The 68,947-nt window shown below is 46.8% G+C and overlaps 14 protein-coding genes across 14 annotated transcripts in view; 1 reads left to right on the forward strand and 13 right to left on the reverse strand.

Annotated features, from left to right (window-relative positions):
* Positions 1-1,393: 1,393 nt before the first annotated feature.
* Positions 1,394-1,992, reverse strand: LOC124644181 (histone H3). The gene has a single exon (XM_047183430.1). The coding sequence runs from the start codon at positions 1,874-1,876 to the stop codon at positions 1,466-1,468; it is 411 nt and encodes a 136-aa protein (XP_047039386.1). The 5' UTR covers positions 1,877-1,992; the 3' UTR covers positions 1,394-1,465.
* Positions 1,993-2,721: 729 nt separating this feature from the next.
* On the reverse strand, positions 2,722-3,605 carry LOC124644186 (histone H2B). Its single transcript, XM_047183436.1, has one exon. It carries the CDS (start codon positions 3,503-3,505, stop codon positions 3,131-3,133), a length of 375 nt encoding a protein of 124 aa, XP_047039392.1. The 5' UTR covers positions 3,506-3,605; the 3' UTR covers positions 2,722-3,130.
* A 515-nt stretch (positions 3,606-4,120) lies between these two features.
* On the reverse strand, positions 4,121-6,128 carry LOC124644184 (histone H2A). The gene has a single exon (XM_047183433.1). It carries the CDS (start codon positions 5,240-5,242, stop codon positions 4,868-4,870), a length of 375 nt encoding a protein of 124 aa, XP_047039389.1. The 5' UTR covers positions 5,243-6,128; the 3' UTR covers positions 4,121-4,867.
* Positions 6,129-6,271: 143 nt separating this feature from the next.
* LOC124644179 (histone H1-like) lies at positions 6,272-7,986 on the reverse strand. Its single transcript, XM_047183428.1, has one exon. It carries the CDS (start codon positions 7,529-7,531, stop codon positions 6,806-6,808), a length of 726 nt encoding a protein of 241 aa, XP_047039384.1. The 5' UTR covers positions 7,532-7,986; the 3' UTR covers positions 6,272-6,805.
* Positions 7,987-9,173: 1,187 nt separating this feature from the next.
* On the reverse strand, positions 9,174-9,800 carry LOC124644189 (histone H4). The gene has a single exon (XM_047183439.1). It carries the CDS (start codon positions 9,685-9,687, stop codon positions 9,376-9,378), a length of 312 nt encoding a protein of 103 aa, XP_047039395.1. The 5' UTR covers positions 9,688-9,800; the 3' UTR covers positions 9,174-9,375.
* Positions 9,801-16,362: 6,562 nt separating this feature from the next.
* On the reverse strand, positions 16,363-16,961 carry LOC124644182 (histone H3). Its single transcript, XM_047183431.1, has one exon. It carries the CDS (start codon positions 16,843-16,845, stop codon positions 16,435-16,437), a length of 411 nt encoding a protein of 136 aa, XP_047039387.1. The 5' UTR covers positions 16,846-16,961; the 3' UTR covers positions 16,363-16,434.
* Positions 16,962-17,690: 729 nt separating this feature from the next.
* LOC124644187 (histone H2B) lies at positions 17,691-18,574 on the reverse strand. The gene has a single exon (XM_047183437.1). It carries the CDS (start codon positions 18,472-18,474, stop codon positions 18,100-18,102), a length of 375 nt encoding a protein of 124 aa, XP_047039393.1. The 5' UTR covers positions 18,475-18,574; the 3' UTR covers positions 17,691-18,099.
* A 515-nt stretch (positions 18,575-19,089) lies between these two features.
* LOC124644188 (histone H2A) lies at positions 19,090-20,336 on the reverse strand. Its single transcript, XM_047183438.1, has one exon. The coding sequence runs from the start codon at positions 20,209-20,211 to the stop codon at positions 19,837-19,839; it is 375 nt and encodes a 124-aa protein (XP_047039394.1). The 5' UTR covers positions 20,212-20,336; the 3' UTR covers positions 19,090-19,836.
* A 4,097-nt stretch (positions 20,337-24,433) lies between these two features.
* LOC124644180 (histone H1-like) lies at positions 24,434-26,148 on the reverse strand. The gene has a single exon (XM_047183429.1). The coding sequence runs from the start codon at positions 25,691-25,693 to the stop codon at positions 24,968-24,970; it is 726 nt and encodes a 241-aa protein (XP_047039385.1). The 5' UTR covers positions 25,694-26,148; the 3' UTR covers positions 24,434-24,967.
* A 1,191-nt stretch (positions 26,149-27,339) lies between these two features.
* On the reverse strand, positions 27,340-27,997 carry LOC124644190 (histone H4). Its single transcript, XM_047183440.1, has one exon. It carries the CDS (start codon positions 27,851-27,853, stop codon positions 27,542-27,544), a length of 312 nt encoding a protein of 103 aa, XP_047039396.1. The 5' UTR covers positions 27,854-27,997; the 3' UTR covers positions 27,340-27,541.
* Positions 27,998-32,074: 4,077 nt separating this feature from the next.
* Positions 32,075-32,727, reverse strand: LOC124643888 (flocculation protein FLO11-like). Its single transcript, XM_047183015.1, has 2 exons — positions 32,229-32,727; positions 32,075-32,130 (listed from the first exon to the last, which is right to left on the reverse strand). Exons 1-2 carry the CDS (start codon positions 32,725-32,727, stop codon positions 32,075-32,077), a joined length of 555 nt encoding a protein of 184 aa, XP_047038971.1.
* A 1,704-nt stretch (positions 32,728-34,431) lies between these two features.
* On the reverse strand, positions 34,432-35,029 carry LOC124644183 (histone H3). Its single transcript, XM_047183432.1, has one exon. The coding sequence runs from the start codon at positions 34,912-34,914 to the stop codon at positions 34,504-34,506; it is 411 nt and encodes a 136-aa protein (XP_047039388.1). The 5' UTR covers positions 34,915-35,029; the 3' UTR covers positions 34,432-34,503.
* Positions 35,030-41,424: 6,395 nt separating this feature from the next.
* LOC124644185 (histone H2B) lies at positions 41,425-42,308 on the reverse strand. Its single transcript, XM_047183435.1, has one exon. The coding sequence runs from the start codon at positions 42,206-42,208 to the stop codon at positions 41,834-41,836; it is 375 nt and encodes a 124-aa protein (XP_047039391.1). The 5' UTR covers positions 42,209-42,308; the 3' UTR covers positions 41,425-41,833.
* A 24,725-nt stretch (positions 42,309-67,033) lies between these two features.
* The window catches only part of LOC124644277, a 4,210-nt gene continuing 2,296 nt past the window's right edge, over positions 67,034-68,947 (forward strand). The window contains exon 1 of the mRNA XM_047183546.1: positions 67,034-68,947. This exon is cut by the window's right edge and continues 2,296 nt beyond it. Coding sequence (XP_047039502.1) covers positions 67,486-68,947 — 1,462 coding nt within the window. The 5' untranslated portion in view covers positions 67,034-67,485.

Raw genomic sequence — 68,947 nt, forward strand, 5'->3', positions numbered from 1 at the left:
GATAGATCGCGGAAATCGGTAGTGGATGGGACCTGTACTCGGATCCCTTGGGCCGTGGATCTGGCCGATGTGTAATTGATTCTGCGCTCCGCGCAGAATTTGGACACTTCGGTCCATTTCGATTTGTCCTGTATGTACAGGGGGGGGGGGGCTTTCAGCTTCCTAGCTGATGACGTAGGCGTGGCCGGTGAGAGGGCCATGGGGCTGTCCGGTCGGCTGCTCGGACCAGCTATAGCCGACGGTTGGATTGGGCGGGCCGCACGAGGGGCCATCGGTGACGAGGGGGGAGAGGGGGAGGCCGGAGAGTCAGCCATTGGACTGGCCGGAGAGTCAGCCATAGGGCTGACCGGCCTAGATGGACGGGGGGAAGGCGGTCTGTAAACCGCTTGAAGTGGCTGAGGGGGGGGGAGGGGGAGAGGGGGGAGAGGCCTTAGGGGCTTTCGACCCCTTCGATCTCTTCCCCTTCCTCCTCTTGCCCCTCTCTACTAATTGAAACTCGTCCTCGGATGACGAGTTTCCACTCGTGGTGAGTGGGGATCGGGAGCGTGAGCCGGAGCGGGAGCGGGCGCCCGCGTCGGATAGAGCGTTGAGCGGCTTCGCGTGTTCCGGGCCTTTATTTATACACGACGCGACGGAGAGCTCGGCGGGCGGCGGCGGGGAATTCTATCCGGAGTGAGCGGGGAGAGGTGAAGCGTTCGTTATGGGTTGATTTTAGGCATTTAATCTATGATTTTTATGATTGACATAGTACACGGTGTACATGGTGTTATACACCCTGTATGTTTTTTTTTTTTTTTTCTGTATTAATTCATTAATCCATTAAGGGGGTATCATAACTTTGATAATAGTAACCTAATAAATGAATGAAAATATATCTTAAGAATAAAAATAAAAAGTATATATACATATATATTACATGCTTTTTATCCATCTATCTATCTATCTATCTATTTATATATATATATATATAGGACTGTGATATATATAATAATGTAAGCAGCTTAAATTTTGACAAAATAAATTCATACAGAGTGTTTTCCAAAACCTTATCCCGGGGGCATCGTCATGACGCTACTATAGTAGGTATTAAATTAAATTACATGAAAGGTAGGTAGGTAGGTAGGTAGGTAGGTAGGTAGGTAGGTATGTATGTATGTATTTATTTATTTATTTATTTTTGGATGTATATGTATGTATGTATGTATGTATGTATGTATGTATGTATGTATGTACTTACGTACGTACGTACGTAAGTAAGTACGTAGATAGATAGATAGTTAGTTAGTTAGTTAGTTAGTTAGTTAGTTAGTTAGTACAAAGATGAATGTGTGTTGTTGCTACGTTTTTAAGACACGTCCGATGTAAAGAAACATTTTCAACTGTCAGAATCATATGTGGCCCTGAAAAGGGCCTTTTTAGTGTGAGCGCGCACCGCCGGTCAACCGTTGATCAAGCGCGGGACACCTTAAGCACGTTCGCCTCTGATCCTGCGAGCGAGCTGAATGTCCTTTGGCATGATGGTGACACGCTTGGCGTGGATAGCGCACAAGTTGGTGTCCTCGAAGAGACCGACGAGGTAAGCCTCGCTGGCCTCCTGAAGTGCCATAACAGCGGAGCTCTGGAAGCGGAGATCGGTCTTGAAGTCCTGGGCGATTTCACGCACGAGACGCTGGAAAGGCAGCTTGCGGATCAACAGCTCTGTACTCTTCTGGTAACGACGGATCTCACGGAGAGCCACAGTGCCGGGCCTGTAGCGATGGGGCTTCTTCACTCCGCCGGTGGCCGGTGCGCTCTTGCGCGCCGCCTTGGTGGCGAGCTGCTTCCTCGGCGCCTTACCGCCGGTGGATTTGCGAGCGGTCTGCTTAGTACGTGCCATTATTAGACAATACAACAGCGAACTGACTGTACAAACACAACAATAATGACGAGAAAACTGATCGTGAACGAGCGGACCTCTACGGTTCGAACGTGCGTGAGAGAATAAAAATCCAGAAGCGATCGTCGCCTCTATTTATACTGTACGTACTGTACTGGGTGACTGAGCGAGCGACTAGCGCCCTCTGTCTCTGTCTGGCGCGAAAATTTCCGAAATCAACAAAACGTTAAAAAAGAAAAAGAAGTTGTATTTTATAATTTTTATCCTATTCGGATTTATTTATATACTTATTTATTGTATATATAATATATATACAGTATTATATTTTTTATATTATTCGTCTATGTTGTTGTTAGTATGTATTTTATGATAACTGTGTAACGTTAGGAAGAAAATAATGCTATAGGTGCAGATCTATACATAATATGTATCACACAGGCAGTATGGTTTTATAGGGAGGTAGGGTATATTATTTATGTATTTATATACGTTCGTTTGTTTAATATCGAATTTTGACTTTGTCCGTCCGTGTAAAAACTCTTCATTCATTTATTTATTTATTTGCAACATCATTTTTCAATGGAATACGTAAGTACTAGGTGTCTGTGTATCGCAATATTGATCATGTATCTATAATAATAGTATTATTCTGTACTCCTATCTGTTATATTGCCTATACTTTGTTGTATGTCTAGCTGCGAAAATTTGTTTGTGTGTATGCGATATACTCAATATACCTCTTATATATTTATTAGGCAGTAGTAATATACTGTGTGTAAATAAACTACGTTTTGACGAGCATCTGATTCAAGAAACGTGAAATTATCATCTTTCACATGATTACATTTGTGGCCCTGAAAAGGGCCTTTTGTTTTGTTATCCAGCCATCCCCTGTGGCGGTGCGGCGGTGCGGTGCAGTCGGTGCGTGCGTGCTCGTGGCCAGATTTTCGACGTGGCGGCGGTTCGTGGCGTCTGGTGGCGTGGTTATCGAAATGCATCTCGATAAGCGCCCGTGCGTGTGCGCGTACGTACATAATAAATAGGTAAGTAAGATACCTATGTGTATATATATACGTAAACCCACACGACGACGCAATCGATCAACACTCGCATAAAACACCATGGCGCACACACCCGGAACACACGCGAACAACAAACACTGGCTCGGCGACACGACACGACACGGCGACGTCGTCCACAAACGCGGCGGTCACGAGGAGGCGTCGGCGGCTGCTTTCGCTAGCTGCCGGCCGCTCATTTAGAGCTGGTGTACTTGGTGACGGCCTTGGTGCCTTCACTGACGGCGTGCTTGGCGAGCTCACCGGGCAGCAGGAGCCTGACGGAAGTTTGGACCTCCCTCGACGTGATGGTGGACCTCTTGTTGTAGTGGGCGAGACGGGAAGCTTCGGCGGCGATGCGCTCGAAAATGTCGTTCACGAACGAGTTCATGATCGACATGGCCTTGCTGGAGATACCGGTGTCGGGGTGCACCTGCTTCAACACCTTGTAGATGTAGATGGCGTAGCTCTCCTTCCTCTTGTGCTTCTTCTTCTTCTTGTCGGTTTTGGAGATGTTCTTCTGGGCTTTGCCAGATTTCTTGGCGGCTTTACCACTTGTCTTGGGCGGCATTGTTGTTGTTAAAACACAATACTAGACGAGAGCGAGAGCGGGTATAGTGCTGACGGAACGGAGTTCGACAGCAATATAAAACGACGTCGCGATATGAACACTTCTATATATGCGGCAGCCGGCGGCGCAAACACCAAGGCATCCGCTCCGTAATCGACGAACCGGCGGACCAATCGTAGCCCTTTCAACGTCGAAAAACTGGCGGTGGGGCAATGGGTCGGGGGGCGGGAGGGGAGGGAGAGTGGAGGAGTGGGGAGGACGCTTGCACGACGAGATGTAGAGAACATTCGCTTGTAGAAAATGAATACAGTAATTATGCATTAAACACATCATACATTTTCACAGATAAATGTACAATTGTGTAATGTACATACTTAAATACATACATACATACATACATTCATTAGATAATATATATCTATAATACAGGAAATATTACCTATATATAAATGATGAAAATTTGTTTGTAATAATATATAAACTCAAAAACAACTGGACCGATTATGAGTAACAAACACATATTATGTAGGCCTACGTTATTCAGCAAACAGTACCTAGGTTTTCCTTGCTATTAATAAAAATCAGTGTTATATGTGTAGGAATAATTGAAACATATTATCTTATGTTTTTATTATTATTTCAATGAATGTGTGTTTGTATATGTATTTAAGTAGTTAATGTTAGTGATTATTTATTGGTTATATCTTCTTTCTTTTTACACAGTCTATCTGTATCTCTTTTCAATTCTAACACTCCCATAACGGGCCTGCTGGAAGAAATTTCTTGTGAGATAAGCTGTGCCCTTGTACAATTCTCTCAAATCTATTATTTATTCTTGTCTGTATTTATGTGTACATAAACTGTTAAATAAATAAATAAATAAATGAATTTACATAATTTGTACAGGTAACGTGGAAAGGCAAAGCACGGCGCGCCTGCAGCGAGGTGGTGCGCCGCGCGGCGATAGCGCGCGCGGCTACGCAGCGGCGGCGGCGGCGGCGGCAGCAGCAGCAAATGAAGGTATGTAACATGTACCTAACCTAAGAATTATCACGGCGCAGCGCAGTGACGAGTAACATCCTAGCACACGTAATTAATATGCCTAGTCTACAGCGTTGTACTTGTACGTTTTGAGACGACACTGATAAAGAAACTGTCTTTTTTTAACATTGGATTATGTATCGACGAATCATATTGTGGCCCTGAAAAGGGCCTTTTGTTTGTATGTGTGTTGCATACGAGGGCGACGAGCTCAGCGCGTCCGACGCGATACAATATTGCAATAGGTATACGAGTGCATGGCGCGAATGAATGCGCGCATGCATGTATACACCACACAATATTATCCCATCGAAGCAACGCTTAAGCCTTCTTCTCGGTCTTCTTGGGCAGCAGCACGGCCTGGATGTTAGGCAGCACACCACCCTGAGCGATGGTCACGCCGGATAGGAGCTTGTTCAATTCCTCGTCGTTGCGGATGGCCAGTTGCAGATGACGCGGGATGATCCTGGTCTTCTTGTTGTCTCTGGCCGCGTTACCGGCCAACTCGAGAACCTCAGCGGCCAGGTACTCCATCACGGCGGCCAAGTAGACAGGCGCTCCGGCACCGACGCGCTCTGCATAGTTACCGTTACGCAGCAGCCTGTGGATACGTCCCACGGGGAACTGTAGACCGGCACGGTTGGACCGGGACTTTGCCTTCCCCTTAACCTTGCCACCTTTACCACGACCGGACATTGTCAAGATTGGTTAAGAATATCACGGAAAATCACCAAGTTACGCTCTGAGTGCGAGCGCGACGACAGTCGAGTGAACAACTAATTTTTAAATCCGGGCGTCCGCGGCATTTATATACTCGACCGGCGCGTCTCACTAAGTGGGAGGGGTATGTAGCGACGAACGGGCGAGTGTAACTCGCAAAACGCGCAAGCGCGATCACGTGGACAAAAAATAAAAAAATAATAATAAAACAAACGAAAATAATTCTATTCCTAGGCTGAGCTGCGAGATGCCACTATCAAACAGAAAAGAAAAAAAAAAAAAAAAAAAAAAAAAAAGGAGCCAAACACCACATACCTACACTACATACATGTATAACATAAAAAAAAAAATATATATATTTTTTCAAATTGTCTTTGTCCTTAGGCTTTCTTTTGCATTTCGCGCGGAAAACGGAGGCAGTACTGTCAGATTCGAATGAAGCGCGCGCTTTTTCACTTTGTTGTTCTCTGTTTTTGACGGGATTAGATTGATTTATATTGTTTTGATTAATTATTCGTACGCTTCGATCATTATTGTGTCGTGTATTTCACAGTGTTTATGTAAACAAGTGTTGTGAAAGTGTTTTTCTTTCCGATCAGGTATGCAAGTGTAACACACATAACAAACAACCTAGCCCTAGCGTAGTAAAATTATATATGTATATATAAGTAAATAATTATTTACTTATTACATTATGTATGTGTTTTTGTAGGTACGTAATTCTAGTGAGTTGTATTTAAGTTATGTATTGTTTTGTAAGTAGGTAACATAGGAACCTTATGTCAAACTATATGCTTAATACACATTTATATGTACTTGTCTTTTTCAATATATAAGATCTTTTGTACCTACATACTTAGTTCGCAATAAAGATTTTCTTGATAATTATATATCTAATGTGTGTGCGTCGTGCGTGTTTAATGGTTAGTTAGGTAGGCACCTAGTTATTTGATACGTTTTTGACTTGTCTGTTTATATGAGAAACGAATAATATTCATGATAGTATTGTTAGCCCTGAAAAGGGCTGTTTTTTTGAAGCGCTCTACGAGCGCCGCGTTTGAGAGCGCGTACACTCCCGCTGAGCATCTTGTTGCCGCCGTTTGATTTTCTTCATTTGTTGTTGTTGTTGTTGACAGAGACTCGAGACACTGTGAGCGAGCGCGCAGCGCCCTACTTCCCGAGGACGACGATGTACGCTTCGAACGTAAGCGATGCAGGCTAGCTTGGCTGTGAGGAGCGCGCACGGTTCACGGCGGGCGACGTCGACGTCGACCACGATCCGAGCGATGTGGTGTAGTAGGTACACAAGGTGGGTGGATGGTGTTTAGTTCCACTACACAAGCGCACACTTGCCACCGTCACACACACACACATCACATCACATTGACAGCGCGCTGCACGGATGTTGTGGATGGACGTGCTGAGCCGGGCCGAGCCGAGCCGAGCCCGAACCGAGCCGGCGCAACGTCCGCGCCGGCTGCCGCTTCCGTCGCCGCGTTTCGCGTCGCCGGTAAACCGGGAACGCCGCGCGTCAGATGTTTACTTCTTGGCTGCGGACGCTTTCTTGGCTGCCGGCTTCGATTTAGGGGTGGCGGCGGCCTTCTTCGGCTTGGGTGCCTTAGGTTTCTTTGTAGGCGGCTTCGCGGTCTTCTTAGCCTTAGGTGCGGCGCCTCCCTTGGCCTTGGCCGGAGCGGCGGCCTTCTTGGGCGCCGGTTTCTTCTTAGCGGCGGCGGCCTTCTTGTCCTTAGCGGCAGCGCCGGCGGACGACTTCGCCTTGGAGGGCGAAGCCGATGCGGCGGACGCAGATGCAGCAGCGGCCGCGGCCTTCTTGCTCTTGGCTCCGGCAGCTGAAGCGGTAGCCTTCTTGGTCTTCGTGGCTGCGGAGGCCGCGGCCTTCTTGGGCGCAGCGCCCGCTGGTTTCTTGGCGGCGGCAGATTTCGATTCGAGCTTGAAAGAACCGGACGCTCCCTTGCCCTTGGTCTGGATCAAAGCGCCAGACTCGACGGCGCTCTTCAGGTATTTCCTTATGAACGGAGCTAGTTTCTCAGCGTCTACCTTGTACTGAGCGGCGATGTACTTCTTGATCGCCTGCAGCGAAGATCCGCTGCGCTCCTTCATCTCCTTGATAGCGCTGTTTACCATCTCAGATGTTTTAGGATGGGTGGGCTTCGCCTTCGGCTTCTTCGCACCGCCAGCCTGCCTCGCCTGCTTCTTCGCCGGTGTAGCTGGAGCCGGAGCTTCGGTTGCGACTGCTGTGTCTGCCATTGTTTACAACGCACGAGATCAACACCAACACGTACACACGAACTATATAGTAAGTGTAATACACAACAAGTTACTTGGGTAGTAGTTTAGTGAGAGACTTAGATGTCGCCACTTATAGGTTTTTCAAATTTCGAACGCGTACGCCGAACGACGACGAAACTTTACCGTAACGAGCGCCTCTGTGTCGCGGGCGGATTTCTCTTTGGGAGGCTCGAAAGTTTTCACTAACACGTATCTAATAAAACAAATTTTTCCAATGTTTATCGTCGCGGCGGACGCGTACAGCGATCGGATTAGGATAATACATGAACTTGACGAGGTCGTGGCGCCTGTGCGAACGCGAATAGTGCATAATAGGAACCGGGGCGGTTGTTTATTTCGGCGGCTGGTTACCGAGGCACCAGTGGGTCCAGTTCAAAATGTTATTTTCTCTATAAAAGTGATAGCGAGTGACGATCGAGGTCGACCCGCCAACAAGGAGGATATCGAACTTGTGTGGTAACAGGACCCCGTCGATATTCGCCAGTTACGCGAACGCATTATCGACCTAAAAGTGAAGCGTCGTAAAACACGGCGAGCTCCGCGTCCGCTAAGGACGGTCTCGAGGCTCCGCGTCCAGGACGTGCAACCAATCGGTAATATATTTTGCTTTGTTCTTCTTGTTTATTATCGAAAGAGAAAAGTGCCCTTCGACAGGTCAGGACGGGTAGCAGCCTGCGCTGCACCGTCCTCCCGCAGGCACCGCACAGAGTACCTACCTAACGCCGCGCATTCGAAGACACGGCGACGACGGCGAACTCCCAACTTGGTCCGTGAGTCCGTCGGTTCGTCGTTCTTGTTGTTATTTATTGATTTTCTATTTATTACCTGCATCGGTAGTACATAAATAAATCGAAAACATCGAGACTACACCTAGGTATGATGTGATGTATTTACCTACTTGACGTTGATTATTATGTACAGACCTGTATAATATGATAATACCTACGCTAGTGAATAACATACTCCGACGGCATTTTTCAGCGGCAGCAGCTGTGGCGGCGGCGGCAGAGGCGGCAGCGGCGACGGCAACGGCAGCAGTGCAGCCAGCCAGCCAGCAAACAAGCAAGCAAGCAAGCAAGCAAGCAAGCAGCGACGACTACGGACGGGATTGATTGCGGTGCGGCGCCGCGGCGGGCACGAGTGAATTTAGAAAACAACAACAATAGCAATAGCATAGGAATTAGGAGGTACAAACATTGTATAATATAGTAGTTCGAATATATTACTAGAATACGTATGTACCTACCTATGTTTAAGTTTATTTACCTACTATAGGATATAACATTTATTATTCTTTTAGTACAAGTACCTATGTATTTTATACTTACACACATAATATACTTACAACGTTATGTCGGTTTTTAATTTCATTTACCCTTCTTCCTTTCTCCACACAACAGCTAAGTAGCTACTAGGTAACAGCGAGTAGTCCACATTCTATATTATAATATGTAGGTATGTATATAATGTAACAAAACCGTTTTTAGTTATTTTTATTTAGTGGCTACTACTAAGGACCCACCAAGAATATGTGTGTATGTTGTTGTACGTTTTTAGACGAACTCTGGATAAAGAAACATATTTAAAATATCGAATCGTATGCGGCCCTGAAAAGGGCCTTTTTTTAATGTGGCGCATATCTACATGCACCTACGTATGGTTGAACGAGGCATGAATCGATACATTACTGTGTACACATAGAGAGTACACGAACGCACGACGCACCCGCGTCCACCATAGTGTAGGTTCTGTAGAATAGCTGGTCGACGGACGACACGTAGGCCGCGGCGGATAGACACGGTCTAACCTCCGAAACCGTACAGGGTGCGACCCTGGCGTTTCAGAGCGTACACGACGTCCATGGCGGTGACGGTCTTCCTCTTGGCGTGCTCGGTGTAGGTGACCGCGTCGCGGATCACGTTCTCGAGGAACACTTTGAGGACACCGCGAGTCTCTTCGTAGATCAGACCGGAGATACGTTTCACGCCTCCTCTGCGAGCCAGACGACGGATGGCGGGCTTCGTGATACCCTGGATGTTATCACGAAGTACCTTCCTGTGGCGCTTGGCTCCTCCTTTTCCCAGACCCTTTCCTCCCTTACCGCGACCGGTCATCTTCTCGGTTAGTTTGTAGAATTTACGATAACACAACGAACGAACAGCGAAGCACCACGATCGAGTGCCGCACGAGTACTGGCTAGCGGCTTCGCGTTTGTTTTTGTGAATGGCATCTCGCAGTTCAGCCTAGGAGGCTGTTTACTGCTTAACCGGGCAAATCCCTGTGGATGCCTAGAGTTTAAGGCCTCCAGCCAGGGGCAAAAAAAGCTTATAAACTAAGCGACTGCGCTAAGGGCACCCCCTGTGGGGTACGAGCCTCGGCTTAGGGCGTCGCTGACTACAGCAAAGGGACAGGCTGGATCATGTTTAAGGGGCGTTTTAACTTTAACGCTCAGCTACGCGGGCTGGCTAAGCAAGGGTCGGGGGGGGGAGTTTGACTTTCTACGCGTACGCGTACCTCGGCGGCGAGGTTTCGGAAGTTTCCGGATGTGTCTGTGTTTCCTGAGAGTGCTAGTGTCCCTACGGCTCTCTTGGAGCACTGTGATGGGGTCGTCAGGAAGGGTCAGGGTGTGTCTTGGCCGGCGGAGTTTACTCATCCGCGAAGGTTCGTATTGGACGGCCGATACGATCAGTGGGTTGCGGTGCTTGACTGCACCGTCGAAGTGACGCTTGGTGAGGCGTTTGAGAAATTGCGCCACGGTAGGCACTTTAAGATCGACGTGTAACATTTCGTTACGAACGTAGAAGGGCGCTCCGGTTATTCTACGGAAATACTTGTTCTGCAGGGTCTGCATTCTGTGGATGAAGCGGGGCTTTGCGTGGGCAAAGATGGCTCCCGCATACGTCATGATGGGACGGATCACTCCTGTGTAAAGGCGCAGTTTAGCTTTAAGAGCTAACTTACTTGACGCATTGGTCAGGAAGTAGAGGCGGCTCATAGCGAAGGCGGCTCTGCCGCGGGCCGCTTTGATGTGTGGAGCGAACGTGAGATGTTTATCTAGGATTACTCCTAGATATTTGGCTTGCTCTTTCCAAGGAATGGGCTTGCCGTTCATGGTGACAGGGGGGGGAGTGCCAGGCTTGTGGCGTGGTCTACTGAACAGCACCGCCTGGCTTTTGTCCGGGTTCACTTCGATTCTCCACTTCCTGAACCAGTCAGCTAAGTTGTTGACTGCCTCCTGGAGGGTTCGGGTGATGGTTTTAATGTCACGGCCTGTATAGTATATGGCCGTGTCATCAGCGAAGAGTGCGAGTTTAACTTTTTGGGACTTGGGAATATCGCTCGTGTACAGCGAGAAGGCGAGTGGGGAGATGACAGAGCCCTGAGGGACTCCCGCTGTGATCGGGTGTGGGTCAGATAGTGACTTGCCGATGCGGTAACGAAAGGTGCGGTTCGACAGAAAGTCTCGCAGGATGAGTACGAGACGATCCGGCACTCCTAGTTGGTATAGCTTATATATTAAGCCATTGTGCCAGACCTTGTCGAAGGCTTTCGCTATGTCAAAGAAGAGCACCCCCGTTGGGAGTTTACGTTGGAACCCAACGCTTACGTCCTCAACGATACGGTGCACTTGGTGGACACACGAGTGTTGGTTTCTAAATCCAAACTGCTCGTTAGGAATGAGGCTCTTTCTCTCGACATAATCTTTGAGACGCTTATGAATAAGTCTCTCATAGATTTTGCCGAGAGAGGTGAGGAGGCTGATCGGTCTGTAGCTCGAAGGCTCCGATTTAGGTTTGCCTGGTTTGGGTATGCCGATGACTGTGGCTTCTTTCCAGGCTTGGGGAAAGATGTTATTGTTCAAGGCGCCATTGAAGATGGCTACCAATAGAACAATCATTTGGGCGGGGAGAAGTTTGATGACTTTGTTCGTGATTCCGTCCCTGCCGGGAGCTTTCCTCGGCTGAAGGTTTTTGATGATGTCCTCTACCTCGTCTACAGTGACGGGGGGTAGGGGGTCATCTGGGTCATCAATGGGTGGGAGGGCTGCTCTACGTTCGACCTCTGCGTTCACCTTTTCGAGGTGGCGCTGGTCGAAGGGTTGTGAGCTGGGAGAGCATTGGGACTCTAGGCTGTTGGCTAGGCATTCCGCTTTCTCGGCATCTTCGAAGGCGATGCTTTTGTCGGGTCTGGTGATGGGAGGAATGTTATAGTCCTCGACGGAACGTAACTTCCTTTGGAGTTGCCAAAAGGCGAGGTGATTAGGCTCAAGTTCGCTCAACGTCTTGTCCCAGCGGCTCGAACGTAACTCCGCCATGCGTGTCTTGACAGCACGCTGCAATCTACGCATGTGGGTTTTGTTCTCCTCGCAGGGAAAGGCGCTGTAGGCACGTGTGGCTGCATTCTTCTCGGTTAACAATTCACGTACGTCGACGGGCAGTTTCCATCGTTGATCACTCAACTCTGGGACTTCCCGTGAGCAATCCTCAATTATGGATTGCACGTGCTCTGTTAGCGAGTCGATTGCGACCGTCGTGTCCGCGACTGAGCTAATATTATCGGGGATTTTATCCAGGTGGGGTGACGTGGTAGATTCCAGCTTTTCGCTTACTTTCTTCCAGTCAGTTACCACCCTGGTAGGAGTTGGAGCGTCCGGGTCTTGGCCCGTTCGAGACTCTAGGTGTACTAATACTGGCCTGTGGTCTGAAGTAAGCTCGTGGATGGTTTCGATTTGCTTCAGCCTGAGGTTAATGTTCTTGAGTAGAGCTATGTCAAGAACGTCAGGTTGACGCGTCGTTAGATGAGGGAAGTGGGTGTGCTCCATTGGGGCTATCGGATCAAAGTGGAGTATACCACTATGGTTGAAAATAACTTTACCTCTGGGGTTTGATAGTCTGCTGTTCCAGGCAGGGTGTTTGGCGTTGAGGTCTCCTGCTATGATAACAGAGTTGCTCAGGCCGAAGAGAGTGGTGAGGTCCTTTATGAGAAGGGAGTGATTTTCCGTTTCCCCCTTTTTTGGAGCCATGTACGCAGAGACGATTGTCACTGGCGGGTGGTTCGTCATGCCTAGCCGGCATAGAGATACTTCTAGAGTTGATTCTAGGACTGGTGGGTCTAATCGAATGCAGTGCAGAGAATTCTTATAGTAGATAAGAGTGCCTCCGCCTGGACCGCGCGACCGATCATTGCGCACTAGACTGTAGTTAGCAATTCTGGGGTCGCGGTTATGAGGTTTTAGAAAGGTTTCCTGGATAAGGAAGACGTCAATTTGGTGATCGCAAAGGAAGTTTGCGATCTCCTCCTTCTTGTCATTCATGCTATTTGCATTGAAGTAGGCCAATTTTAGGGAACGCGGTTTGAAACACGACCTTGTATGGAACCTATCCATACTAGTCGTAATTAAGTGCCCCTAGGGCCCGTTCTATGTCTGGGTATCGACCCAGAATTTCGAGGAGTTTTTGGGCATTGTTGCCCGCGGCCTTGACTTCCGCCGCCATGCGATCGGCGGCAGGGGTGAAAAACGCTCTGTAGGCGTTGAAAATAACATCTATTGCCCGTTCCCCGTTGGGGGGGGCAGGGGAATTGCGCACTGGGCCTGGGGCTTGTGCAATGGGTGTCGGGGCGGGGGTGGTTCTCCGCTCGACCAAGGTTGGAGTGGTAACTGCAACCGGGGGAGGGACAGCGGTGTCCATTAACCCCGGGATGGATGGGGTTGCAGTGGGACGCAGGGAGGGGAAGGCTCTCTGGTGATTGAGAGCGTTCCATGGAGACGGTCTCTGTGGGCTGAGTCTGGCGGGAGGGGGTTGGGAGGCCTTCACCGAAGGACTCTCCCTCTGTTGCCGCGCGCTGTGGCGTTTGGCCAGCCTCCTTTGGGCTAACTTGGGGGCTTTCGGACAGCCCCTGTAGTTGGCGGGGTGACCCGCTTGGCCGCAAAGCACGCAGCTTGGAGGCTCCGTGCATTGCGTGACATCTTTGGGGCGGGGGCAGTCCGCCGTGGAATGGGCCCCTAGGCACTTAACGCACCTGTGCGGGGCGAAACAATTGCCTTGGCTGTGACCATACAGCTGGCATCTATGACATTGTCCTACAATTGAGGACTTGTATGGCTTTTCAACCTTAATGCCCGTGAGCGAGCAGATCGATTTTATCTTGAAAATGGGGTGTGGGCCGGTGGTCTGCTCACAAATGACCAGTACCATGTCGTACTGGTCACCCCCGCGCGCCTTGTGTAGGCGGTGCACTTTTAAGGCCGGGATGTCTTGGGCCTGGAGGTCTCGGAGGATCTCCTCGGTGGAGATCTCCCTAGGGACGCGTCTAATGACTACCCTTACCGGGATATCCTCCGGCAGGGAGTATGTGTGGAAGGCGATTTGCCTACCACGAAGTTCGCGAGATAGATCGCGGAAATCGGTAGTGGATGGGACCTGTACTCGGATCCCTTGGGCCGTGGATCTGGCCGATGTGTAATTGATTCTGCGCTCCGCGCAGAATTTGGACACTTCGGTCCATTTCGATTTGTCCTGTATGTACAGGGGGGGGGGGGGCTTTCAGCTTCCTAGCTGATGACGTAGGCGTGGCCGGTGAGAGGGCCATGGGGCTGTCCGGTCGGCTGCTCGGACCAGCTATAGCCGACGGTTGGATTGGGCGGGCCGCACGAGGGGCCATCGGTGACGAGGGGGGTGAGGGGGAGGCCGGAGAGTCAGCCATTGGACTGGCCGGAGAGTCAGCCATAGGGCTGACCGGCCTAGATGGACGGGGGGAAGGCGGTCTGTAAACCGCTTGAAGTGGCTGAGGGGGGGGAGGGGGAGAGGGGGGAGAGGCCTTAGGGGCTTTCGACCCCTTCGATCTCTTCCCCTTCCTCCTCTTGCCCCTCTCTACTAATTGAAACTCGTCCTCGGATGACGAGTTTCCACTCGTGGTGAGTGGGGATCGGGAGCGTGAGCCGGAGCGGGAGCGGGCGCCCGCGTCGGATAGAGCGTTGGCACACTCGACTGACTCCTGAAGGGAGGCCAGTCTTGCGCCATAACGCCTTTGGAGGTCGGCGTCCTTCGCCACGACCTCCAGGATGTAGTTAATTACGACGTCTTGCGTCATAATTAACCACTTGATACACAGGATGGGGTGGGGGGGGTTGGGGTAGCTAACCTACCTATGCCCCGAGGAGACACGTTAAACGTGAGCTCCTCGAGCGGACACTTCCCCAAAGGCGCCCTCCCTCGTGTTTTTCCTAGCGCTGCGCTAGCGAGAAGAAAAACACAAACAAACTCGCTAGCTGAGCTGACAAGTGTCCTTCGGCCTGAAGGGCCACTAACCTAACTCCCCAGGTGGGATCTCCTGGGGATGTGTACCCTCCCTGACGGGTGTGGTCAGGGAGGTGAGTACCTACTGTGAGCCCTAAGCTTGTAAGCCCGCTGGTAATCTTAATGCCCAGTGGGTCCCTATGGGTCTTGCGACCGAACCGGGCCGTTGGGGTAGAGACACCCAACCGTCCCGGGTGCGGCTGTGGACAAACGGGGGTTAAAGAGCACTGCTGGCGACTAGGGGGCCCCCCAAGGCCGCTTCGCAGGTCCTTCCACCTGACTGCCTAGCCCTGAAGGGGTTCGGCGGGTGCGGTGGGTCTGCACCCTCCCGGGGTCGTTGGCACCGTTAGGTTTCCACCCGGGAACCACGAAACTGTGGATTTACCCTGAGGGGGCTAATCTAATTATTAGACGTCGTATGTTATAAGAAACACTTAGTATCAGTTGCCTTGAAAAAGGCAACTTCAACTAATAAGCCCTTTACTAGACTACGACGTAGCACTACGGTGTAGCGCTACGTGCAGTTCGTAGCAGGGGGCGGGGCGTCGCTCGTAGCTAGCAGCTACGGCGAGATCGGCGCACGCAGAGACGCGGCGCGAGCGGGCGGTGTGCGGGGCGCGGGGCGCGGAGGCAGCAGCGTGGACTCGGAGAGCGTGCGTCGCTGGCGGCGGCCGGGAGCGGAATCGAGCGGCTTCGCGTGTTCCGGGCCTTTATTTATACACGACGCGACGGAGAGCTCGGCGGGCGGCGGCGGGGAATTCTATCCGGAGTGAGCGGGGAGAGGTGAAGCGTTCGTTATGGGTTGATTTTAGGCATTTAATCTATGATTTTTATGATTGACATAGTACACGGTGTACATGGTGTTATACACCCTGTATGTTTTTTTTTTTTTTTTTCTGTATTAATTCATTAATCCATTAAGGGGGTATCATAACTTTGATAATAGTAACCTAATAAATGAATGAAAATATATCTTAAGAATAAAAATAAAAAGTATATATACATATATATTACATGCTTTTTATCCATCTATCTATCTATCTATCTATTTATATATATATATATATAGGACTGTGATATATATAATAATGTAAGCAGCTTAAATTTTGACAAAATAAATTCATACAGAGTGTTTTCCAAAACCTTATCCCGGGGGCATCGTCATGACGCTACTATAGTAGGTATTAAATTAAATTACATGAAAGGTAGGTAGGTAGGTAGGTAGGTAGGTAGGTAGGTAGGTATGTATGTATGTATTTATTTATTTATTTATTTTTGGATGTATATGTATGTATGTATGTATGTATGTATGTATGTATGTATGTATGTACTTACGTACGTACGTACGTAAGTAAGTACGTAGATAGATAGATAGTTAGTTAGTTAGTTAGTTAGTTAGTTAGTTAGTTAGTACAAAGATGAATGTGTGTTGTTGCTACGTTTTTAAGACACGTCCGATGTAAAGAAACATTTTCAACTGTCAGAATCATATGTGGCCCTGAAAAGGGCCTTTTTAGTGTGAGCGCGCACCGCCGGTCAACCGTTGATCAAGCGCGGGACACCTTAAGCACGTTCGCCTCTGATCCTGCGAGCGAGCTGAATGTCCTTTGGCATGATGGTGACACGCTTGGCGTGGATAGCGCACAAGTTGGTGTCCTCGAAGAGACCGACGAGGTAAGCCTCGCTGGCCTCCTGAAGTGCCATAACAGCGGAGCTCTGGAAGCGGAGATCGGTCTTGAAGTCCTGGGCGATTTCACGCACGAGACGCTGGAAAGGCAGCTTGCGGATCAACAGCTCTGTACTCTTCTGGTAACGACGGATCTCACGGAGAGCCACAGTGCCGGGCCTGTAGCGATGGGGCTTCTTCACTCCGCCGGTGGCCGGTGCGCTCTTGCGCGCCGCCTTGGTGGCGAGCTGCTTCCTCGGCGCCTTACCGCCGGTGGATTTGCGAGCGGTCTGCTTAGTACGTGCCATTATTAGACAATACAACAGCGAACTGACTGTACAAACACAACAATAATGACGAGAAAACTGATCGTGAACGAGCGGACCTCTACGGTTCGAACGTGCGTGAGAGAATAAAAATCCAGAAGCGATCGTCGCCTCTATTTATACTGTACGTACTGTACTGGGTGACTGAGCGAGCGACTAGCGCCCTCTGTCTCTGTCTGGCGCGAAAATTTCCGAAATCAACAAAACGTTAAAAAAGAAAAAGAAGTTGTATTTTATAATTTTTATCCTATTCGGATTTATTTATATACTTATTTATTGTATATATAATATATATACAGTATTATATTTTTTATATTATTCGTCTATGTTGTTGTTAGTATGTATTTTATGATAACTGTGTAACGTTAGGAAGAAAATAATGCTATAGGTGCAGATCTATACATAATATGTATCACACAGGCAGTATGGTTTTATAGGGAGGTAGGGTATATTATTTATGTATTTATATACGTTCGTTTGTTTAATATCGAATTTTGACTTTGTCCGTCCGTGTAAAAACTCTTCATTCATTTATTTATTTATTTGCAACATCATTTTTCAATGGAATACGTAAGTACTAGGTGTCTGTGTATCGCAATATTGATCATGTATCTATAATAATAGTATTATTCTGTACTCCTATCTGTTATATTGCCTATACTTTGTTGTATGTCTAGCTGCGAAAATTTGTTTGTGTGTATGCGATATACTCAATATACCTCTTATATATTTATTAGGCAGTAGTAATATACTGTGTGTAAATAAACTACGTTTTGACGAGCATCTGATTCAAGAAACGTGAAATTATCATCTTTCACATGATTACATTTGTGGCCCTGAAAAGGGCCTTTTGTTTTGTTATCCAGCCATCCCCTGTGGCGGTGCGGCGGTGCGGTGCAGTCGGTGCGTGCGTGCTCGTGGCCAGATTTTCGACGTGGCGGCGGTTCGTGGCGTCTGGTGGCGTGGTTATCGAAATGCATCTCGATAAGCGCCCGTGCGTGTGCGCGTACGTACATAATAAATAGGTAAGTAAGATACCTATGTGTATATATATACGTAAACCCACACGACGACGCAATCGATCAACACTCGCATAAAACACCATGGCGCACACACCCGGAACACACGCGAACAACAAACACTGGCTCGGCGACACGACACGACACGGCGACGTCGTCCACAAACGCGGCGGTCACGAGGAGGCGTCGGCGGCTGCTTTCGCTAGCTGCCGGCCGCTCATTTAGAGCTGGTGTACTTGGTGACGGCCTTGGTGCCTTCACTGACGGCGTGCTTGGCGAGCTCACCGGGCAGCAGGAGCCTGACGGAAGTTTGGACCTCCCTCGACGTGATGGTGGACCTCTTGTTGTAGTGGGCGAGACGGGAAGCTTCGGCGGCGATGCGCTCGAAAATGTCGTTCACGAACGAGTTCATGATCGACATGGCCTTGCTGGAGATACCGGTGTCGGGGTGCACCTGCTTCAACACCTTGTAGATGTAGATGGCGTAGCTCTCCTTCCTCTTGTGCTTCTTCTTCTTCTTGTCGGTTTTGGAGATGTTCTTCTGGGCTTTGCCAGATTTCTTGGCGGCTTTACCACTTGTCTTGGGCGGCATTGTTGTTGTTAAAACACAATACTAGACGAGAGCGAGAGCGGGTATAGTGCTGACGGAACGGAGTTCGACAGCAATATAAAACGACGTCGCGATATGAACACTTCTATATATGCGGCAGCCGGCGGCGCAAACACCAAGGCATCCGCTCCGTAATCGACGAACCGGCGGACCAATCGTAGCCCTTTCAACGTCGAAAAACTGGCGGTGGGGCAATGGGTCGGGGGGCGGGAGGGGAGGGAGAGTGGAGGAGTGGGGAGGACGCTTGCACGACGAGATGTAGAGAACATTCGCTTGTAGAAAATGAATACAGTAATTATGCATTAAACACATCATACATTTTCACAGATAAATGTACAATTGTGTAATGTACATACTTAAATACATACATACATACATACATTCATTAGATAATATATATCTATAATACAGGAAATATTACCTATATATAAATGATGAAAATTTGTTTGTAATAATATATAAACTCAAAAACAACTGGACCGATTATGAGTAACAAACACATATTATGTAGGCCTACGTTATTCAGCAAACAGTACCTAGGTTTTCCTTGCTATTAATAAAAATCAGTGTTATATGTGTAGGAATAATTGAAACATATTATCTTATGTTTTTATTATTATTTCAATGAATGTGTGTTTGTATATGTATTTAAGTAGTTAATGTTAGTGATTATTTATTGGTTATATCTTCTTTCTTTTTACACAGTCTATCTGTATCTCTTTTCAATTCTAACACTCCCATAACGGGCCTGCTGGAAGAAATTTCTTGTGAGATAAGCTGTGCCCTTGTACAATTCTCTCAAATCTATTATTTATTCTTGTCTGTATTTATGTGTACATAAACTGTTAAATAAATAAATAAATAAATGAATTTACATAATTTGTACAGGTAACGTGGAAAGGCAAAGCACGGCGCGCCTGCAGCGAGGTGGTGCGCCGCGCGGCGATAGCGCGCGCGGCTACGCAGCGGCGGCGGCGGCGGCGGCAGCAGCAGCAAATGAAGGTATGTAACATGTACCTAACCTAAGAATTATCACGGCGCAGCGCAGTGACGAGTAACATCCTAGCACACGTAATTAATATGCCTAGTCTACAGCGTTGTACTTGTACGTTTTGAGACGACACTGATAAAGAAACTGTCTTTTTTTAACATTGGATTATGTATCGACGAATCATATTGTGGCCCTGAAAAGGGCCTTTTGTTTGTATGTGTGTTGCATACGAGGGCGACGAGCTCAGCGCGTCCGACGCGATACAATATTGCAATAGGTATACGAGTGCATGGCGCGAATGAATGCGCGCATGCATGTATACACCACACAATATTATCCCATCGAAGCAACGCTTAAGCCTTCTTCTCGGTCTTCTTGGGCAGCAGCACGGCCTGGATGTTAGGCAGCACACCACCCTGAGCGATGGTCACGCCGGATAGGAGCTTGTTCAATTCCTCGTCGTTGCGGATGGCCAGTTGCAGATGACGCGGGATGATCCTGGTCTTCTTGTTGTCTCTGGCCGCGTTACCGGCCAACTCGAGAACCTCAGCGGCCAGGTACTCCATCACGGCGGCCAAGTAGACAGGCGCTCCGGCACCGACGCGCTCTGCATAGTTACCGTTACGCAGCAGCCTGTGGATACGTCCCACGGGGAACTGTAGACCGGCACGGTTGGACCGGGACTTTGCCTTCCCCTTAACCTTGCCACCTTTACCACGACCGGACATTGTCAAGATTGGTTAAGAATATCACGGAAAATCACCAAGTTACGCTCTGAGTGCGAGCGCGACGACAGTCGAGTGAACAACTAATTTTTAAATCCGTTTTTTTTTTTTTTTTTTTTTTTTTTTTTTTTTTGAATGGCATCTCGCAGTTCAGCCTAGGAGGCTGTTTACTGCTTAACCGGGCAAATCCCTGTGGATGCCTAGAGTTTAAGGCCTCCAGCCAGGGGCGAAAAAGCTTATAAACTAAGCGACTGCGCTAAGGGCACCCCCTGTGGGGTACGAGCCTCGGCTTAGGGCGTCGCTGACTACAGCAAAGGGACAGGCTGGATCATGTTTAAGGGGCGTTTTAACTTTAACGCTCAGCTACGCGGCTGGCTAAGCAAGGGTCGGGGGGGGGAGTTTGACTTTCTACGCGTACGCGTACCTCGGCGGCGAGGTTTCGGAAGTTTCCGGATGTGTCTGTGTTTCCTGAGAGTGCTAGTGTCCCTACGGCTCTCTTGGAGCACTGTGATGGGGTCGTCAGGAAGGGTCAGGGTGTGTCTTGGCCGGCGGAGTTTACTCATCCGCGAAGGTTCGTATTGGACGGCCGATACGATCAGTGGGTTGCGGTGCTTGACTGCACCGTCGAAGTGACGCTTTGTGAGGCGTTTGAGAAATTGCGCCACGGTAGGCACTTTAAGATCGACGTGTAACATTTCGTTACGAACGTAGAAGGGCGCTCCGGTTATTCTACGGAAATACTTGTTTTGCAGGGTCTGCATTCTGTGGATGAAGCGGGGTTTTGCGTGGGCAAAGATGGCTCCCGCATACGTCATGATGGGACGGATCACACCTGTGTAAAGGCGCAGTTTAGCTTTAAGAGCTAACTTACTTGACGCATTGGTCAGGAAGTAAAGGCGGCTCATAGCGAAGGCGGCTCTGCCGCGGGCCGCTTTGATGTGTGGAGCGAACGTGAGATGTTTATCTAGGATTACTCCTAGATATTTGGCTTGCTCTTTCCAAGGAATGGGCTTGCCGTTCATGGTGACAGGGGGGGGAGTGCCAGGCTTGTGGCGTGGTCTACTGAACAGCACCGCCTGGCTTTTGTCCGGGTTCACTTCGATTCTCCACTTCCTGAACCAGTCAGCTAAGTTGTTGACTGCCTCCTGGAGGGTTCGGGTGATGGTTTTAATGTCACGGCCTGTATAGTATATGGCCGTGTCATCAGCGAAGAGTGCGAGTTTAACTTTTTGGGATTTGGGAATATCGCTCGTGTACAGCGAGAAGGCGAGTGGGGAGATGACAGAGCCCTGAGGGACTCCCGCTGTGATCGGGTGTGGGTCAGATAGTGACTTGCCGATGCGGTAACGAAAGGTGCGGTTCGACAGAAAGTCTCGCAGGATGAGTACGAGACGATCCGGCACTCCTAGTTGGTATAGCTTATATATTAAGCCATTGTGCCAGACCTTGTCGAAGGCTTTCGCTATGTCAAAGAAGAGCACCCCCGTTGGGAGTTTACGTTGGAACCCAACGCTTACGTCCTCAACGATACGGTGTACTTGGTGGACACACGAGTGTTGGTTTCTAAATCCAAACTGCTCGTTAGGAATGAGGCTCTTTCTCTCGACATAATCTTTGAGACGCTTATGAATAAGTCTCTCATAGATTTTGCCGAGAGAGGTGAGGAGGCTGATCGGTCTGTAGCTCGAAGGCTCCGATTTAGGTTTGCCTGGTTTGGGTATGCCGATGACTGTGGCTTCTTTCCAGGCTTGGGGAAAGATGTTATTGTTCAAGGCGCCATTGAAGATGGCTACCAATAGAACAATCATTTGGGCGGGGAGAAGTTTGATGACTTTGTTCGTGATTCCGTCCCTGCCGGGAGCTTTCCTCGGCTGAAGGTTTTTGATGATGTCCTCTACCTCGTCTACAGTGACGGGGGGTAGGGGGTCATCTGGGTCATCAATGGGTGGGAGGGCTGCTCTACGTTCGACCTCTGCGTTCACCTTTTCGAGGTGGCGCTGGTCGAAGGGTTGTGAGCTGGGAGAGCATTGGGACTCTAGGCTGTTGGCTAGGCATTCCGCTTTCTCGGCATCTTCGAAGGCGATGCTTTTGTCGGGTCTGGTGATGGGAGGAATGTTATAGTCCTCGACGGAACGTAACTTCCTTTGGAGTTGCCAAAAGGCGAGGTGATTAGGCTCAAGTTCGCTCAACGTCTTGTCCCAGCGGCTCGAACGTAACTCCGCCATGCGTGTCTTGACAGCACGCTGCAATCTACGCATGTGGGTTTTGTTCTCCTCGCAGGGAAAGGCGCTGTAGGCACGTGTGGCTGCATTCTTCTCGGTTAACAATTCACGTACGTCGACGGGCAGTTTCCATCGTTGATCACTCAACTCTGGGACTTCCCGTGAGCAATCCTCAATTATGGATTGTACGTGCTCTGTTAGCGAGTCGATTGCGACCGTCGTGTCCGCGACTGAGCTAATATTATCGGGAATTTTATCCAGGTGGGGTGACGTGGTAGATTCCAGCTTTTCGCTTACTTTCTTCCAGTCAGTTACCACCCTGGTAGGAGTTGGAGCGTCCGGGTCTTGGCCCGTTCGAGACTCTAGGTGTACTAATACTGGCCTGTGGTCTGAAGTAAGCTCATGGATGGTTTCGATTTGCTTCAGCCTGAGGTTAATGTTCTTGAGTAGAGCTATGTCAAGAACGTCAGGTTGACGCGTCGTTAGATGAGGGAAGTGGGTGTGCTCCATTGGGGCTATCGGATCAAAGTGGAGTATACCACTATGGTTGAAAATAACTTTACCTCTGGGGTTTGATAGTCTGCTGTTCCAGGCAGGGTGTTTGGCGTTGAGGTCTCCTGCTATGATAACAGAGTTGCTCAGGCCGAAGAGAGTGGTGAGGTCCTTTATGAGAAGGGAGTGATTTTCCGTTTCCCCCTTTTTTGGAGCCATGTACGCAGAGACGATTGTCACTGGCGGGTGGTTCGTCATGCCTAGCCGGCATAGAGATACTTCTAGAGTTGATTCTAGGACTGGTGGGTCTAATCGAATGCAGTGCAGAGAATTCTTATAGTAGATAAGAGTGCCTCCGCCTGGACCGCGCGACCGATCATTGCGCACTAGACTGTAGTTAGCAATTCTGGGGTCGCGGTTATGAGGTTTTAGAAAGGTTTCCTGGATAAGGAAGACGTCAATTTGGTGATCGCAAAGGAAGTTTGCGATCTCCTCCTTCTTGTCATTTATGCTATCAATTTGGTGATCGCAAAGGAAGTTTGCGATCTCCTCCTTCTTGTCATTTATGCTATTTGCAGGGCGTCCGCGGCATTTATATACTCGACCGGCGCGTCTCACTAAGTGGGAGGGGTATGTAGCGACGAACGGGCGAGTGTAACTCGCAAAACGCGCAAGCGCGATCACGTGGACAAAAAATAAAAAAATAATAATAAAACAAACGAAAATAATTCTATTCCTAGGCTGAGCTGCGAGATGCCACTATCAAACAGAAAAGAAAAAAAAAAAAAAAAAAAAAAAAAAAGGAGCCAAACACCACATACCTACACTACATACATGTATAACATAAAAAAAAAAATATATATATTTTTTCAAATTGTCTTTGTCCTTAGGCTTTCTTTTGCATTTCGCGCGGAAAACGGAGGCAGTACTGTCAGATTCGAATGAAGCGCGCGCTTTTTCACTTTGTTGTTCTCTGTTTTTGACGGGATTAGATTGATTTATATTGTTTTGATTAATTATTCGTACGCTTCGATCATTATTGTGTCGTGTATTTCACAGTGTTTATGTAAACAAGTGTTGTGAAAGTGTTTTTCTTTCCGATCAGGTATGCAAGTGTAACACACATAACAAACAACCTAGCCCTAGCGTAGTAAAATTATATATGTATATATAAGTAAATAATTATTTACTTATTACATTATGTATGTGTTTTTGTAGGTACGTAATTCTAGTGAGTTGTATTTAAGTTATGTATTGTTTTGTAAGTAGGTAACATAGGAACCTTATGTCAAACTATATGCTTAATACACATTTATATGTACTTGTCTTTTTCAATATATAAGATCTTTTGTACCTACATACTTAGTTCGCAATAAAGATTTTCTTGATAATTATATATCTAATGTGTGTGCGTCGTGCGTGTTTAATGGTTAGTTAGGTAGGCACCTAGTTATTTGATACGTTTTTGACTTGTCTGTTTATATGAGAAACGAATAATATTCATGATAGTATTGTTAGCCCTGAAAAGGGCTGTTTTTTTGAAGCGCTCTACGAGCGCCGCGTTTGAGAGCGCGTACACTCCCGCTGAGCATCTTGTTGCCGCCGTTTGATTTTCTTCATTTGTTGTTGTTGTTGTTGACAGAGACTCGAGACACTGTGAGCGAGCGCGCAGCGCCCTACTTCCCGAGGACGACGATGTACGCTTCGAACGTAAGCGATGCAGGCTAGCTTGGCTGTGAGGAGCGCGCACGGTTCACGGCGGGCGACGTCGACGTCGACCACGATCCGAGCGATGTGGTGTAGTAGGTACACAAGGTGGGTGGATGGTGTTTAGTTCCACTACACAAGCGCACACTTGCCACCGTCACACACACACACATCACATCACATTGACAGCGCGCTGCACGGATGTTGTGGATGGACGTGCTGAGCCGGGCCGAGCCGAGCCGAGCCCGAACCGAGCCGGCGCAACGTCCGCGCCGGCTGCCGCTTCCGTCGCCGCGTTTCGCGTCGCCGGTAAACCGGGAACGCCGCGCGTCAGATGTTTACTTCTTGGCTGCGGACGCTTTCTTGGCTGCCGGCTTCGATTTAGGGGTGGCGGCGGCCTTCTTCGGCTTGGGTGCCTTAGGTTTCTTTGTAGGCGGCTTCGCGGTCTTCTTAGCCTTAGGTGCGGCGCCTCCCTTGGCCTTGGCCGGAGCGGCGGCCTTCTTGGGCGCCGGTTTCTTCTTAGCGGCGGCGGCCTTCTTGTCCTTAGCGGCAGCGCCGGCGGACGACTTCGCCTTGGAGGGCGAAGCCGATGCGGCGGACGCAGATGCAGCAGCGGCCGCGGCCTTCTTGCTCTTGGCTCCGGCAGCTGAAGCGGTAGCCTTCTTGGTCTTCGTGGCTGCGGAGGCCGCGGCCTTCTTGGGCGCAGCGCCCGCTGGTTTCTTGGCGGCGGCAGATTTCGATTCGAGCTTGAAAGAACCGGACGCTCCCTTGCCCTTGGTCTGGATCAAAGCGCCAGACTCGACGGCGCTCTTCAGGTATTTCCTTATGAACGGAGCTAGTTTCTCAGCGTCTACCTTGTACTGAGCGGCGATGTACTTCTTGATCGCCTGCAGCGAAGATCCGCTGCGCTCCTTCATCTCCTTGATAGCGCTGTTTACCATCTCAGATGTTTTAGGATGGGTGGGCTTCGCCTTCGGCTTCTTCGCACCGCCAGCCTGCCTCGCCTGCTTCTTCGCCGGTGTAGCTGGAGCCGGAGCTTCGGTTGCGACTGCTGTGTCTGCCATTGTTTACAACGCACGAGATCAACACCAACACGTACACACGAACTATATAGTAAGTGTAATACACAACAAGTTACTTGGGTAGTAGTTTAGTGAGAGACTTAGATGTCGCCACTTATAGGTTTTTCAAATTTCGAACGCGTACGCCGAACGACGACGAAACTTTACCGTAACGAGCGCCTCTGTGTCGCGGGCGGATTTCTCTTTGGGAGGCTCGAAAGTTTTCACTAACACGTATCTAATAAAACAAATTTTTCCAATGTTTATCGTCGCGGCGGACGCGTACAGCGATCGGATTAGGATAATACATGAACTTGACGAGGTCGTGGCGCCTGTGCGAACGCGAATAGTGCATAATAGGAACCGGGGCGGTTGTTTATTTCGGCGGCTGGTTACCGAGGCACCAGTGGGTCCAGTTCAAAATGTTATTTTCTCTATAAAAGTGATAGCGAGTGACGATCGAGGTCGACCCGCCAACAAGGAGGATATCGAACTTGTGTGGTAACAGGACCCCGTCGATATTCGCCAGTTACGCGAACGCATTATCGACCTAAAAGTGAAGCGTCGTAAAACACGGCGAGCTCCGCGTCCGCTAAGGACGGTCTCGAGGCTCCGCGTCCAGGACGTGCAACCAATCGGTAATATATTTTGCTTTGTTCTTCTTGTTTATTATCGAAAGAGAAAAGTGCCCTTCGACAGGTCAGGACGGGTAGCAGCCTGCGCTGCACCGTCCTCCCGCAGGCACCGCACAGAGTACCTACCTAACGCCGCGCATTCGAAGACACGGCGACGACGGCGAACTCCCAACTTGGTCCGTGAGTCCGTCGGTTCGTCGTTCTTGTTGTTATTTATTGATTTTCTATTTATTACCTGCATCGGTAGTACATAAATAAATCGAAAACATCGAGACTACACCTAGGTATGATGTGATGTATTTACCTACTTGACGTTGATTATTATGTACAGACCTGTATAATATGATAATACCTACGCTAGTGAATAACATACTCCGACGGCATTTTTCAGCGGCAGCAGCTGTGGCGGCGGCGGCAGAGGCGGCAGCGGCGACGGCAACGGCAGCAGTGCAGCCAGCCAGCCAGCAAACAAGCAAGCAAGCAAGCAAGCAAGCAAGCAAGCAGCGACGACTACGGACGGGATTGATTGCGGTGCGGCGCCGCGGCGGGCACGAGTGAATTTAGAAAACAACAACAATAGCAATAGCATAGGAATTAGGAGGTACAAACATTGTATAATATAGTAGTTCGAATATATTACTAGAATACGTATGTACCTACCTATGTTTAAGTTTATTTACCTACTATAGGATATAACATTTATTATTCTTTTAGTACAAGTACCTATGTATTTTATACTTACACACATAATATACTTACAACGTTATGTCGGTTTTTAATTTCATTTACCCTTCTTCCTTTCTCCACACAACAGCTAAGTAGCTACTAGGTAACAGCGAGTAGTCCACATTCTATATTATAATATGTAGGTATGTATATAATGTAACAAAACCGTTTTTAGTTATTTTTATTTAGTGGCTACTACTAAGGACCCACCAAGAATATGTGTGTATGTTGTTGTACGTTTTTAGACGAACTCTGGATAAAGAAACATATTTAAAATATCGAATCGTATGCGGCCCTGAAAAGGGCCTTTTTTTAATGTGGCGCATATCTACATGCACCTACGTATGGTTGAACGAGGCATGAATCGATACATTACTGTGTACACATAGAGAGTACACGAACGCACGACGCACCCGCGTCCACCATAGTGTAGGTTCTGTAGAATAGCTGGTCGACGGACGACACGTAGGCCGCGGCGGATAGACACGGTCTAACCTCCGAAACCGTACAGGGTGCGACCCTGGCGTTTCAGAGCGTACACGACGTCCATGGCGGTGACGGTCTTCCTCTTGGCGTGCTCGGTGTAGGTGACCGCGTCGCGGATCACGTTCTCGAGGAACACTTTGAGGACACCGCGAGTCTCTTCGTAGATCAGACCGGAGATACGTTTCACGCCTCCTCTGCGAGCCAGACGACGGATGGCGGGCTTCGTGATACCCTGGATGTTATCACGAAGTACCTTCCTGTGGCGCTTGGCTCCTCCTTTTCCCAGACCCTTTCCTCCCTTACCGCGACCGGTCATCTTCTCGGTTAGTTTGTAGAATTTACGATAACACAACGAACGAACAGCGAAGCACCACGATCGAGTGCCGCACGAGTACTGGCTAGCGGCTTCGCGTTTTTTTTTTTTTTTTTTTTTTTTTTTTTTTTTTGGTATGGCATCTCGCAGTTCAGCCTAGGAGGCCGTGTACTGCTTAACCGGACTTTTCCCTGTGGATGCCTAGAATTTAAGGCCTCCAGCCAGGGGCGTAAAACAACTTATAAACTAAGCGACTGCGCTAAGGGTACCCCCTGTGGGGTCGGACCTCGGCTTAGGGCGTCGCTGGGGAGGCAGCAAAGGGACAGGCTGGATCATATGATCATTATTATTAAATGGGGAATTTAAAGCTACTGGCTCAGCTCGCGGGCTGGCTCGATGAGCAAGGGTCGGGAGGACAGAGAACGGGACGTCGCGGCGGACCTCGGCGGCGAGGTTTGTACGAACGCGGTTTGTGTTTGTATAGGGTGCTAGTGAGTTTACTACTCTCTTGGAGGACAGTTATCTCATCGTCAGGTTCTAGAAGGGCATGCCTAGGGCGGCGAATCCTACTGATGCGGGAGGGAGTGTAATTACTGGCTGACACGATAAGTGAGTTATCGTGTTTCTCAGCGCGTTCGAAGTACCGTATGGCGGCACGCTTCATATACTGGCGGATGGTAGGGATTTTTAAGTCGAGATGAAGAATCTCATTTCGAACATAATAGGGAGCTCCTGTGATTTTCCGTAAAGCACGGTTTTGAAGGGCTTGCATTCTGTGAAGGCGGCGATGGCTTGCCTGTGCGAACACAGGGCAAGCATACATCATGACGGGGCGTATGCACGATCCGTAGAGGCGTAGCTTGGATTTAAGAGATAATTTGCTCTTTGAATTGAGCAAGAAGTGCAATCTGCCGTACACAAAGGCTGCTCTAGAGCGCACCTTACGTATGTGCTCGGCGAATGAGAGGCGCTGGTCTAAGATTACACCTAGGTATTTGGCATGCTCCTTCCAAGGAATCGGCCTACCAAACATGGTGACTGACGGGGGCGCGGGAGGAAGCCTACGGCGGGGGCTCGAAAAGAGTATGGCCTGGCTTTTGTCGGGGTGGAGTTCGATTCTCCATAGCCTAGTCCAGACACCTAGGGTGTTGCAATAGGCTTGGAGATGTCTCACTATGGCGGCTGGGCTGCGGCCTGAGCAGTAGATTGCCGTGTCGTCGGCGAATAGGGCTAATTGAACATGCTTGTTCTTAGGAATATCGCTAGTGTATAGCGTGAAGAGGATGGGGGAGAGTACCGAGCCTTGTGGGACGCCAGCTTTTATAGGGTGGGCCGAAGAAAGAGTGCCGTCTATGCGATAGCGAAAGGTGCGATTCGACAAAAAGTCTCGTAAGATGACGACGAGACGGTCTGGGACACCGAGTTGGTAAAGCTTGTAAATCAAGCCTTTGTGCCAGACTTTGTCGAATGCCTTTGCTATATCGAAGAGAATCGTACCGGTGAGTTGGCCACGTTGGAATCCGTGGCTCACACCTTCCACGATGCGGTGGACTTGTTGGACACAAGAGTGATGGGTTCGAAAACCAAACTGTTCTAATGGAATAAGACTCTTTGCTTCGACGTAATCTTTGAGACGCTTATAGATAAGTATCTCGTAGATCTTGCCGAACACATTGAGTAAACTGATAGGGCGATAGCTGGACGGGTCTGATTTTGGTTTACCGGGTTTGGGAATACCGATTACGGTTGCCTCTTTCCATGCCTGTGGGAACAGGTTATGGGTCATGGCGCAATTGAAGATCGCGGTCATGAGCATTACGAGGGAAGCGGGTAGGATTTTGAACACTTTATTGGTTATTCTATCTGGGCCCGGAGCTTTACGGGGTTTGAGACGTTTGATGATCTCTGCCACTTCGTCTGGAGTGACGGGAGGCAAGGGATCGTCGGGGTCTTCTTGCGGTGGTAGGGAGGATCTGCGCTCGACCTCGGCTTCGACCTTTAGTAGGTGAGCCGGGTCGACCGGTTGGGTACTAGGCGAGCATTGAGCCTCGAGGCTGTCGGCCAGACATTCCGCTTTTTCATCGTCCTCGAAGGCGATGGAATTGTCGGGGCGTTTGATCGGCGGGGTGGAAGCTACTTCATCGGATTTGAGTTTCCTTTGAAGCTGCCAGAAGGCTTGATGAGTCGGCTCGAGTTCGCTCAGCGTCTTGTCCCAGCGCGTTTGACGCATCTCAGCAAGGCGTTCCTTTACAGCACGCTGTAAGTTACGCATGTGAGACTTGTTAGCGTCGCAGGGAAAAGTACTGTAGGCACGGACAGCCGCGTTCTTCTCGGTCACCAGAGCACGCACGTCATCCGGGAGCTTGAAGCGATGAAAGCTCGTCGCTTCAACTCTACGTGAACACTTGTCCACGGTGGATTGTACGTGCTCGGTGAACGAGCCGATCGCGCCCGTCATGTCAGCGACTGAGTTGATTTCATCGGGAATTGATTCTAACTGGGCGGAGGAGGATTTCAAGCTTTCGCTTAGCATTCTCCAGTCCGTGACAATCTGGGTGGGAGGAGGGCGATCCGGGTCGAGTGGGCCTGAGCGCGAGGCTAGTTCCACAAGAACCGGTCTGTGGTCGGAGGTGAGCTCGTGTAGTACCTCGATCGAATGTAAACGTAAGTTTACGTTCTTGAGGAGCGCTACATCGAGAACGTCGGGAAGGTGGTCGACTATATTAGGAAAGTGAGTGGGATGCATCGGAGCGATGACATCGAAGTTGAGGGATTCACACTGATTGAATAGCAACCTGCCTCTTGGAGAAGTAGTGTTGCTATTCCAGGCGGGATGTTTGGCGTTTAGATCGCCTGCTATTATTACAGAGTCGCTCAGGCCTAGTAAGGCTCTGAGATCGTTCGTGAAAAGGATCGGGTCGTAGGACTGAAAGGATGAGGACGTGGGAGGGCAGTAGGCCGATACGAGAGTGATCGACTGGTGCTGGGACATGGCTAGTCGACAGATCGAGGCTTCAATGCAGCTTAAGTCGGGGGGAGTGATCTCTACACAATGTAGCGATCTTTTATAATAGATAAGCGTGCCGCCTTTGTGGCGTGTGATCCTGTCATTTCTAATTAACTTATAGTTAGCTATATTAGGGCCGCGTACACGCGGCTTTAGGAAGGTCTCTTGTACGAGAAGAATGTCTATCTTATGGGATTGTAGGAAGGCGGAAATCTCGTCGCGTTGGCCGAGAATACCGTTGGCATTATAATAGCCAAGCCTAAGGGAATGGGGTTTAATTTTGGATGTATTATCCATTTCTATTTCCTAAAGTGAGGCAGGTTTTGAACTGCCTGGGCGACGTCTGAATACTCCTGCATAACGGAGTAGAGTTTGATAAGGTCGCCATTGCTGGCGACTATCTCCCTCGAAAGTTGTTGAGCTCTGTCGCTCGTGAATACACTGAACGTGCTCAGTATAACGTTCATAGAACTGAGCGCTGATACTGGGCTAGAAGAGGGCGCGATCGCTTGCGCTTGCGCGGGCTTGGCGGCTATAGGAGCCGCGGAGGGCGCGGAGGGCGCGGAGGGAAGGACGGGAGGGACGCGAGGTAAGCTCGCGGGCGCCGCGGTGGATTATTCACCGGGGCGGGAGTTGGCTGGGGCTGAGTTGGCCTCGGGGTTGGAAAGGCTCTCTGATGGTTGAGAGGGTTCCATGGGGAGGGCCGTTGTGGGCTGAGACGCTCGGGAAGTTGAGCGGTAGGTAGCCTCGCTGATGGGCTTTCCCTTAGCTGGCGGGCGTTTGCACGCTTGGCCAGCTTGGGAGACGTTTTTGGGGCCTTTGGGCAGCCGCGGTAGTTGGCGGGATGGCCTGAGGCGCCGCAGAGTACACAGCTCGGAGGCTCGGTGCACAGAGTGCGGTCCTTGGGTCGCGGGCAGTCGGAGGTGCCGTGTTGGCCTAGGCATTTCACGCACCTAGGCTGGGCGAAACAGTTGCGCTGTGAGTGACCCCACAGTTGGCAACGGTGGCATTGGGATACAATGCCAGATCTATTTGGCTTCTCGATTGAGATGCCGGTTAAATTACACACCGATTTGATGTTAAAAATCGGGTGGATTTTAGAAGGACACGGCTCGCATACTACGAGCACCATGTCGAAGGCGTGGCCGCTGCGGGCGCGGTGCATCCTATGGACTTGCGTCGCAGGGATGTTTTGTGACTTAAGGTCACTTAAAATGTCATCCGAAGGGATTTCCTTCGGAATACGGGTAATGACGACCCGGAGAGGTTTTTCCTCAGGGAGGGAGTACGTATGGAACGAAATGTTCCTCGCTCTTAGCGCTTTAGTTATCTCCCTATAGTCGTCTGACGTAGGGAGGACGATTTTGATACCGTTGCCGGTATTGGAGGCCGATCTGTAGTTGATCTTACGATCAACACACAGCTTGGACACTTCGGTCCATTTCGCCTTGTCCTGTAAGTATACAGGCGGCGGAGGTTTGCTTTTAGGTGCGCTTTTGGGCTTAGCGGCACCTTGGGAGGAAGCGACCTGCGAGGTCGAGGGTGACGGGGCGGGGGATGCTGTAGACACAGCGGGCGGGCTAGGGAGAGGAGATGCGGCAAGGGCGATGGTCTTGCGCGCCTTGTCGTTGTTTTTGTTCTTTTTCCTCTTACCTCCCAGTACGGCGGTGAAGTCTTCGTCGGAGGAAGAGGAGTCAGAGGGCTCGGAGGGTTGAGCATCCTCTGGGACGGGTGAGGCAGAGCGGGAGGACGAGGTGTCCATGCATTCGGCGTCGACGTTTGACGCAGGTGCACTCGCCTGAGTTATTTCCATTGTCTGTGAGACAATGGGATTAGGAACAATGGTCGAGTGCAGCTGGGCATCGACCATTGTATTGGGGATTACCGTTTCCGCTAATGCGGCGGTTTTCCCCGAAGAGACGATTATAGGCTCAACAATGGGGCGCGACACAGCTGCGCCGGCCTCCTTTGTTGAGCCGTTATCGGTGATAATACAATAGCGCGCTAGGCGCGGGTCCTTGATATCAAGGTTGTTGATCATGTCGCCATATTTGGCGACAATGTCTTGGTCCTTGAGGAGGACCTCGAAGAAGAATTTATAGACTTCGGTAGTCATTTTCCCGTGAGGGAAGAGGGCTACCGAGCTAAAAGAGGTGGGGGCCTAATTATAAAAACCTAACAACCTATCTCCTATCTCCCCGGGTGGATGGGCCCGGGGATGTGTAACCCTCCCTGCCGGGTATAGGCAGGGAGGTGAGTACCTATTGGTGAGCCCTAAGCTTGTAAACCGTTCGCCAGTCTTATTGTGCGAACGGGCCCTAGCCAGTCTAGTGCGAAGGGTATAGAGATACCCAACCGACACCAGGTGTGTAGCTGTGAAAGCAAACCAGATGCAAGGCACGACTAGGAGATCCCCCAAGGCCGAAATCCGAGCTCCCGTCCAATTGACTGCCTTGCCCTGAAGGGGTTCGGCGGGTGTGATTGGGTCAACACCCTCTCGGCTTCGTTGGCACCGTATGGTTTCAACCGAGAACCACGAAACTGTGGCTTTTACCCAGAAGGGGTCAACTGAATTTACTTGACACAAACGTTTTAGAAACAGGATAATCGTCCGCCGCTTTGAAAAAAGCAGCTTTAGATTGATATATTTGTAGTCGGCAGAGCGACTACGGTGAGCGTTACGTCGGGCGTAACAAAGACAAAAGTCGTAAACGGGCGAGCGCAGAGCGACACGTCCGTACACGACGAGAGTCAGAAGTGGAGTGAGCGGCTTCGCGTGTTCCGGGCCTTTATTTATACACGACGCGACGGAGAGCTCGGCGGGCGGCGGCGGGGAATTCTATCCGGAGTGAGCGGGGAGAGGTGAAGCGTTCGTTATGGGTTGATTTTAGGCATTTAATCTATGATTTTTATGATTGACATAGTACACGGTGTACATGGTGTTATACACCCTGTATGTTTTTTTTTTTTTTTTTTTTTCTGTATTAATTCATTAATCCATTAAGGGGGTATCATAACTTTGATAATAGTAACCTAATAAATGAATGAAAATATATCTTAAGAATAAAAATAAAAAGTATATATACATATATATTACATGCTTTTTATCCATCTATCTATCTATCTATCTATTTATATATATATATATATAGGACTGTGATATATATAATAATGTAAGCAGCTTAAATTTTGACAAAATAAATTCATACAGAGTGTTTTCCAAAACCTTATCCCGGGGGCATCGTCATGACGCTACTATAGTAGGTATTAAATTAAATTACATGAAAGGTAGGTAGGTAGGTAGGTAGGTAGGTAGGTAGGTAGGTATGTATGTATGTATTTATTTATTTATTTATTTTTGGATGTATATGTATGTATGTATGTATGTATGTATGTATGTATGTATGTATGTACTTACGTACGTACGTACGTAAGTAAGTACGTAGATAGATAGATAGTTAGTTAGTTAGTTAGTTAGTTAGTTAGTTAGTTAGTACAAAGATGAATGTGTGTTGTTGCTACGTTTTTAAGACACGTCCGATGTAAAGAAACATTTTCAACTGTCAGAATCATATGTGGCCCTGAAAAGGGCCTTTTTAGTGTGAGCGCGCACCGCCGGTCAACCGTTGATCAAGCGCGGGACACCTTAAGCACGTTCGCCTCTGATCCTGCGAGCGAGCTGAATGTCCTTTGGCATGATGGTGACACGCTTGGCGTGGATAGCGCACAAGTTGGTGTCCTCGAAGAGACCGACGAGGTAAGCCTCGCTGGCCTCCTGAAGTGCCATAACAGCGGAGCTCTGGAAGCGGAGATCGGTCTTGAAGTCCTGGGCGATTTCACGCACGAGACGCTGGAAAGGCAGCTTGCGGATCAACAGCTCTGTACTCTTCTGGTAACGACGGATCTCACGGAGAGCCACAGTGCCGGGCCTGTAGCGATGGGGCTTCTTCACTCCGCCGGTGGCCGGTGCGCTCTTGCGCGCCGCCTTGGTGGCGAGCTGCTTCCTCGGCGCCTTACCGCCGGTGGATTTGCGAGCGGTCTGCTTAGTACGTGCCATTATTAGACAATACAACAGCGAACTGACTGTACAAACACAACAATAATGACGAGAAAACTGATCGTGAACGAGCGGACCTCTACGGTTCGAACGTGCGTGAGAGAATAAAAATCCAGAAGCGATCGTCGCCTCTATTTATACTGTACGTACTGTACTGGGTGACTGGCACTCCACTTCTGACTCTCGTCGTGTACGGACGTGTCGCTCTGCGCTCGCCCGTTTACGACTTTTGTCTTTGTTACGCCCGACGTAACGCTCACCGTAGTCGCTCTGCCGACTACAAATATATCAATCTAAAGCTGCTTTTTTCAAAGCGGCGGACGATTATCCTGTTTCTAAAACGTTTGTGTCAAGTAAATTCAGTTGACCCCTTCTGGGTAAAAGCCACAGTTTCGTGGTTCTCGGTTGAAACCATACGGTGCCAACGAAGCCGAGAGGGTGTTGACCCAATCACACCCGCCGAACCCCTTCAGGGCAAGGCAGTCAATTGGACGGGAGCTCGGATTTCGGCCTTGGGGGATCTCCTAGTCGTGCCTTGCATCTGGTTTGCTTTCACAGCTACACACCTGGTGTCGGTTGGGTATCTCTATACCCTTCGCACTAGACTGGCTAGGGCCCGTTCGCACAATAAGACTGGCGAACGGTTTACAAGCTTAGGGCTCACCAATAGGTACTCACCTCCCTGCCTATACCCGGCAGGGAGGGTTACACATCCCCGGGCCCATCCACCCGGGGAGATAGGAAATAGGTCTTAGGTTTTTATAATTAGGCCCCCATCTCTTTTAGCTCGGTAGCCCTCTTCCCTCACGGGAAAATGACTACCGAAGTCTATAAATTCTTCTTCGAGGTCCTCCTCAAGGACCAAGACATTGTCGCCAAATATGGCGACATGATCAACAACCTTGATATCAAGGACCCGCGCCTAGCGCGCTATTGTATTATCACCGATAACGGCTCAACAAAGGAGGCCGGCGCAGCTGTGTCGCGCCCCATTGTTGAGCCTATAATCGTCTCTTCGGGGAAAACCGCCGCATTAGCGGAAACGGTAATCCCCAATACAATGGTCGATGCCCAGCTGCACTCGACCATTGTTCCTAATCCCATTGTCTCACAGACAATGGAAATAACTCAGGCGAGTGCACCTGCGTCAAACGTCGACGCCGAATGCATGGACACCTCGTCCTCCCGCTCTGCCTCACCCGTCCCGGAGGATGCTCAACCCTCCGAGCCCTCTGACTCCTCTTCCTCCGACGACGACTTCACCGTCGTACAGGGAGGTAAGAGGAAAAAGAACAAAAACAACGACAAGGCGCGCAAGACCATCGCCCTTGTCGCATCTCCTCTCCCTAGCCCGCCCGCTGTGTCTACAGCATCCCCCGCCCCGTCACCCTCGACCTCGCAGGTCGCTTCCTCCCAAGGTGCCGCTAAGCCCAAAAGCGCACCAAAAAACAAACCTCCGCCGCCTGTATACTTACAGGACAAGGCAAAATGGACCGAAGTGTCCAAGCTGTGTGTTGATCGTAAGATCAACTACAGATCGGCCTCCAATACCGGCAACGGTATAAAAATCGTCCTCCCTACGTCAGACGACTATAGGGAGATAACTAAAGCGCTAAGAGCGAGGAACATTTCGTTCCACACATACTCCCTCCCCGAGGAAAAACCTCTCCGGGTCGTCATTACCCGTATTCCGAAGGAAATCCCTTCGGATGACATTTTAAGTGACCTTAAGTCACAAAACATCCCTGCGACGCAAGTCCATAGGATGCACCGCGCCCGCAGCGGCCACGCCTTCGACATGGTGCTCGTAGTATGCGAGCCGTGTCCTTCTAAAATCCACCCGATTTTTAACATCAAATCGGTATGTAATTTAACCGGCATCTCAATCGAGAAGCCAAATAGATCTGGCATTGTATCCCAATGCCACCGTTGCCAACTGTGGGGTCACTCACAGCGCAACTGTTTCGCCCAGCCTAGGTGCGTGAAATGCCTAGGCCAACACGGCACCTCCGACTGCCCGCGACCCAAGGACCGCACTCTGTGCACCGAGCCTCCGAGCTGTGTACTCTGCGGCGCCTCAGGTCATCCCGCCAACTACCGCGGCTGCCCAAAGGCCCCAAAAACGTCTCCCAAGCTGGCCAAGCGTGCAAACGCCCGCCAGCTAAGGGAAAGCCCATCAGCGAGGCTACCTACCGCTCAACTTCCCGAGCGTCTCAGCCCACAACGGCCCTCCCCATGGAACCCTCTCAACCATCAGAGAGCCTTTCCAACCCCGAGGCCAACTCAGCACCAGCCAACTCCCGCCCCGGTGAATAATCCCACCGCGGCGCCCGCGAGCTTACCTCGCGTCCCTCCCGTCCTTCCCTCCGCGCCCTCCGCGGCTCCTATAGCCGCCAAGCCCGCGCAAGCGCAAGCGATCGCGCCCTCTTCTAGCCCAGTATCAGCGCTCAGTTCTATGAACGTTATACTGAGCACGTTCAGTGTATTCACGAGCGACAGAGCTCAACAACTTTCGAGGGAGATAGTCGCCAGCAATGGCGACCTTATCAAACTCTACTCCGTTATGCAGGAGTATTCAGACGTCGCCCAGGCAGTTCAAAACCTGCCTCACTTTAGGAAATAGAAATGGATAATACATCCAAAATTAAACCCCATTCCCTTAGGCTTGGCTATTATAATGCCAACGGTATTCTCGGCCAACGCGACGAGATTTCCGCCTTCCTACAATCCCATAAGATAGACATTCTTCTCGTACAAGAGACCTTCCTAAAGCCGCGTGTACGCGGCCCTAATATAGCTAACTATAAGTTAATTAGAAATGACAGGATCACACGCCACAAAGGCGGCACGCTTATCTATTATAAAAGATCGCTACATTGTGTAGAGATCACTCCCCCCGACTTAAGCTGCATTGAAGCCTCAATCTGTCGACTAGCCATGTCCCAGCACCAGTCGATCACTCTCGTATCGGCCTACTGCCCTCCCACGTCCTCATCCTTTCAGTCCTACGACCCGATCCTTTTCACGAACGATCTCAGAGCCTTACTAGGCCTGAGCGACTCTGTAATAATAGCAGGCGATCTAAACGCCAAACATCCCGCCTGGAATAGCAACACTACTTCTCCAAGAGGCAGGTTGCTATTCAATCAGTGTGAATCCCTCAACTTCGACGTCATCGCTCCGATGCATCCCACTCACTTTCCTAATATAGTCGACCACCTTCCCGACGTTCTCGATGTAGCGCTCCTCAAGAACGTAAACTTACGTTTACATTCGATCGAGGTACTACACGAGCTCACCTCCGACCACAGACCGGTTCTTGTGGAACTAGCCTCGCGCTCAGGCCCACTCGACCCGGATCGCCCTCCTCCCACCCAGATTGTCACGGACTGGAGAATGCTAAGCGAAAGCTTAAAATCCTCCTCCGCCCAGTTAGAATCAATTCCCGATGAAATCAACTCAGTCGCTGACATGACGGGCGCGATCGGCTCGTTCACCGAGCACGTACAATCCACCGTGGACAAGTGTTCACGTAGAGTTGAAGCGACGAGCTTTCATCGCTTCAAACTCCCGGATGACGTGCGTGCTCTGGTGACCGAGAAGAACGCGGCTGTCCGTGCCTACAGTACTTTTCCCTGCGACGCTAACAAGTCTCACATGCGTAACTTACAGCGTGCTGTAAAGGAACGCCTTGCTGAGATGCGTCAAACGCGCTGGGACAAGACGCTGAGCGAACTCGAGCCGACTCATCAAGCCTTCTGGCAGCTTCAAAGGAAACTCAAATCCGATGAAGTAGCTTCCACCCCGCCGATCAAACGCCCCGACAATTCCCTCGCCTTCGAGGACGATGAAAAAGCGGAATGTCTGGCCGACAGCCTCGAGGCTCAATGCTCGCCTAGTACCCAACCGGTCGACCCGGCTCACCTACTAAAGGTCGAAGCCGAGGTCGAGCGCAGATCCTCCCTACCACCGCAAGAAGACCCCGACGATCCCTTGCCTCCCGTCACTCCAGACGAAGTGGCAGAGATCATCAAACGTCTCAAACCCCGTAAAGCTCCGGGCCCAGATAGAATAACCAATAAAGTTTTCAAAATCCTACCCGCTTCCCTCGTAATGCTCATGACCGCGATCTTCAATTGCGCCATGACCCATAACCTGTTCCCACAGGCATGGAAAGAGGCAACCGTAATCGGTATTCCCAAACCCGGTAAACCAAAATCAGACCCGTCCAGCTATCGCCCTATCAGTTTACTCAATGTGTTCGGCAAGATCTACGAGATACTTATCTATAAACGTCTCAATGATTACGTCGAAGCAAAGAGTCTTATTCCATTAGAACAGTTTGGTTTTCGAACCCATCACTCTTGTGTCCAACAAGTCCACCGCATCGTGGAAGGTGTGAGCCACGGATTCCAACGTGGCCAACTCACCGGTACGATTCTCTTCGATATAGCAAAGGCATTCGACAAAGTCTGGCACAAAGGCTTGATTTACAAGCTTTACCAACTCGGTGTCCCAGACCGTCTCGTCGTCATCTTACGAGACTTTTTGTCGAATCGCACCTTTCGCTATCGCATTGACGGCACTCTTTCTTCGGCCCACCCTATAAAAGCTGGCGTCCCACAAGGCTCGGTACTCTCCCCCATCCTCTTCACGCTATACACTAGCGATATTCCTAAGAACAAGCATGTTCAATTAGCCCTATTCGCCGACGACACGGCAATCTACTGCTCAGGCCGCAGCCCAGCCGCCATAGTGAGACATCTCCAAGCCTATTGCAACACCCTAGGTGTCTGGACTAGGCTATGGAGAATCGAACTCCACCCCGACAAAAGCCAGGCCATACTCTTTTCGAGCCCTCGCCGTAGGCTTCCTCCCGCGCCCCCGTCAGTCACCATGTTTGGTAGGCCGATTCCTTGGAAGGAGCATGCCAAATATCTAGGTGTAATCTTAGACCAGCGCCTCTCATTCGCCGAGCACATACGTAAGGTGCGCTCTAGAGCAGCCTTTGTGTACGGCAGATTGCACTTCTTGCTCAATTCAAAGAGCAAATTATCTCTTAAATGCAAGTTACGCCTCTACGTATCGTGCATACGCCCCGTCATGACGTATGCTTGCCCTGTGTTCGCACAGGCAAGCCATCGCCGCCTTCACAGAATGCAGGCCCTTCAAAACCGTGCTTTACGGAAAATCACAGGAGCTCCCTATTATGTTCGAAATGACATTCTTCATCTCGACTTAAAAATCCCCACCATCCGCCAGTATATGAAGCGTGCCGCCATACGGTACTTCGAACGCGCTGAGAAACACGATAACTCACTTATCGTGTCAGCCAGTAATTACACTCCCTCCCGCATCAGTAGGATTCGCCGCCCTAGGCATGCCCTTCTAGAACCTGACGATGAGATAACTGTCCTCCAAGAGAGTAGTAAACTCACTAGCACCCTACACAAATACAAACCGCGTTCGTACAAACCTCGCCGCCGAGGTCCGCCGCGACGTCCCGATCTCTGTCCTCCCGACCCTTGCTCATCGAGCCAGCCCGCGAGCTGAGCCAGTAGCTTTAAATTCCCCATTTAATAATAATGATCATATGATCCAGCCTGTCCCTTTGCTGCCTCCCCAGCGACGCCCTAAGCCGAGGTCCGACCCCACAGGGGGTACCCTTAGCGCAGTCGCTTAGTTTATAAGTTGTTTTACGCCCCTGGCTGGAGGCCTTAAAATCTAGGCATCCACAGGGAAAAGTCCGGTTAAGCAGTACACGGCCTCCTAGGCTGAACTGCGAGATGCCATACCAAAAAAAAAAAAAAAAAAAAAAACTGGGTGACTGAGCGAGCGACTAGCGCCCTCTGTCTCTGTCTGGCGCGAAAATTTCCGAAATCAACAAAACGTTAAAAAAGAAAAAGAAGTTGTATTTTATAATTTTTATCCTATTCGGATTTATTTATATACTTATTTATTGTATATATAATATATATACAGTATTATATTTTTTATATTATTCGTCTATGTTGTTGTTAGTATGTATTTTATGATAACTGTGTAACGTTAGGAAGAAAATAATGCTATAGGTGCAGATCTATACATAATATGTATCACACAGGCAGTATGGTTTTATAGGGAGGTAGGGTATATTATTTATGTATTTATATACGTTCGTTTGTTTAATATCGAATTTTGACTTTGTCCGTCCGTGTAAAAACTCTTCATTCATTTATTTATTTATTTGCAACATCATTTTTCAATGGAATACGTAAGTACTAGGTGTCTGTGTATCGCAATATTGATCATGTATCTATAATAATAGTATTATTCTGTACTCCTATCTGTTATATTGCCTATACTTTGTTGTATGTCTAGCTGCGAAAATTTGTTTGTGTGTATGCGATATACTCAATATACCTCTTATATATTTATTAGGCAGTAGTAATATACTGTGTGTAAATAAACTACGTTTTGACGAGCATCTGATTCAAGAAACGTGAAATTATCATCTTTCACATGATTACATTTGTGGCCCTGAAAAGGGCCTTTTGTTTTGTTATCCAGCCATCCCCTGTGGCGGTGCGGCGGTGCGGTGCAGTCGGTGCGTGCGTGCTCGTGGCCAGATTTTCGACGTGGCGGCGGTTCGTGGCGTCTGGTGGCGTGGTTATCGAAATGCATCTCGATAAGCGCCCGTGCGTGTGCGCGTACGTACATAATAAATAGGTAAGTAAGATACCTATGTGTATATATATACGTAAACCCACACGACGACGCAATCGATCAACACTCGCATAAAACACCATGGCGCACACACCCGGAACACACGCGAACAACAAACACTGGCTCGGCGACACGACACGACACGGCGACGTCGTCCACAAACGCGGCGGTCACGAGGAGGCGTCGGCGGCTGCTTTCGCTAGCTGCCGGCCGCTCATTTAGAGCTGGTGTACTTGGTGACGGCCTTGGTGCCTTCACTGACGGCGTGCTTGGCGAGCTCACCGGGCAGCAGGAGCCTGACGGAAGTTTGGACCTCCCTCGACGTGATGGTGGACCTCTTGTTGTAGTGGGCGAGACGGGAAGCTTCGGCGGCGATGCGCTCGAAAATGTCGTTCACGAACGAGTTCATGATCGACATGGCCTTGCTGGAGATACCGGTGTCGGGGTGCACCTGCTTCAACACCTTGTAGATGTAGATGGCGTAGCTCTCCTTCCTCTTGTGCTTCTTCTTCTTCTTGTCGGTTTTGGAGATGTTCTTCTGGGCTTTGCCAGATTTCTTGGCGGCTTTACCACTTGTCTTGGGCGGCATTGTTGTTGTTAAAACACAATACTAGACGAGAGCGAGAGCGGGTATAGTGCTGACGGAACGGAGTTCGACAGCAATATAAAACGACGTCGCGATATGAACACTTCTATATATGCGGCAGCCGGCGGCGCAAACACCAAGGCATCCGCTCCGTAATCGACGAACCGGCGGACCAATCGTAGCCCTTTCAACGTCGAAAAACTGGCGGTGGGGCAATGGGTCGGGGGGCGGGAGGGGAGGGAGAGTGGAGGAGTGGGGAGGACGCTTGCACGACGAGATGTAGAGAACATTCGCTTGTAGAAAATGAATACAGTAATTATGCATTAAACACATCATACATTTTCACAGATAAATGTACAATTGTGTAATGTACATACTTAAATACATACATACATACATACATTCATTAGATAATATATATCTATAATACAGGAAATATTACCTATATATAAATGATGAAAATTTGTTTGTAATAATATATAAACTCAAAAACAACTGGACCGATTATGAGTAACAAACACATATTATGTAGGCCTACGTTATTCAGCAAACAGTACCTAGGTTTTCCTTGCTATTAATAAAAATCAGTGTTATATGTGTAGGAATAATTGAAACATATTATCTTATGTTTTTATTATTATTTCAATGAATGTGTGTTTGTATATGTATTTAAGTAGTTAATGTTAGTGATTATTTATTGGTTATATCTTCTTTCTTTTTACACAGTCTATCTGTATCTCTTTTCAATTCGAACACTCCCATAACGGGCCTGCTGGAAGAAATTTCTTGTGAGATAAGCTGTGCCCTTGTACAATTCTCTCAAATCTATTATTTATTCTTGTCTGTATTTATGTGTACATAAACTGTTAAATAAATGAATTTACATAATTTGTACAGGTAACGTGGAAAGGCAAAGCACGGCGCGCCTGCAGCGAGGTGGTGCGCCGCGCGGCGATAGCGCGCGCGGCTACGCAGCGGCGGCGGCGGCGGCGGCAGCAGCAGCAAATGAAGGTATGTAACATGTACCTAACCTAAGAATTATCACGGCGCAGCGCAGTGACGAGTAACATCCTAGCACACGTAATTAATATGCCTAGTCTACAGCGTTGTACTTGTACGTTTTGAGACGACACTGATAAAGAAACTGTCTTTTTAACATTGGATTATGTATCGACGAATCATATTGTGGCCCTGAAAAGGGCCTTTTGTTTGTATGTGTGTTGCATACGAGGGCGACGAGCAGCAGCAAAAACACAGTTTACTAGTTTCTTATATTTAACAACTTAACTGAAATTCAATAACATAATAAATTAATTACAAACATCAATACTAATTTATTAATATAAAATTGACTTAAATAACTTTGTAAATAACACAAGAACTAAGAAATGAAAAATTAATTTACTTGTTACTTTAAATGTATCTGTTAAATACTTTTTCTAACACCAAAAATCAATCATTTAGACACTCTTATCAAAACCAGTTCAAAAATTACAAAACAAAAACACATACTTCATAATAAACATACAATTTCTAGCAAATTAACCAAAAAAAAAAAAAAAAAAAATATCTTTAAACAATCTCCACAAAAACAAAAAATTGTTTTTTTTTTTTTTTTTTAATTATTTTTCAAATCGATTCAGTAGTTTTGGAGCCGATAAAGTACAAACAAACAAAAAAATACTTCCTCTTTACTACATCAAAATTAGTACATAAAACTACACACATCAAAAGTGTCTAGGGATCAAGCATTTTTATGCGGATTTCTTGAGATTGAGATGTGGCTTTGTAATAAATTTATGATTTTATAAATTTATATGGATCCTTTTTGGTGCATTTCATAATTTGAATCAGGAACTGTGAATCAAATTCGAGTAAAAGATGAAAATCAGCTGTCAATATTTTCCCTATAAACACATACAACGCATTGAAGACATTATTAGTGCTACTGTTTCCCTACTACTGATTAAAACCAACGTTATTATGGAGCGGCGACGTCATTTAAGCAGGGAAGAAATGCTCAGAGCCGTGGGAATGATAGAAGCTGGTTCCCGGCAACGTACTGTGGCTTTAGCTCTGAATACAAGTCAGAGTGTTATCAGTCGACTTTGGACACGTTACCGAAGCACTGGTACCGTAGCTGAGCGCCATGGAGGACGGTATCGCTGCACCACACGGAGACAAGACCGATACATTCAAATCTTAACTCGAAGAGCTCCAACAATAACCGCCATGATGTTAGCCGTGAGGCTTCATCACTCTTCAGGGAACTTAATTAGCGACCAAACAGTCAGAAACCGCTTGCATGAAGTGAACCTTCATTCCCGAAGACCGCTACGGGTACCACCTATAGCAATGCACAATCGTAGGATTCGATATCAATGGGCTCTTGAACACAGAAATTGGGCAGAAGAACAATGGCGTTTCGTGTGCTTTTCTGATGAGTCTCGTTTTGGTATGAGACCGGATACAAGACGTATACGACACTGGAGAACCCCTGGACGCCAACAGCGATTAAAATCCTGCCAGGAAGTCCATCCTTATAGTGGTGGAACCATCATGGTATGGGCGGGTATTTGGATCGGCGGAAGAACTGAGTTGATTTGGATCAGAAGCAACCTCAACGCTCAAATTTATGCTGAGACGATTGTATCAGACGTCATCGTTCCTCTACAAGTGCAAATCGGTCCCTTATTTCAGTTAATGCATGATAATGCACGACCGCACACCGCAAGAGTTGTAAGACAGACTCTCGCGGCAGCTAACATCAATGTCCTGCCCTGGCCTGCTCAGTCGCCAGACTTGAACCCGATTGAGCATGCATGGGATATGCTACAGAGAAGAGCTCTGCCGAATATGGAGGGTATCCAGTCGCAAGAAGACCTTTTTTTGTTGTTGCAACGAACATGGGCGGCCATTCCACATCGTGATTTGGATGAACTCATTTTGAGTATGCCAAACCGATGTTCTTGTGTTGTTAGTGTTCGCGGTAGAAACACGGATTATTAATTGTTTAAGTTACCCAATAAACTTTTAAAGAAAACTGTTATTTCAGTCTTTTTTTTCGAACTTTTGTGTTAGTGTTTCAAATGTCAAAAATCCCTTTATTAGGAAAATGGCAAATTTCTTTATTAGTGCAAAGGTGACTTGGTTTATCGTTACTGTGACAAACGAAAACACTTTATTTGATGAATCCTTAAAGAAAATTTTAATTAATATCAATCAGGAGAAAAGTTATTGCAAAAATATATGTTGATCCCTAGACACTTTTGATGTGTGTATTTACTATCACAATGAAAGAGGCAGGACTTGTAAACTAATAATCATTTCTCCAAAAATATGAACCAATCAGAAAAAAGAAATAATTCTAGAAAATTAATTAATCAGCCAATCAGAGTCAAAAGGGGCGGAGCTTAGTTTGTAATCAAGGTCACAAAGTAATTGGAGAATTTATTTTAAAAATATTGACCAATCAAAAAAAAGAAATTATTTTAGAAAACTAAATCGATCAGCCAATCAGAGTCAAAAGGGGTGGAGTTTAGTCTGTGGTCAAGGTCAACGTACTTGGATAATTTCTTTTAAAAAATATACTAAGTACGTCGTAATGGCCTAGTGGGTAAAGAACCAACCTCTCGAGTATGAGGGCGTGGGTTCGATTCCAGGTCAGGCAAGTACCAATGCAACTTTTCTAAGTTTGTATGTACTTTCTAAATATATCTTAGACACCAAAGACTGAAACCGAACTGATAAAGCTAAAATTAAAAAAAAAAAAAAAACGGCCAAGTGCGAGTCGGACTCGCGCACGAAGGGTTCCGTATCATTATTTAAAATGAGCAAAAACGCACGTTTGTTGTATGGGAACCCCCAAAATATTTATTTGATTCTAGTTGTCAGTATTTGTTGTTATAGCGGCAACAGAAATACATCATCTGTGAAAATTTCAGCTCTCTAACTATCACGGTTCATGAGATACAGCCTGGTGACAGACGGATGGACGGACGGTCGGACGGACGGACAGACAAGCGAAAACAATAGGGTTCCGTTTTACCCGTTGGGTACGAAACCCTAATAAAAAAGAAAGATAATTTCGTTCTTTTGACTTTTGTAGAAAGGCTATACGTATGTTAGTGCCATCGATCTCATATTTTAAGAACTACTTAGCTATTAGTTTAGGTCAAACTAAAATAAATTAAGTAAATAAGGCAATAAATTTAGGTAAATAATGTCAAAATTAAATAGAAATTGAATCGCAATAATTTTGCAGTTTTAATCTTAGCGGAGTTATACCCATATTCTATATACCAAAATTCTATTCTATTCTAGGAACGTCAAGCAACAACATGTGGGCATAGAGATGGCGGCACTGAGCAAACGCCGGAGTGTCCTGAATCGGGACAAGTTTAGAACTTCCAGAGATTAACGCCAAAAAACAACTAAATAAATATAATTATATAAATCTGACTTACTTCTTTTCTTCTTTATTTCCTACTAGCTTCCGCCCGCGGCTTCGCCCGCGTAGAGTTCGGTTATATCGCGTTTCCGAGAGAATTTTTCAAAAGTCCGGGATAAAACTATTCTATGTTGTTTCTCAAGGTCAACTCTATCTCTGTACCAAATTTTATTAAAATCAGTTCAGTGGTTTAGACGTGAAAGCGTAATAGACAGACAGACAGAGTTACGTTCGCATTATTAGTAAGGATTTTCTTATGTAAGGTTTTCTATATGATTCCCACAAAAAGTTATAGATGGCGTTGTATCTAATACGTAAGTTTACCAAGTTAAAACAAAAAAATTTTGCACCGAGCCCTTTAAGCCGAGACTCAGAAATTCAGATTTCTGGTCAAATCGTTTTTAAAATCTCTCGGGACCTTTGGATAATAATGTGACTAACTTCTTTTCTAATTGTATTCCCTATTTTCTTTTTATTATTGTTGATGACAAGAAAATTTCGTAAAACGACACGAAAATTATATCACGTTCCGTTCCTTGTAACGTACCTGGGTCAGCGCCATCTAGTCATCAGCTAGGAAAAGAATGAAAAAGAAAATACCTCATTAAATTCTTGACCGTCATTTGAAGCTTACTAGTTTGAGATAGGCACCTACGTGTTTTCCGCTTTTATCTCCGTCCTTTTCTACCCCATATCTTGCATCTCTCTCGCACACCGACCAGTTTCACTCCCCACCAGGCAGGAGGCGACGAGTGTTCTCGGCGGCCACAGTTCGTCATTGGCGTCTTGTTTTCCGCCCGAGAAGGTTGGTCTAACCAACCGCTGTAGTATTTCGTTGAAAAATAAACTCAGTGCTCTCGCAGAACACAGGTGAGTTTATAATATTTTATACAATTTGGTAACGGTTTTACCGTTCGATATTCGATTTTTGCGAAATCAAGTGTTAATATTTTGTACATCTACCCCTTTTTTGTCACGAGTTTCTTCCGTGTACTTTTTTTTTCAGTATTTTTTTTTCAGAATGAGTGACTTATAAAGCAAATACAGATGCGGTAAATAATAAAGCTACCACAGCCCGTGCACGTGACTATGGAAAAGAAAGCAAGCCCGAAGTTCCTAAGGCACCTGTGGCCCTAGTTCAATCCTGCAAGGCGTTCAACTTTTTGACAAAAAAGAATGGTGTGAGGTGCGGTCCAACCAGCATCTCCTTAGTTCGGACTGGTCACTACCGCACTTGAAGAGGGCTGATGGTGTCAAGAAAGCTTTTCGGCCTTGAAAGACTTGGTACGCTCCCCTCGGACTGCCAGTAAGTCTGTTAGCCACCCCTCATGGGGGTCGGCTCATTATCACGGCGTGTGATGCTTTTCGGCCTTGAAAGACTTGGTACGCTCCGCCTAGGACTACCTGCATCATTACAAAGCAGGGACCAGTAAGTTTACTAGCCACCCCCCACAGGGGTCGGTTCATTATCACGGACCCGCGCAGGTTACCAATCTTGCATTTTGCGAGTCGCAGCATCATTACAAAGTAGGGACCAGTAAGTATACTAGCCACCCCCCGCAGGGGTCGGCTCATTATCGCAGGGTACCAATCATGCATGTTGCGGGTCGTACCATCATTGCAATCTACCCTCGCAGGGTGGCTATTTGGATCGACTCTCGAAGAGTCGCTATTATAACCGTCCCTCGAAGGGAAATGGTAATCACACTCACGCTGAATGGCGTGTGCCGCAAAACTCTAAAGGGTCCCTTGGGACATCACGAGCAAATTACAATAGGAACTATGTCCAACAGAGGAAACGGAAAGCGTCCAGGACCGCAGGCGGACTTTGATGCGTCCAACCAGGCACGTAAGTTATGACTTTCGAGGCGGGTTGCCTAACGTTATATCAAGACCAATGGAAAGAAATGGGAGCTCCGCCTTTCTTGTCAAAAATAATAACTGGGTATCGCATACCATTGGCCAAAAGCCACCTTTGATAGATAATGCCAGATTTGACCAGAGAGTCCAAAGAGATGGATGTCGTCATATCCTAAATGATAAAACAAAAAGTTCTATTGATAGCTGCAAACTCTACCAGCTTTCTTTCCAATATGTTTCTTGTGCCCAAAAGGCGACGGAAAGAACCGTCCAATACTTAATCTCAAGTATCTCAACAGGTTCATAATTACGGAACCCTTCAGTTTAATAAATGTTTTTCGGGTGCTAGAGTTTCTTCAGAAAGACGAATGGCTGTGCAAGTGGATCTCGCCCAGGCTTACTTCTACCTTCCGGTAGCCGAAGGTCACAGACATGTTCTTCGACTAGTATACAGAAGAAGACTGCTTCAGATTACGTGCCTACCATTTGGCTTAAGCACGGCACCCAAGACCTTCGCCTCAGTGACCAATTGAATGGCTCAAACTTTGAAAACTCAAGTTTTCAAAGTTTGAGTGACCAATTGGGTGGGACCATTTAGTTACTTTAATTACTTTACTTTACTTTAGTTACTAACCCAATGGGTTACTTATAATTGTGTATCTCGATTTTCTGGTGGCTCACCAAGATATATTCGCCTACTTTGAGGTCATTTGCACCACGTTTTGGAAGGCAAGTGAATAAATCGCAAGCATTATCAACAAGATAATGACAAAACGCACTACGTGACAAACAGCACGACAAACTTAGAAGACCTGCATAGCTTGATAGGACTTTTAAACTTCGCAAGTTTTCGTTGTCCCATACGGCAGACTGCATTACCGGGCTCTCCTCACTTTCCTCAATGCAGTGTTGAACAGCAATCTATACCTACCCTATTCATGGAACCGTGAGCCAAACGGTGAACAAACCATAAAAAGGGTTCTTATAAGTCACGATTGAAGTAATGATCATATTTTATAAAAATAAGTACGAAAGTAATACTGACAACATTAGAAATGATATTTTAGAACGATGTCTGTGGAACTTATGCAATCTTTTCAAACTTATTTGAAATCAAATATAATAAATGCCGTAAATTATTTTCTTAATTTTAATGAAATATGTAGTAAATCGTTTACATGTAAAAGGAACCTAGAAGTCTTGACTGTCATACATAGAACCCTACTTAATTGAAGACCACAGATACTAAGAACATTTTACATAAAAATGTGACGTTTTTGTCATCGGTCGGGTTATACCCACCATTTTGAAAAAGTGTCATTCTTTGGTTACATTGTGGGCTCTCGGCTCGGTGAATGGAGTATAGCAATGTTGAACCTACCAGCAGATGCCTTAGCAGATCTAAAGTGGTGGCTGGTCAGCTGCCACCAAACCTTGGATATTCATACGCCACTTCCCTGTCACCTTATTACCACGGACGCCTCCGATGTAGGACGGGGGCACAACTGAACGGAACTCCCGTAATGGGTTCATGGAACGAGAGAGAAAAAGGCTTTCACTGCGATCTGAAAGAGATGCATGCAGTATTTAAAAAAAAAAAAAAAACTGGAAAATCACGGCGAGTTGCTAAGGAAATCAACAGCCATTTTTCAATGCAAAAATGGGACTGTGGTGTCATATCTAAGAAATCAAGGTGGCACCCAATCAAGGAGCCTACCGAACTTGACGTACAAAGTATTCAGTTATCTCGAGCTGTATCAAATCTATCACGTCGTGAATCATATACCAGCCGTATTCAACAGTCATGCAGACCATCTCTCCCGACACAAACCTCCACCGGAGTGGCATCTTGTATCGGCAGTGGACCTATTTGCCTCGAAGCGAGCCCAGGGACACATAGTTGTGTACTACGTGCCCCTAGATCTGAAGGACCCGAAAGCGGGGTTCCACGATGCCTTTTTCTCAAGTTTGGACTTACCCGCTAGCATGGGTATTCCCGCCACCTTACCTTATACCGAAGGTCCTCAGTCATCTCAATTCAGGAACGGGAGTTAATCTCATAGTAGTTCTTTTGGTGGCACCAGGTATTTTGGCGAGCAGATTTGAAGTCCCGATCATTAGCAGTACCCTACACACTGATGAACCTCGAGCAGAAACCGATAGACACAGCAACGGGGATACCCCCTGCCAAGGTCAAGGAAATGGGGGGGGAGGGACAAGGAGTCTCTCCGACTGAAGTCTTCTTCAATCCACACGCAACACTTATCAATCAGTTTGGAGTCGATGGTTAAATTGGGGCGAAAAGTATGAAATTGGATCCTATGAATCTTTGAATCCCTATTTGGACCTATACTTACCCAATTTTTTTGCGGACTTACACATAGTAAATAAACTAGCATACAATACTATTTTATTACACAAGTCAGTTATAGCTACACTATGCAATGCGGAAACCGCTGGAGAGCTAAGTTCACACGTTCTAGTCGGACACATTTTAAAATCAATAGCGCTGAGCAAACCTGTTCCCCGGGAAGCCGTCCATCTGGAATATTGACCAATCTGAACCTACTTAAGTGCAGTAAACGTAGACGAGAATAATCCATTTGCAACTTCCAGGCACACTGCTGCTCTTTCTTTTGCTAGCTTGTTTCGGAAAGGCGAGTCCATGATCTTTCCTTGCTTGCAATAGACCCAGAACATTTCAAAAACAACAAAGATAATTTAATCTTATGGCCAGTCTTTGGCTCTAAGACCGACAGTTCTAGTCATAGGCAGTCGGGTTGTTGTTTGATGGATAATCAGGAAAATATAAATCTAAGTCCAGTGTATTGGGTCAGAAAGACTAAAGCCTTGTTAGAAGATAGACGGACATCGGCTAATTCCTTAAATTTATTTATATCTGTTAGAGGCCAACCAAAGGCAGCCACTCGAACGATGATTGCGGGTGGATTAAGACATTGTTAAAAGAGGCAGGAATAACTACAATCCCAGGAAGCTTCCGCTCGGCGGTAGCGTCAAAATCTGTGTTGACAATCTACCTTTGGACGTGTGCGTTCGCGCAGCGGAATGTTGTTGAATTTAAAGATTTTAATTATGCAGATAATTAGTGTAAGACGTCCTATAATTGTGTATGGTAAATAAAAATTTGTGTATGCAGCCATTGTGGAGAAATTCACCAAAAACAGATTCCGCTGGGCGAACGTTGGCGAACGTTGTCCTGGCGGAACTTTTTTTAATCCATAGACTTTAGAAGAAAAGAGATGTGTCCGAAAATTTGTGTGTATTTGTGTATAATTGATTATGTATGAATGAAATCAGTGCATGCATAAACTTCGGAGAAATTCAAGTTTCCGCTACGCGAACGTTTGGCCATTAGCTAGTTTTCATATAAAGCGCTTACATAGAGAGCTGTAGATTTTTACATACGTTGTTTTGAATTTGTTTATATTTGTTTAAAAAACAGATTTAGAAAAAGTCGTAGGGTTTAAAAGATAAAAATATAAACGTAAAATACACTTATTAGGTCTTAGTTCTTAAAGTATGCAGTTTGGGGTCTAGATTTTCACGTTTACACAAACCTTGTAAGTGTCTCCAACATGTTGCCAAGTATCAATGATGTTCCGTTAGTAATTAAAAAGTTATAGGAAATTTTACCATGAATAGATCACTGTTTACAAAGCAGTCGAATATCACGACGTTCTAAAGGAATTGCATGGTAAAATGTATGCCAATAATTAGTTTAATCATTCAACTATTCACTTGCAAAATTTCATGTCATTAAATTCAGTAATTAAAGAAAGACAATTATAATACTGACGGAGCATCGAAACCCTACATAATCCGACCAAGTTCGGATAGCTACAAAAAAGCGGCCGTGACATATGTCTAAGCAACGTTCTTAATTTGGTAGGTTAGTATTCATTAATATGGTACAGTTGCGTACACAAGCGTTAGGAAAAAATAAAACAATTGTATTTCTTGATTGAAAATTTTTTTTTAATAATAATGCCACTATCTACGATAAAAATAAATCTTCAATTAACAAGTACTTCTCTATTTAAATATCCGTGTACAAAAATATTTTTATCATTATTACTTACATAAATTACTTAACTACGTGATTAAAAATAACGTTAATAAACGTTACGTATTTTAACTAAAATGTCGTAGATAGTGGCGTTATTATTAAAAAAATATTTTTCATTCAAGAAATGCAATTGTTTTATTTTTGCCTAAAGCTTGTGTACGCAACTGTACCATATTAATAAATATACTAAGCTTCCAAGTTAAGAACGTTTCTTAGACATATGGCACGGCCGCTTTTTTGTAGCTATCCGAACTTGGTCGGATTATGTAGGGTTTCGATGCTCCGTCAGTATTATAATTGTCTTTCTTTAATTACTGAATTTAATGACATGAAATTTTGCAAGTGAATAGTTGAATGATTAAACTAATTATTGGCATACATTTTACCATGCAATTCCTTTAGAACGTCGTGATATTCGACTGCTTTGTAAACAGTGATCTATTCATGGTAAAATTTCCTATAACTTTTTAATTACTAACGGAACATCATTGATACTTGGCAACATGTTGGAGACACTTACAAGGTTTGTGTAAACGTGAAAATCTAGACCCCAAACTGCATACTTTAAGAACTAAGACCTAATAAGTGTATTTTACGTTTATATTTTTATCTTTTAAACCCTACGACTTTTTCTAAATCTGTTTTTTAAACAAATATAAACAAATTCAAAACAACGTATGTAAAAATCTACAGCTCTCTATGTAAGCGCTTTATATGAAAACTAGCTAATGGCCAAACGTTCGCGTAGCGGAAACTTGAATTTCTCCGAAGTTTATGCATGCACTGATTTCATTCATACATAATCAATTATACACAAATACACACAAATTTTCGGACACATCTCTTTTCTTCTAAAGTCTATGGATTAAAAAAAGTTCCGCCAGGACAACGTTCGCCCAGCGGAATCTGTTTTTGGTGAATTTCTCCACAATGGCTGCATACACAAATTTTTATTTACCATACACAATTATAGGACGTCTTACACTAATTATCTGCATAATTAAAATCTTTAAATTCAACAACATTCCGCTGCGCGAACGCACACCCTTTGGACGATATATTAGCCAAGGGTAATTGGCGATCAGGCAATACATTTGCCCATTTTTACAGGAGGGAAAGATACCCACTAAATAGAAGTAGCAAGTTATCTCGATTATTTAATTAATCCAGCTGATTAATGTCTATATTTTTGTTACTATAGTTATTAAGAAGTATCGCAATGTTTTTGTTAATTACTATTAGAAAATGAAATCAATTTTGCTTTTGTTCTTGCATCTCTCTTTTAATTTTTATTACTCATCCTCCGAGCCCCTTTCCCAACTATGTTGGGGTCGGCTTCCAGTCTAACAGGATGTAGCTGAGTACCAGTACCAGTTAACTTTTATTACATTAGTATTCCAGGACGCAAAACATATACTTACATGTGATTACTCGTGTACCTAAGTATTTATTACATACACAATTTCATTGTGCTTTTGCTCACATTGGCGTCCACTTCCACCAGGCGTCCAAACACGTCTCAAACTAGTAAGCTTCAAATAACGGTCAAGAATTTAATAGCAGCGTTTTACCTGAAATAAAACGCATATTAAATACTTACCTTATTTGAAGCTTACATTTTAATTTCTGCCTGGTGTTTTCGACTCAATGACGAACTGTGGCCGCCGAGAACACTCGTCGCCTCACCAAGGTCCTCAACAAGGTAAGTATTTAATATGCGTTTTATTTCAGGTAAAACGCTGCTATTTTAGGAGTTTCAAACAAACGTATCTACAAAAAAAAAAAATATTCACGAGCAATACAGCATTTTGATTTTTTATTCTAGGGTTATTAAAAAAAAACTATCATTCTCCCACGCATAAATGAAAATTCATTACAACGCCATCTATGCATATACGTGTATTGTGATATTTTACTTCTTGAACTTAAAATTAATATTATAAATGTGGAAGAAACTCTGTCTGTCTGTCTTTTCTTCACGCCTAAACTGTGGTACAGACAGTTTCAAGGGCTGGGTTTGCCCCTTTGACAGCGGTGTTGCCAACCAGGGAATCGAACCCTGTCCCTCACAGTTGTTAGTGAAACTGAGCAGCTAATATCCTCGGTGAGGTAGGATTCAACAAAAAAATAATTAAACAACAGTTTTCATTAGAAGTACATTTATTAGCACAACAATATAGTTTGTTTACTAAGTCTACATACTTGTTGCTAGCCTTAGAGTTACAATAATACAATTAGAAATGTTCTTTTATACATGTTTTCGTTTTATTTTTACAAATTCTCATTTATTTAATCAAAAAGGAACTCCAACAAAGGATACATGTGTACATGCATTATTATGAAAGTTATTTAAAGATTTGAGCTATTTCAATTAATACAAACATAGTTTTGAATGATATTAGTTGAAGTAGTTAAACACAATAAAACTTAAATCGAAGTAAAATTAAACAACAAATGAACATAAAATTAAATTAAGCATTTTAAATTGGAACACGGGTTCAATAGTAAACAATTGACGAGTAAAATTAAAAAAAATTACACTTTAATATATTCTAAAATACAGATAATACAATGTAAGAGGTAACAATAAATAGGAACTATAGAGATCAATTATTAACAACATTTGTTAATTAACTTAAATAAACATAATTTATATTATCTTTAATAAAACTTAAACTGTACAGTAGACACAATTTATGGAACACTAGCGACCCGTTCGAATTTAATAGTATTGCGAAGAATTATTAGAGAACCACCACGTATTATATTTACTCTGCTGTACGAGCTGCCTACACAATGGTTCTTGAAGCTAAACATGAACTGATCCTCTTTAAGCCAATGGTCGGTTAAACATGAATGGCCTTACTACAAAAACTTAAACATCTGTTTTAAACTTGTCTAAAAAAGTGTGGCTTAAAATGAACCATATGTCAACGTCATAATCTGTCATTTTTTTTTAGACAACTCTTAAACAGACGTTTAAAAGTTTTTGTGGTATCTATATTATGACGAACGACGTTTACAAAATCTTAATTCTAGAACTTAAAACCATAACTAGAACAAACATAATTTAAGTGTGTGTGTTTGTGTGGGGTGTGTGAGTGTGTGTGGGGTGAGTGTGTTGGTATGTCACACATAGTCACGAATTTTAATAAACCCTTCCGTTTGGTTACAAAACAATATACATAAAAATAAAAGAATGACCGAGATGAGCGTCTATCCGATGAGCGTTGAGAATGGGGGCAATCCTACGGTATATATTTCTAATTGATCTTGCCTAGAGCTTTACGAGCATGGCCTGTGAGACAATGGGGCTTGAAACAATTGCGAGTGGAGACAATGGCCGACGGTGCCGGGTGTTATTTGGAACATCTCTGAAAAACGGCCATTTTCGGCCCCTAGTCGCTGGCAGAGTTCTTTTACCCAGTTTGTTTTCAGCTGCACGTATTTTAACCAACTGTCCCGATAGGTCGAGACCCATACCACCGGACACTAAGATAACCAAATAACCTTTTTTATTATTACTATTAAAGCTTAGGGCTCAAACAAGGTACTCACTGCCCTGATCACACCCGCACCCGAGAAGCTAGTAAAGACACAAGGGAGGGCAATTTTGTGTGTATCCGCTCAGGAAGTGCTCGTATAACGTCTCCAAGGCAAAGGTAGTGTAGCTACCCCCCCCCCTTTCCTAATAACCAGATTCATCACAATGACATCAGACATGGTAATTGGAGGTCATAGAGAAAAACGCCGACCTTCAAAGGAGTTATGGTGCTAAACTGGCCTCTCCGGGAGTCAGTTGACTGCGCGACTCTCAGACGCGAGCACAGGCTCGCGCTCTCGTTCACCCCTGACAACCTCAAAATGAGTCCTCCGAGGACGACTATGAGCAAAACGGAAGAATAGGAGAAAGTCCCAAGGGACTAAGACCTAGAATGACGCCCCTCCCCCCAGTCAACATTGCAGCCTCTTGGCCGTCTTGATATCCTCCGGTAGGGAGTATATGTGGAAGGCAATTTGCCTCACACGAAGTTCGCGCGCCTTGTGTAGGCGGTGGTCTTTTAAGGCCGGGATATTTTGGGCCTGGAGGTCTTGGAGGATCTCTTCGGTGGAGATCTCCCTTGGGACACGTCTAATCACTACCCTCACCGGGATGTCTTCCGGCAGGGAGTATATGTAGAAGGCAATTTGCCTGCATTCCGCTCCCGGCCGCCGCCAGCGACGCACGCTCTCCGAGTCCACGCTGCTGCCTCCGCGCCCCGCGCCCCGCACACCGTCCGCTCGCGCCGCGTCTCTGCGTGCGCCGATCTCGCCGTAGCTGCTAGCTACGAGCGACGCCCCGCCCCCTGCTACGAACTGCACGTAGCGCTACACCGTAGTGCTACGTCGTAGTCTAGTAAAGGGCTTATTAGTTGAAGTTGCCTTTTTCAAGGCAACTGATACTAAGTGTTTCTTATAACATACGACGTCTAATAATTAGATTAGCCCCCTCAGGGTAAATCCACAGTTTCGTGGTTCCCGGGTGGAAACCTAACGGTGCCAACGACCCCGGGAGGGTGCAGACCCACCGCACCCGCCGAACCCCTTCAGGGCTAGGCAGCCAGGTGGAAGGACCTGCGAAGCGGCCTTGGGGGGCCCCCTAGTCGCCAGCAGTGCTCTTTAACCCCCGTTTGTCCACAGCCGCACCCGGGACGGTTGGGTGTCTCTACCCCAACGGCCCGGTTCGGTCGCAAGACCCATAGGGACCCACTGGGCATTAAGATTACCAGAGGGCTTACAAGCTTAGGGCTCACATTAGGTACTCACCTCCCTGACCACACCCGTCAGGGAGGGTACACATCCCCAGGAGATCCCACCTGGGGAGTTAGGTTAGTGGCCCTTCAGGCCGAAGGACACTTGTCAGCTCAGCTAGCGAGTTTGTTTGTGTTTTTCTTCTCGCTAGCGTAGCGCTAGGAAAAACACAAGGGAGGGCGCCTTTGGGGAAGTGTCCGCTCGAGGAGCTCACGTTTAACGTGTCTCCTCGGGGCATAGGTAGGTTTAGCTGCCCCCCCCCCCCCATCCTGTGTACCCAGTAGTTATTACGATGACGCAAGACGTCGTAATCAACTACATACTGGAGGTCGTGGCGAAGGACGCCGACCTCCAAAGGCGTTATGGCGCAAGACTGGCCTCCCTTCAGGAGTCAGTTGAGTGCGCCAACGCACTGTCCGACGGGAGCGCCCGCTCCGGCTCACGCTCTCGATCCCCACTCACCACGAGTGGAAACTCGTCCTCCGAGGACGAGTTCCAATTAGTAGAGAGGGGCAAGAGGAGGAAGGGGAAGAGATCAAAGGGGTCAAAAGCCCCTAAGGCCTCTCCCCCCTTTCCCCCTCCCCCCCTCAACCACTTCAAGCGGTTTACAGACCGCCTTCCCCCCGTCCATCTAGGCCGGTCAGCCCTATGGCTGACTCTCCGGCCAGCCCAATGGCTGACTCTCCGGCCTCCCCCTCTCCCCCCTCGTCGCCGATGGCCCCTCGTGCGGCCCTCCCCATTCAACCGTCGGCTATAGCTCCGAGCAGCCGACCGGACAGCCCCATGGCCCTGTCACCGGCCACGCCTACGTCATCAGCTAGGAAGCTGAAAGCCCCCCCCCCCCCCCTGTACATACAGGATAAATCCAAATGGACCGAAGTGTCCAAATTCTGCGCGGAGCGCAGAATCAATTACACATCGGCCAGATCCACGGCCCAAGGGATCCGAGTACAGGTCCCAACCACTACCGATTTCCGCGATCTATCTCGCGAACTTCGTGGAAGGCAAATCGCCTTCCACACATACTCCCTGCCGGAAGATATCCCGGTAAGGGTTGTCATCAGACGAGTCCCTAGGGAGATCTCCACCGAGGAGATCCTCCAAGACCTCCAGGCCCAGAACATCCCGGCCTTGAAAGTGCACCGCCTACACAAGGCGCGCGGGGGTGACCAGTACGACATGGTACTGGTCATTTGTGAGCAGACCACCGGCCCACACCCCATATTCAAGATCAAATCAATCTGCTCGCTCACGGGCATTAAGATTGAAAAACCCTATAAATCCTCAATAGTAGGACAATGCCACAGGTGCCAGCTGTATGGTCACAGTCAAGGCAACTGTTTCGCCCCTCACAGGTGCGTTAAGTGCCTAGGGGCCCACTCCACAGCGGACTGCCCCCGCCCCAAAGATGTCACGCAATGCACGGAGCCTCCAAGCTGCGTGCTTTGCGGCCAAGCGGGTCACCCCGCCAATTACAGGGGCTGTCCGAAAGCCCCCAAGTTAGCCCAAAGGAGGCTGGCCAAACGCCACAGCGCGCGGCAACAGAGGGAGAGTCCTTCGGTGAAGACCTCCCAACCCCCCCCCCGCCAGACTCAGCCCACAGAGACCGTCTCCATGGAACGCTCTCAATCACCAAAGAGCCTTCCCCTCCCTGCGCCCCACTGCAACCCCATCCATCCCGGGGTTAATGGACACCGCTGTCCCTCCCCCAGTTGCAGTAACCACTCCAACCTTGGTCGAGCGGAGAACCACCCCCGCCCCGACCCCCATTGCACAAGCCCCAGGCCCAGTGCGCAATTCCCCTGCCCCCCCCCCAACGGGGAACGGGCAATAGATGTAATATTCAACGCCTACAGAGCGTTTTTCACCCCTGCCGCCGATCGCATGGCGGCGGAAGTCAAGGCCGCGGGCAACAATGCCCAAAAACTTCTCGAAATTCTGGGTAGATACCCAGACATAGAACGGGCCCTAGGGGCACTTAATTACGACTAATATGGATAGGTTCCATATAAAGTCGTCTTTCAAACCGCGTTCCCTAAAATTGGCCCACTTCAATGCAAATAGCGGATAAAGAAGGAGGAGATCGCAAACTTCCTTTGCGATCACCAAATTGACGTCTTCCTTATCCAGGAAACCTTTCTCAAACCTCATAACCGCGACCCCAGAATTGCTAACTACAATCTAGTGCGCAATGATCGGTCGCGCGGCCCAGGCGGAGGCACTCTTATCTACTATAAGAATTCTCTGCACTGCATTCGATTAGACCCACCAGTCCTAGAATCAACTCTAGAAGTATCTCTATGCCGGCTAGGCATGACGAACCACCCGCCAGTGACAATAGTCTCTGCATACATGACTCCAATGAGTGGGGCGGCGGAAGATCACTCCCTTCTCACAAAAGACCTCACCACCCTCTTCGGCCTGAGCAACTTTGTTATCATAGCAGGGGACCTCAACGCCAAACACCCTGCCTGGAACAGCAGACTGTCTACACCCAGAGGCAAAACTATTTTCAACCTTAGCGGTACACTCCACTTTAACCCGATCGCCCCAATGGAGCACACCCACTTCCCTCATCTAACGACGCGTCAACCTGACGTTCTTGACATAGCTCTACTCAAGAACATTAACCTCAGGCTGAAGCAAATCGAAACCATCCACGAGCTTACTTCAGACCACAGGCCAGTATTAGTACACCTAGAGTCTCGAACGGGCCAAGACCCGGACGCTCCAACTCCTACCAGGGTGGTAACTGACTGGAAGAAAGTAAGCGAAAAGCTGGAATCTACCACGTCACCCCACCTTGATAAAATCCCCGATAATATTAGCTCAGTCGCGGACACGACGGTCGCAATCGACTCGCTAACAGAGCACGTGCAATCCATAATTGAGGATTGCTCACGGGAAGTCCCAGAGTTGAGTGATCAACGATGGAAACTGCCCGTCGACGTACGTGAATTGTTAACCGAGAAGAATGCAGCCACACGTGCCTACAGCGCCTTTCCCTGCGAGGAGAACAAAACCCACATGCGTAGATTGCAGCGTGCTGTCAAGACACGCATGGCGGAGTTACGTTCGAGCCGCTGGGACAAGACGTTGAGCGAACTTGAGCCTAATCACCTCGCCTTTTGGCAACTCCAAAGGAAATTACGTTCCGTCGAGGACTATAACATTCCTCCCATCACCAGACCCGACAAAAGCATCGCCTTCGAAGATGCCGAGAAAGCGGAATGCCTAGCCGACAGCCTAGAGTCCCAATGCTCTCCCAGCTCACAACCCTTCGACCAGCGCCACCTCGAAAAGGTGAACGCAGAGGTCGAACGTAGAGCAGCCCTCCCACCCATTGATGACCCGGATGACCCCCTACCCCCCGTCACTGTAGACGAGGTAGAGGACATCATCAAAAACCTTCAGCCGAGGAAAGCTCCCGGCAGGGACGGAATCACGAACAAAGTCATCAAACTCCTCCCCGCCCAAATGATTGTTCTATTGGTAGCCATCTTCAATGGCGCCTTGAACAATAACATCTTTCCCCAAGCCTGGAAAGAAGCCACAGTCATCGGCATACCCAAACCAGGCAAACCTAAATCGGAGCCTTCGAGCTACAGACCGATCAGCCTCCTCACCTCTCTCGGCAAAATCTATGAGAGACTTATTCATAAGCGTCTCAAAGATTATGTCGAGAGAAAGAGCCTTATTCCTAACGAGCTGTTTGGATTTAGAAACCAACACTCGTGTGTCCACCAAGTGCACCGTATCGTTGAGGACGTAAGCGTTGGGTTCCAACGCAAACTCCCAACGGGGGTGCTCTTCTTTGACATAGCGAAAGCCTTCGACAAGGTCTGGCACAATGGCTTAATATATAAGCTATACCAACTAGGAGTGCCGGATCGTCTCGTACTCATCCTGCGAGACTTTCTGTCGAACCGCACCTTTCGTTACCGCATCGGCAAGTCACTATCTGACCCACACCCGATCACAGCGGGAGTCCCTCAGGGCTCTGTCATCTCCCCACTCGTCTTCTCGCTGTACACGAGCGATATTCCCAAGTCCCAAAAAGTAAAACTCGCACTCTTCGCTGATGACACGGCCATATACTATACAGGCCGTGACATTAAAACCATCGCCCGAACCCTCCAGGAGGCAGTCAATAACTTAGCTGACTGGTTCTGGAAGTGGAGAATCGAAGTGAACCCGGACAAAAGCCAGGCGGTGCTGTTCAGTAGACCACGCCACAAGCCTGGCATTCCCCCCCCTGTCACCATGAACGGCAAGCCTATCCCTTGGAAAGAGCAAGCCAAATATCTAGGAGTAATCCTAGATAAACATCTCACGTTCGCTCCACACATCAAAGCGGCCCGCGGCAGAGCCGCCTTCGCTATGAGCCGCCTCTACTTCCTGACCAATGCGTCAAGCAAGTTAGCTCTCAAAGCTAAACTGCGCCTTTACACAGGTGTGATCCGTCCCATCATGACGTATGCGGGAGCCATCTTTGCCCACGCAAAGCCCCGCTTCATTCACAGAATGCAGACCCTGCAGAACAAGTATTTCCGTAGAATAACCGGTGCGCCCTTCTACGTTCGTAACGAAATGTTACACGTCGATCTTAAAGTGCCTACCGTGGCGCAATTTCTCAAACGCCTTACCAAGCGTCACTTCGACGGTGCAGTCAAGCACCGCAACCCATTGATCGTATCGGCCGTCCGATACGAACCTTCGCGGATGAGTAAACTCCGCCGGCCAAGACACACCCTGACCCTTCCTGACGACCCCATCACAGTGCTCCAAGAGAGCCGTAGGGACACTAGCACTCTCAGGAAACACAAACACATCCGAAAACTTCCGAAACCTCGCCGCCGAGGTACGCGTACGCGTAGAAAGTCAAACTCCCCCCCCCGACCCTTGCTTAGCCAGCCCGCGTAGCTGAGCGTTAAAGTTAAAACGCCCCTTAAACCATGATCCAGCCTGTCCCTTTGCTGTAGTCAGCGACGCCCTAAGCCGAGGCTCGTACCCCACAGGGGGTGCCCTTAGCGCAGTCGCTTAGTTTGTAAGCTTTTTTGCCCCTGGCTGGAGGCCTTAAGCTCTAGGCATCCACAGGGATTTGACCGGTTAAGCAGTAAACAGCCTCCTAGGCTGAACTGCGAGATGCCATTATTTAAAAAAAAAAAAAACTCCCACGCAGTTCACGAGATAGCGCGGAAGTCGGTGGTTGTGGGGACCGTTGCACGAATCCTCTGGGGCCGTACTGCGGGCCGAAGTGTAATTGATTCTGCGTTCTGGACACCTCTGTCCACTTGGCTGTGTCATGTACATATGTACAGGGGAGGAGGGGATTTCAACTTCTTGGCTGGAGGAATGGCCGGTGAGCAATAGCCGACGGGTGAGGTGGGAAGGCCGCGTCAGTGGCCATCGGCGACGTGGGGGGGGGGGGGGGCGCGGAGAGTCGGCCATAAGGCTTGAAGGACGGGGGGAAGGCGACCTGAATACCGCTTGAAGTGGCTGAGGGGGGGGGGGATAGCCTTAGACTTTGACCTTTCCTCCTCTTTGACTTGGACCTCTTTCCCTTCCTCCTCTTACCCCTTTCGACTAGTTAAAACTCGTTCTCAGAGGACGAGTCTCCACTCGTGGTGAGTGGGGAACGGGAGCGCGAGCCGGAGCGGGCGCTCGCGTCGGAAAGAGCGTTGGCGCACTCAACTGACTCCTGAAGTTAGGCCAGTTTTGCGCCGTAACGCCTTTGGAGGTCGGCGTCCTTCGCCACGACCTCCAGGATGTAGTTCATCACGACTCGTGAAAGTTGAAGGAGTACAGGGGGAGGGGGGGGTGTAGCTAACCTACCTTAGCCTCGAGCTCCCCGAGCGGACACTTCCCCAAAACGCCCTCCCTTGTGTTTTTCCTAGCGCCATGCTAGCGAGAAGAAAAACACAAACAAACTCGCTTGGTGGGCTTGTGTCCAGGCCTGACGGGCCACTAACCTAACTTAATCTTATTGCCCAGTGGGCCCCTATGGGTCTTTCGTCTCCGGGAGCACCCAACGGACTATCAAGAAGCACCCAACCGTCACGGGTGCAGCTGTGAACAAACGGGGGTTAACCAATACTCTGCCAGCGACCAAAGACCGCTTTGCAGAGTCCTTCTAGCTGCCTTGTGCGTCTGCACCCTCCCAGGATCGTTGTCACCGTTAGATTTAGGCAGATTTCTTACAAACTACTTACAATATATTTACACCTATCCTAATAATAGTCTAAAAAAATAAGAAAATGAAGTGGCGAAGAAGGTGAGTACCTAAGGTGAGCTTTAAGCTTGCGTGATGTCTACAAGTCCCTCTACGAAGAACTCTAGGCAGATTTCTTTATACCTACTACTTGTAAGATATATTTACACCTAACCTAATAGTCTAAAAAAACAATGAAACAATCAAAAATAATATTTGCAAATTAGAGATAAATAGAAAAAAAAAAAACATTGAATAACAGGACATCATCTCGCAGTTCAGCCTCGGCGTGCTAGTAAGCACTTTCTTGTATAGTTATCGGCACGAATCTTGAGCTCTGACCTACATCTGCGCAGAAGTGATCTATTAGCAAAGAACCAATCCCGAGTGACGGCTATGACGCGATGCACTGCGGGCCAATCACCGCTTTAGCCCGCCCCCGCGCCTCACTTCATACCACAAAAGGAACCCAATAAATTACTTCTGCGCAGATGTAGGTTAGAGCTCAAGATTCGTGCCGATAACTATAGGCGGCATAAGGAGACATGTCTTTAGAACCTCATTGTTTTAACTTGATAGAGTTAATCTCACAGGCGGCACACATAACAAAACATCCATTTTAAAAACAAGTATAGCTTTACTCTCAGCTCATGTCGTGTCATCAGAGCCGGGGTCGTGCAGGCAATGTGTGAAATGATATGGAATGTTCAAACTATTTTACACTTTACCATTCGTCGTATCACTTATTTTAAAGCACTGACCACTTTAAATATTTACACTAAATAATACAGACAATATAAGTGCGATAAAACTGTAAGAGAAACACTTAATATCAGTTGCCTTGAGAAAGGCAGCTTCGACTACTTGTACTCTAAAGCTATTCGTCTTTTCTTTCTTACAAAGTGTGCTAAGACATTATCATGAAAACCGGTATTATTCTTAATTTTATGTAATAATTTTTTTTCTATAGAAAAAATGGCTAGATCAGATAATCGGTCTTGGTATTGAGAATTGCGCAAGTGCGTATGAATTCGCTGGAAGCCGACCCCAACATGATTGGGAAAAGGCTCGGAGGATGGATGTATGAATTCGTTTGAAAGCCGAAATAGACCTCTCCGCCGAAGCGACTGTAAGAGGAAGTGTACAAATTAAACTGCAGAATTTTGTTATTTGTGATACATAATAATGATGATTTTTTTTTAATTCAGGTAAAGCTCGTAGACATCTAGTTTATTAAAAGATTCAGTTGTGTATAAAACTTTCAACTCATTCTTTAACGCAGAGATTTCAATTTTTTGCGGTAATTTTACTAACAAAGAAGATATTATTTCATCTGGAAATGTTGTACTACATAGGCTGTACTTAGATTTATTAAGCAAATTAAGAAATCTCATTTGCGAAAGTGATTCGTACACCATGAAATAATATCTTCTTTGTTAGTAAAATTTCCGCAAAAATTTGAGTTCTCTGCGTTAAAGAATGAGTTGAAAAGTTTAATACAAATAAACTAGATGTTTACGAGCTTTACCTGAATTAAAAAAAAATAATATTACTATGTGACATTTTTCCACAAATTACAAAATTAAGCAGTTTTATTTTGACACTTCCTGTTACTTGTCTATTTCGGCTTTGAAGCGAATTCATACGCTGTCTACGCATCGTCATCAATCGAACATGTACCTGCGATTCCTGCGAGCCCCACTAGATGGCGTTACGATTTTAGTTCCAAATTCCTCCGCGCGCCGCGCCTCAGGCACTTGCAAATTCGCTCGACACTTGCGCACACGATATATAACAAAATTTTGTTTTTATTGTAAACCAATCGCTGATTACACGCCTTATTACTATCGAAGAAGATCTTTTATTCATCTCCAAACATAAGTTGGACCTTCAGCGCCGGGTGCAGCGGAAGAAATCGTTGCGACCAGCATAAATCGGACGCACGAACGACGTCACCAGCAAGAACATCTACGGACCCATGGTACCAGCATAAAAAGGTCAGGCCAATCATCCTTATCAATCCTTAGCCCTTTTCTTTATTGTGTGCTTCATTTGTGTTGATAGTGTTGTATTGTGTTGTGTTGTGTTGATACTTAAATAATTAAAAACGCGTAAGTTTCTTTCGTCTCGTCGCTACCCTCAACTTAAAAATATAAAAATATCCTTTGTTAATCTTAAGTACAAAATAACGGTTTCCACTGCCTTCCACAAACTACAAAATGACTAGAACTCCATCAAAGGAAAGTCGTAGCAGTAGTGAAGAGTTAATTAAAGATTTAAACAAAAGAAGAGGTGTTGTTCGCGGTAAATTTAGACTATTCATGAAATATGTGGACTCGGTAGAAGTAATGACTACGACTGAAACCATAAAATCAGAATTACAAACTCGTTTACAAAAAGTAGACTTACTACTAGAGCAATTTACAGAAATTCAGGATGAAATAGACTTAAAAATACCTGATAGTCAAGTAGAAAAAGAACTATCTGAGAGGGAATCTTTTGAAACCAATTACTACGCTTATGTGACCAAAGCTAAGTGTATTATTAACGCAGATGATGTTCAAAACAGTTCAAAAATTTTTAGTAAAGTTAAATTGCCTACAATTTCACTTCCATCCTTTGACGGATCTTATGATCATTGGTTGGAGTACCGCGATACTTACCTTTCTCTAGTACATAACTCTAAAGAAATAGATAATGTGCAAAAATTCCATTACCTACGATCTTCTCTTTCTGGCAGTGCATTATTGGTTATTAAATCCTTAGAATTCTCCTCAGAGAATTACAATGTAGCATGGGAGTTATTAGAAAACAGATTCAATAACAACCGTTTACTTGTGCAAACCCATGTTAAAGCTTTATTCTCTATGACGTCGCTTAATAAGGAATCACCTAATCAAATTCGTAAACTCATTGATACCGTTCTCAAAAATCTACGTTCCCTCAAAAACCTCGGCGAACCAACTGAGTCGTGGGACACGTTGATTATTTATTTAATTACATCTAAACTAGATTCTGTTACTGAACGAGAATGGGAGACTCACAAAAGTTCAATTATAAATAGTCAAAATCAGTCAATTTCACGTACAAGGGTTGATGATTTAATAACGTTTCTTAAAAATCGGGCTGACGTACTGGAAACTATTAATTTTGCACATAGTAAATCATACACAGATAATAACATAAAAAAACCGTCACAGTCACAACAATCAAACAAATCACATAGTTACACATCAACACAAAATAAACAACCTAATAATAAAAATTCCAAACGTCCTCGTATTTGCGCTATGTGTCAAGCTAATCATCCGCTTTATTCTTGCGAGTCATTCTTAAAATTAAATATTAATGATAGAATAAAATTCGTTAATGAAAAGAAGTTATGTTGCAATTGTTTACGCGCTAATCACTCACCAGATGAGTGTTGGTTTGGTCCGTGTAAGCAATGCAACAAAAAACACAACAATCTACTTCATGATAAATGTGACGATAGCGCGAGTGTATCCACCTCGCCAGTCGTTGCGCATAATTCTCAGGCATCGTCACAGAATACAACTAGTGGTAAGTCTTTACATACTGCCACATTACATTCTGCATCTCATACGACACATCAGAGCACTACTCATTCATTATTAGAGACTGTCCTGCTGTCTACAGCTTTAGTTGAGGTTGCAGATAAAAGCAATAACTATCACACTACTCGCGCTTTACTAGATAATGGTAGTCAGCATTCCTTTATAGCGGAATCATTATGTAAACGACTTAAACTCAATTTAATACAGTCCACTGTGCAAGTCTCCGGAGTAGGTAACTCGGTGACTAATTCTACACAATCTTGTGAAATTAATTTGAGATCTAAAACTACACAATATAACACACGCATGAAGTGTTTAGTTTTGAATCAAATAACAGCTCAATTACCATGTTTAGGTACAACTTCAAACATAAATATCCCTGATCATGTACAGTTAGCTGATTCGGAATTTTATTCGCCATCAGAAATCGAATTATTAATTGGGGCAGATAAATTCTGGGAACTTTTAACTGATGGACTGATTCGCCTAAGTAGTGGTCCATATCTTCAGAATACTCAGTTAGGATGGGTAATATCTGGCCCATTGCTGAATAAAAAAACTTCACGCAACAATCGAGTTCAATGCAATTACTCACAATCATTAGACGCTCAACTTAGGAAATTCTGGGAGCTAGAAGAACTACCTCCGCAAAATAAATTAACTAATGACGAGTCTTTGTGTGAAAACTTGTTTTTACAAACTACGTACCGCGATAACACGGGTCGGTTTTTTGTGCGCATTCCATTAGCCGAGCCCAGCGATACACTGGGAGATACGTATGCGCTCGCACTTAATCGCTTTCACGCACTTGAACGAAAATTAGATAAATCTACGCCTGAATATAAAAGGTTATATTGTGATTTCATGAATGAATATTTGAGTTTAGGTCACATGAGTCGAGTCAATTCTTATCCATCACCAAATTATTTTCTACCGCATCACGGTGTTTTAAGAATTCATAGTAGCACTACGAAACTTAGGGTTGTTTTTGATGGTAGTGCGAAGTCAACTTCGGGTAAATCGCTTAACGATATTCAGCATATTGGCCCTAGTTTACATAATGATGTTTTCTCAATCTTGTTACGATTTCGTCAATTTAGATTCGTTGCATGCGCCGACGTCGAGAAGATGTTCCGGCAAATTAATCTACAACCGGATCAAAGAAATCTTCAATTAATTATTTGGCGAGAAAATAAATCCGATGAACTCGGTGTATTTCAGCTTAATACGGTGACATACGGTACCGCGTCCGCTCCTTATCTAAGCATTCGTTGCATCAAACAGCTGGCGTCGGAATGTAAGGATGACGTCATAAAACAGGTTATCAACGAAGATCTGTTTGTCGATGACCTAATTACAGGTAATGATGATAAACAATGTTTATTAGATATTTGTACCAAAGTAAATGATACTTTAAAATCTGGTTGCTTCCATTTACGTAAATGGTTGTTTAATTCGGAATCATCTACAACAGATCAACAAAAAGATTTATCTTTAGGAGAAAATTGTTTAACTAAAACTCTGGGTATTGGTTGGTTAAATTATTTAGATTTATTATATTTTACGACAAAAATTGATCAAAACTTTACTCATGTGACTAAGCGCGTTATCTTGTCCGTTGTTTCACAGGTGTATGACCCATTAGGCTTGTTATCACCCGCAATTATAATTGTGAAAATACTTTTACAGAAACTATGGCTTTGTAAATTAAGTTGGGACGATCCAGTACCAAATGATATTCTGTCTACGTGGAAAAACTTTATTGCCA

The sequence above is a fragment of the Helicoverpa zea genome, chromosome 29 (genome assembly GCF_022581195.2).
Source record: "Helicoverpa zea isolate HzStark_Cry1AcR chromosome 29, ilHelZeax1.1, whole genome shotgun sequence".
Taxonomy (NCBI): Eukaryota; Metazoa; Arthropoda; class Insecta; order Lepidoptera; family Noctuidae; genus Helicoverpa; species Helicoverpa zea.

What these genes read in the sequence shown, in the direction of transcription:
- LOC124644181 (XM_047183430.1), bottom strand. Translation starts at nt 1,876, where the DNA reads ATGGCACGTACTAAGCAGACCGCTCGCAAATCCACCGGCGGTAAGGCG.
- LOC124644186 (XM_047183436.1), bottom strand. Translation starts at nt 3,505, where the DNA reads ATGCCGCCCAAGACAAGTGGTAAAGCCGCCAAGAAATCTGGCAAAGCC.
- LOC124644184 (XM_047183433.1), bottom strand. Translation starts at nt 5,242, where the DNA reads ATGTCCGGTCGTGGTAAAGGTGGCAAGGTTAAGGGGAAGGCAAAGTCC.
- LOC124644179 (XM_047183428.1), bottom strand. Translation starts at nt 7,531, where the DNA reads ATGGCAGACACAGCAGTCGCAACCGAAGCTCCGGCTCCAGCTACACCG.
- LOC124644189 (XM_047183439.1), bottom strand. Translation starts at nt 9,687, where the DNA reads ATGACCGGTCGCGGTAAGGGAGGAAAGGGTCTGGGAAAAGGAGGAGCC.
- LOC124644182 (XM_047183431.1), bottom strand. Translation starts at nt 16,845, where the DNA reads ATGGCACGTACTAAGCAGACCGCTCGCAAATCCACCGGCGGTAAGGCG.
- LOC124644187 (XM_047183437.1), bottom strand. Translation starts at nt 18,474, where the DNA reads ATGCCGCCCAAGACAAGTGGTAAAGCCGCCAAGAAATCTGGCAAAGCC.
- LOC124644188 (XM_047183438.1), bottom strand. Translation starts at nt 20,211, where the DNA reads ATGTCCGGTCGTGGTAAAGGTGGCAAGGTTAAGGGGAAGGCAAAGTCC.
- LOC124644180 (XM_047183429.1), bottom strand. Translation starts at nt 25,693, where the DNA reads ATGGCAGACACAGCAGTCGCAACCGAAGCTCCGGCTCCAGCTACACCG.
- LOC124644190 (XM_047183440.1), bottom strand. Translation starts at nt 27,853, where the DNA reads ATGACCGGTCGCGGTAAGGGAGGAAAGGGTCTGGGAAAAGGAGGAGCC.
- LOC124643888 (XM_047183015.1), bottom strand. Translation starts at nt 32,727, where the DNA reads ATGGTCGATGCCCAGCTGCACTCGACCATTGTTCCTAATCCCATTGTC. An exon ending in GGCCTCCAATACCGGCAACG is followed by an intron (nt 32,131 to 32,228) that starts GTATCAAAATCG and finishes TCCCTCCCTGAG; the next exon opens with GAAAAACCTCTCCGGGTCGT.
- LOC124644183 (XM_047183432.1), bottom strand. Translation starts at nt 34,914, where the DNA reads ATGGCACGTACTAAGCAGACCGCTCGCAAATCCACCGGCGGTAAGGCG.
- LOC124644185 (XM_047183435.1), bottom strand. Translation starts at nt 42,208, where the DNA reads ATGCCGCCCAAGACAAGTGGTAAAGCCGCCAAGAAATCTGGCAAAGCC.